The following is a 53,395-nucleotide window of genomic DNA, read 5'->3' on the forward strand; positions in this document are numbered from 1 at the left end:
TTTTAAATCTACTTTGTATTTTTCATGGAGTGCCACTAGGCCCAATATTCTAAAATTTCCGTGTATTGGACCCCCACATTTACTTTTTGCCCATTTGAAAATTTCCATCCATCCTATCATTTACTGTTAAGAATGAAGGGCTCAGTGGTAGAGTGCTTACCTCGAGTGTGCGAGGCACTGGGTTTGAGTCTCAGCTCCGCATATGAATAAATTAAATAAAGATCCATCAACAACTAAAATAATTTTTTTTAAAGAGAGAGTGAGAGAGGAGAGAGAGAGAGAGAGAGAGAGAGAGAGAGAGAGAGAGAATTTTAATATTTATTTTTTAGTTATCGGCGGACACAACATCCTTGTTTTGTATGTGGTGCTGAGGATCGAACCCGGGCCGCACGCATGCCAGGCGAGCGCGCTACCACTTGAGCCACATCCCCAGCCCAACTAAAATAATTTTTTAAAAAAATGTTTTTAAAAAAGAATGAGGAGTCTTCAGTTTTAAAAGGCTGCAGTTTAATAAGAAAGTTAGATTCTTACTGAGAACAAAAGGAGAGTTAAGGAGTGAATCTCCTCCAATCCAAATGAAGAACTAAAGAAAAAAGAATGTTGTGGGCTACAACAAGGGACAAAATGTGTCACAGAAAGCATGGAAGGTCAAAATTCAGGCCATTTGGTCACCCTGGGAGTAAAAGTGAAGGGGTACCGGAAGAGGGAGGCTACCAGAATGGGAAGAAGTGCTGAAGGATAGGACCTCTCCCTACTCTGTTCCTGTGACCTCATTCGTTCCCTCAGCCCTCCTTCCCAATCCCTCTCTAGCTGCTCTGCTCCTTCAGTTCTGACCCCATTTCCTCAGGATTTTGTTCCCTGAGGAGCTGGGCCTGACATTTCAGACAGAGGCTGAGTAAAGGAGGTAGGTCAGAAAGAGACACTGTGTCTGCGTCATCTTAATTTCTGTTTGATTATTTTGGTACTAGGGGGCTAAAGACGTAAGCATGCAGAAATTTACCAGGAAGTTCAGAAAGAGTCCCCCAGGGACCAAGGAGTATCAAGACTTCTCAAGTCTCCTCTGAGCAACTGCTTCTGGTTGTCATATTTCAAAGGGTAAAAAATTGGAGCTTTCATTCTTGTGGGTTATTGTGGCATAAATGATGCACAGGGCAGATTCAAGGTGCCCCAGTGTAAGGGCTAGAGAGCCTTCAGAACTGGAAACTTCTCTCAGCTATGACAACCCTGGCCTTTCTGGATTCAGTGGCCAGAAGGAGAAGAAGGCCTTCCTGCTGACTGAACTGCCTCAATTCCCTGAGACTTTTGTCCTTGTTAGTCCCTCAGGGTCCTGCAATTTAAAATTTTTTTTTTTTAAAATTTGTAGACGGACACAATCTTTGTATTATTTATTTATTTTTGTATGTGGTGCTGAGGATCAAACCCAGTGCCTCACGCATGTGAGGTGAGCGGGTCAGCCATTGAGTTACAGCCCCAGCCCGGGTCCTGCAATTTTTAAGGCACCAAGCCTTATAGGGACTGCTGGGGGAGTGGCTGTACTTCTGACTCACACTTATAGGGAAAATCATTCCTTGAGTTCCTCATTTATTTGTGATGGTTATAGACATCCCAGGAGCAGTCTGGGACCAAGGGTCTAGCACATTTGCTATTGGAACCCCATAAATCAAATAAGGTTCTGTAGATTAAAAAAAAAACATTGATATATTTGGTGTATGAAATCCTCCACTTTTGATGTTTTTGAGGGCCTTCCTCTGACCCAAAGTCTCTGAAAGCAAAAACCAGGTCACGTCGCTTAATTGGATAGCATCTAGTCCAGTTCCACTTCCACACAAGCTTCTATACCTACCGGCTGTTAACTTCAAGTTGAGGAGCATGTCTGGAACATTATTGTCATTCCTTAGTGCTTAGCTCAGTGTCTGGCACATAGTGGTCATTTCAGTAAATTTGTCATAAGGGAATTAAAAAATGACAATCATGTTGATAAGAATGATAGTGGGGATGGTAAAAAAGATTTTCTTGAAAGCAAGAAGATGCTTTGTAACGCATGACATCTCCCCTCAGCCGCACGCAGTTTCCTGAAAGTCATGGCTATGCCTTCTTTCATTAAAGGAGAATGGAAGCTGATCTTTAGATGAGGTCCTTATCCTTCTCCTTCCATCATGCCCACACCAGAAGCTATCAGGAATAAAGAAGGGAACAAGAGACATCTGGTTAGGCATGATACCTAGTGAAGAGATACAGAGTTCTCTGCATGCCTGCCTTCAACTGTTGCAGCTAGGGTCAACTTCAATGTCTTTTGCCAACAACTTATCAGGAAAGACCATGACTTTCTGGACTCAGAAGATTCAAATTTTTAGCTATGCCACCACCAATGGCTCTTGTCTACTGTCCAGGTCCTCAAATCCTGGTACAGAGGCTTTGGAATAAAGTTTAACCCCTATATCCTCAGGACCAACCATATTTCTTCTCTCTCCAAAGCAAGAATACATCTGTACAATAACGTGCCATTTTATCTGTAGAACAAGTCTGTGAGATTGATGGAGAAGGAATGATTCTGGCACAGAGAAAGGAAACCACCTGCCCAAAATATTTCAAGATTCCTCATCCCAGGGCTTTCCCCTCTGACACACATCATAAGGCTCATCCAATAAAAAGCACTCTTCATCTCCTAAGATCATCTAAAATTCTACAAGTTGAGAGATCCTAAAATGGTAAAACTTGTCAAGCAAGAACAGATTTCAATAGACCAACAAGTTCACCCTTTCGTTTTCAGGCAGTTCTAATGTCTATAAATTGAGTGTTTACTGGGAAAGAACTTGAATCTGGAGTAAAAAGACCTAGACAGTAAGTCCTAAATCTACCACTAAGTGGACAATCTTGGGTAAGTCATCTAGCCTCTGTGATTTAATCTATAGAATGAAGACAAGAATATTTATAATATTTACATTTTTCTACTTTACACATTTATTGTGAGGATTCAATGAGATGCTGTACATGAAAACTGTAAAGTACTAGGCAAATGTTAATTTTAACATAGCCAGATTTGCATCTTTGGAAGCTGTTTATATAATATAAATAGTAATCCTTCTGTTTCATGAGAAAGTTTTACAAGCATAGAGATTATGAACTCAGTTCTAGAGTTAGGCTGCCTAGGTAGCCTTGGGCATGCTACTTCTCTCTGAAGTCTCAGTGAAGAGGAACTAATAACCCATCTCACAGGTGTGGCATTATTAAATTAGATAATGTATAGATGTTGGAGTCTGTAAACAAGTCAAAATAACACCTGGCATTTTGCCAGGGGAATGTTAGAGTTCCTAAACAAGTCTGGATGGTGCCTGGCAAAATGCCAGAGGGAGTGGTTTGAGAAGTAACAAAACTGAGCCATTAAGTGTGGAGATTCCTGATTGGCTGACTGATGTATCTAGTTTATGTTAATTAGATAAGCTGTGTGGAATGTATAAATACTGCTCCTGTCCTGCAATAAATGGCTCCTACTCCTGCTGTATCAACGTACACAAGTTATTCGTCACCCCCTGATTATTCTGCAGCAGCTGGACTGCGGCATATAGACAGTCCTTAAGATGTACCTAGTACAGAGAAAGGAATTCAGTGAATCTTAGTTACTATCATTACTGATTTTATTAATGAAGATGTGAGGCAGGGTGGTTCAATAAGACCAGTGATACTAGAGATTTGAGATAGGAATCAAAAGGACCTGTTTCCCTACTTACACTACAGTAAGAATTTTTTTTTTCTCCTCCAGATCATCATGAGGATTTTTTTTAAAGTGTATAAAAACTTTGAACTAAATTATTGAGAAACAATATGAATGCAGGCTATTTTAAAAACTGAGCTAAGTTTATGAAGACAGAGTTCTTGTAAGTTCAGCAGTTTTTGTACATAAAATCTTTGATAAGTCTGTCCTCTTTATAGAAGTACAGAATTTCTTCAGTCACTGAAAAATGAATTTGTATGTCAGATCTTGAAGCAAATCCTTCAAACCCATGAGATTACTGACTTTGTAAAGAAAGCCTTTCAATAGAATGTTTTATTGCTTGATTTGTTCTGTGTATGTAGGCTGATTTTAATATTCAACCAACTCTTGAATTTCCACTTTGAGTATTATATGCTTTCAGTATTTAATCCCAAAATGACCTCTTGTTTCTCACAGCATGCTACCAGTTTACCTCCTTTTCTCTGATTAGTTCATGTGGCTTCAGGGAATACCTTCCTTTTAACATTAAACTAGGCAAAAACAGAAATAGAAAGATAAATCTGAAGCAAGATCAAAAATAGAATTCATAGCTAAATATAAATCTAGAGGGAATTATCCAATTATTTGAATGGTCCCTTATCACAGACAACCCAGGATTGACTGACTTTTGCTTCTTCCATATATAGAACAAAATGGTTAACAAATACCAAGAGTAATATATGTATATATGTGTGTGTGTATTATTTTTTCTTTTTAAGAGTAATGATTTTTAATAGTATCTTAAATGCTGTTTTCTTTACCAAATACCTTCGCATATATATTTATAGCATGTGCTTTTTATAACCGCATGCATTGTCTTTGGAGACCATCCAATCTCATTTTGACTTGTAGGTCAGAGAGCATTGAGCTGGGAAAGTGGAGTTATTGTGCAAACTTGAGCACGTTTCTCAGTCACTTTGCTCCTTCCACTCTGCTGAGGTAGACTTGGAATACGACAGAAGGGAAATTCCCATCTCCCTTTTAGAGTCCCATTTTAATTTGCAGGCTAACAGCTGTTTTTTTTTTTTGTTTTTTTTTTTTTTTTAAGATTGGATAAACCCCAAGTAGGAACTTGGAAACATGGAAAAAGACAAATGATGTGTTTGTCACTCGAGGCAAGGTAGCTATTAAGTGCACGAATTTAATGCAAATCGCAGGCAAACGGTATGCAAACTTTGCATTAATTTATAGAGTCTTAGTGTGGACCTTGCAAGCTGCACTGAACTTCTATGAGGTTTCTAGATTAAACTAAATGTAATACCTTTTCAAATCATTGTTTTCTCTGTGTTACGGGGAGTCGACTGCTTAAAAGTTTGACACTCTGCCCCCCACAAAGATTTCACTAGCGCTTCATTCCACCCTACACCCGGCCCCGCCCCCAGTACCATCTGACGTCACGTGACACTGTATTTGCATACTACCTGGGACTGGGTGTGACGCTCCCCCTTTCTGAGCCTTTTCATTGGTGGCATTGGAGAACCAGCCTTCTTCCTGATGGACCAATCAGCGGCCTCTCGGACATAGGAAAGCAGGAGAGGGTGGGGTGAGGGTGGGGTCTTGGTTTGGATCGCTAGGCACAGCGACCAATCAGCCTTGTTAAAGGAAGAGGCCGTTGTGCATTGGTTGAGAGGGGAGGTCTGGGGTTCTGAACGCCAATTAGAGCTCTGAGCTCTGGGGGCCGGTCTCCGCCCCGTAGGGCAGATAAGCAGCGGCCGCGGGGGTTGGGGGGCTGTGCGGGGCTCGTTCTGGGGCCGAGGCAGGCGGGCGGCTGGGCGGGCGATGGCAGGGGCCGCAGCGGGCGGCAGAGGCGGAGGTGCCTGGGGACCCGGGCGCGGAGGGGCCGGGGGGCTCCGGCGGGGCTGCTCTCCACCAGTCCCCGCCGGCTCCCCCCGGGCCGGGCTGCAGCCGCTCAGGGCCACAGTCCCCTTCCAGCTGCAGCAGCCGCATCAGCGCCGGGACGGGGGTGGCCGCGCAGGTGAGCCGGGCCTGGAGCGGGTGCTGGGGAGGCGCCGTTGGGGGAGGGGGCGCACGGTGGGGGGAGGGGCACGGGGAGAAGTGTGAGGGGGAAGTGGAAGAGGAGTAGGGAAGAGAAACGGGAGCACACAAAGTCTGCGAGGGAGAAGGGAGAGAGAACGAGGAGCTGTGAACCTGGGGTGCAGCGCCGGGACCTTGTGTGCGGGGAATCTGGCCCGGGAGGTGAGGGGAGGGACCTGGCAGATAGAGGCTGGTTTGGGGGCGTAACCCAAAAGTGGGCAGAGGTGTCGTATGGGGGTGAGTGGAAGATGCAGGGAGTGGGAGTGAGGTGTGAGGAGTGACGAGTGATGGGGGCGCCCTGTGCGGAGGGCTGCGCTGGGAGCTAGGAGCCGGTGGGCGCTGGACGCCTGCACGGGGAGGGGGAGGGGCGTAGAGGAGAGCCCCGTGGAGCCATGTGTTACTTCTCCAGCTTGAGTTTGGCCCCAGCATCCCTCTCTACAGCTCTGAATCTTTTCTCCACGCATTCACGTGCGCTTCCCTTTTTGCCACCTCCGGGAGCTGATTTAGTTTCAATCCTTTGGAATAAGTTAGTTTAACGGCTTTTACTGCCGTGCAATCGCTCAGTTCTCCCTACATTCCTCTCAGTGTGGTCTGGAAGTTGTTCCCAGATCATTGACCTGCTTGATATGGCTGTCTCATTCCAGCCATCCTGTGTAGTGTGTGCATGTGTGTAGAACCCCGGGGAGTTTGCCCATCCCCCCAACCAGGTGGTTTTGTCCTGAGCATTGCCGGCCAACGTGGCAGTGAGTGGGGTGAGGGCTACATTCAAGTACGCTGTGGCAAATACCCCACTTTCTGAACTTCACCGAAACAGTTTCTTAATAGCAGCTTGATGTGGGTGTGGGGAAACTAGGGAGGAGCAAGTTTAACTTTGCTTTCACACTCAAAGCTGTGACGGGACCCACAAATGCAGGCACTTAGGAACGGAAAAGGAACCTACTTGCATGAGGAGGTTGGCAATAAGTTGAAAGTGAGGCTTGCATTTGATTCACACCAGATGTGAAAAGATCATTCATTGCACACTTCCAAAGCCTGAGTCTGTACCAAATGTATGAAAGTCATGGTTCCTGCCATCTTAACAGTTAATGACATGCTCTAAACCAGAATCTCTTGAGCTTTTGGTGATTACAAAGCTTAGTTGCTGCACATTCCCAACCAAAAAGTATAGCTGTTACCGTGCCTTACTTGGTAGAAAAGGAGATTAATCAAGTCTGTGAGGTAGAAAACCCCCAAATCTATCTGGACCTCACTGTGTTAGCATCACATCTCAGAACATAGAAACGTGGTCAAATCTGGTAGCAAGATGGTGACCGAGTAATAAAAGTAATTGTAGAATCTGGTGGTGTAAAAGAAGGCAATGCCCAGACAAACTCATGCCTATCATGAGCTATAAAGCATACCACAAGACTACAAACCTGTTGGTTTTGTTTGGGCTTCCTTAAAACCAAGGGAAGTTAGTGGAACAACAAGCACCAGAACCTTAGTCACTTTTAATAGAAATCAACAGATAGCTTGCCTGTGCTGTAGAAATTGATTAGCAATCATATTTTGAGAGCAGTTATTTTGTGACTCCAATTAGAGCTAACATTAAAAGGAAAAACAGTGGTGGATGATCTGCAGAGGGGAAGAGTGTAGGTTTGGATGCCTAAATTCTTTACATGGCTTGCTCCTTTTGTAACATCAGGGGTCCTAAGGTACTGATAAAACACAGGAAGCTAGAACTCAGCATAGCTTGTCAGGTACCTTAGGGCAAATCAAAAGATCTCTTGTTATGTATTGGGCTGATGGTTTCTCCACCTGTTAATGTCCCAGAGGTACTAATAAGACATTTACCTAGTGGGTGGTGGGATTATCTGCAGTAAGGTAGGAGAAAGAAAAAAGTAGAGGGAAAGACTAGCCTGAGCCTGTGGACTTCTTTGTGGCCAGGCATTAGAGGAATGTACCTGGCACATCAGATCTTCTGCATGTTAACTTTAGCCTCCATGTTGAAGGTTGTTTTCATTCCATTGCTTTGGGAAGTGGCAGGGGTGGTTCCCTCTAGGCCAGTAAGAGATACATGATGGAGGAAAATCCCTTGCTATCCAAACTCTTTAAGAGAATGGTGTTGAGAATCAGAATGCCTGTGGGTTTTGAGTCCAGGTTTTGCCATTTATTTACTAGCTGTGGCTAGAGAAAGTTGGTTAATTTCTGTGCCTCAGTTTCCTCATCTGTGGGTAATAATATCTACATCCTAAGAATCAAATGAGTTCATAAAGTACTTAGAACAGTGACTGACACGCAGAAGGTTCTATTAAGAAATGTTTGCTGCTGCTTATTCCCTTGGCAGAGCCAAGGTGAGAGCACTGTTGGCCAGAGCCCATTGCCTTTTCAGGCTTCAAAGAGCAAACCTAGGTTGGTCTGAAACCAGTACTGCAGGTTTCAGAATTTCAGGGCTCCTTGTGTGTTTTTATTCCCTCATCTTTTAAAATGAGCTTTCTAAACAGGGCTTCGAAACCCAACTGTTTAAAAAGGCATATGAGCTGGGACTAGGTTTCAGGAACAATCACGTGTCGTCACTGTTTCTGTTTCTCATCCTAAAATGATGTAACATTCAGGCTGTGCAGTTATCTCCACACTGCACACCCTACTGTGTTCTTGACAAGATATATTAGATCTTGTAAAAAGGGTTGTGGCGTGAAGAGTGGAATTTACCTTCTGCAACCATTTATCCACAAGAGACATCTTCATAAAGCGAGGAATGACTTCATTTTTATGAGTCTGGGCTATGAGAGAGGAAGGCTAAGAAAGTGAAAAGAAAAATGAGGGTCAAACCTAAGAAACCACTAGTGGGTAACAGAAACCCAAAATAAATTTCTTACTGTACTTGCCCCTTAAATTAAATTCTCTTTTGTTTCTTAGGTCAGTTAGAGGCTGCTGACTTTTATGTTCTTCTAGGACCACTGATGATCAGGGCTGAGAGGTGGATTTTTCTGGGTTTTAGTCTTACCTATTCTATTTGGTATTTCTGTCTCTATAGCCCTAGAATGAAGATAATGGGTTTCTGTTTTGTTTTTGTAGTCCTGGGGATGGAAACAAGAGCCTAGGTGCATGCTAGGCAAGCACTGTACCCCTGAGCTACAGCTGCAACCCCATGAAGATAATGTTTAATCAAACTTTGCTAATTATTTCTCTTCTGGGGCTAACTGGCTGAAGCCAAATGTTGCCTTGGAACCTTCTCTATCCACCAGAACCTTCTTAAAACCAGTAGCTTGTTACAGCCTATGGGCCACATGCTACATATCTCTGCCTGTTTTTGTAAATAAAGTTTTATTGGAACACAACCACACTCTTCCTTTAGGTACAATCTGTGGCTGTTTTCATGTTGTCAGTGGCAGCATTGAGTAGTTGTGATAGAAACTACCCACAAAGCCTAAAATACTCACTGTGTGGCAGTTTACAGGTTTGCCTACCCTTGTCCTAAGTAATATACCTGACCATTATTCTTACATAAAGAGCAGTTTAAATGTGTGTAATATATACCTCCTCAGAAAACCCTGAGGTTAAAGAAAGTAACTAATAAGCCTATATCCCTGTTAGTATTTTAGAGGAAAGGGGACCATCCCCCCACATCCCACTGGTGCTGGGGATCCAACCCAGGGCCTGGCATGTGCTAGGCAAGCACTCTACCACTGAGCTACATCCCCATCCTGGGAAAGGGGACCATCTGCTTCCAGTCAGTTCTCAGTCTTTGTGGAAGATCAGCACATATGAATCCAGACTGCCCACCCCCACTGCTGTCAGGTGACATGTGTTCAGTAGACATAGCTAATTTGAATTTACATAAAAGCTTAACTGTTAGGCAAATTTGTTCCCCCTCCTCCCTATGTCCCCCTCTTCTCAATCTAACAACTCAAATTGCAGTGAACACATTTTAAAATCAGATGGAAATTACTTTAGGCATATCTCCTGTTTTGAATTTTTCTCATTACCTTTCAGTTTTCTGAACAGATCATTGAGAGCTGGCAGTAGTCATGGTTGTCCTAAAATACTGGCTTCCGTACAGGGACATAGGAAGGGTAGTTTTTGTCAAATGTTTATTATGGCTGCTTCATGAATATAAGGCAGCATTGTTATTAGCAATGCTATTGGTAATTATTAAGCCCTTTTTCTTGCAGTGCTTTGAAAGGTTAGTCCTTTGTGGGAATGGGTGTTTAGCTAGGTATGGAGCCGTATCAAAGAGGTTGCAAATTAGAGATCTGGAGAGAAAGCCCTCATCAAACTGTGGTCTTTCTAGCCTCTGGTGTCAGAAACAGTCTGGAGATTATAATAGAATTGGACCTTTCTACACTAAGGAGCCATCTTGCTATAATGAGGCTTAGGGGTACAGTTAAAAGTCCTTTAGGAATACAGTTGTCCTACAACCTGTGATTGAGGCAGCTTCTATTGGGGCATCATTAAAACCCCAGGCTCTTCCTAGCCTGACACTGCTAACTGCTGCTTTTGATAGCTTTGCCAGAGCCAGGAACATGGTCAGCAAAATGCACTGCTAAAGCATCTGACTCTTAAATGTTATCTTAAATTTGTTGTCTAACTGTCTCTTTGGTACCTAAAGGAGTGTGGGTCTACTGTTTTGAATATCATGGGATTAGATGGTATGGGAAGTTCTCCACTCACATAATGTAGAACTAAAAGATCTTAAACTCTTTGAGGTCAGTTGAAGAGGGGTGAAAACCTCAGTGGGGTATAGTGGTAAAATGACATCCAGATATGGGTCTCTAGGAAATTCGAGGCAGGATTGCAAACTTTCATGGTGATGGGGCTAATGGGAATGTTGCCAAAGTGGTTGGTGGGCTTCAGTGGCCAAGAGAACACTGCCTGCATTCTCTGCTAAATTCAGTTTAAAATGAATGGCACGATGGGCTCCATGGCCCCATTATTCCTTGACCTTGGTGGAACTGTTAGATATGCAGTATCCTCTTCTAGTAAGACCTTAGAAGTGGAGGGGCCTTCTCTAGGTCCTTAGAAGTCTCAAGTAGAGCCTTTCTGCCAAAGGATTCAGACTTCATAGTCTTCATATTCTGGGACAGATCTGCTTTTTGGAGCTCTTAGAGAAACTGTCACATATATAAAATGCTATTTGATACTAGCTCAAGTGCTCTGAATGGCTTACCTGGGCTTACTCTTATTCCAGGAGCAGTGTAAAGTTCTTTGAAGGGCTGGAGGGGAAAACTGGTGTTTCCTTTCCAGTTCAGAGCACAGGTGAATGCCTATTAGCAAGTTAATTTAGAGAGTGGACAGTCTCTTTAAGGGTTAATAAGTTTTCCTCTCTTCCAAGATGGAAGTTGCCTTTTTTCTGTCCTAAAAGTGGGAGCAGAGAAGAGAAAGTAGAAGCTAAGAAAGGCTGAGTGGGAAATCTGGTCAGTTTTCTCCTCTGCTGAGTTGCATCTTCATAGAGAATTCCATTATTTGGTTTGCAGGGTATGAATTAACCAAACATTAGCCAAATCTATTCACATGGTTAGGTCAAAAACAAATCCTGATGTCAGAGAGGAAAGTTTGGGATGCTATTTGAAGTTTATAAATTATCTGTGCTCCATTTCCTCCACAGCCATGTGGAGCTCATGAAGGGGCCATGGTTCCTGGGCACAGCTGTGTGGTGGGAAGCTCTGGTACAGCTGACTGTGAACAGCAGACTCAAGCTCCTGGTGCCCTTCAGACCTCCTGGTTTTCTGGCACTGTGTTCTCCCTCTAGGGTCACGACAAAGCTGAATGCCTAGCTTTGGAGTCTTTTAAATGTTTATCCTCAGGCCCAAATAAGCCTCAATTGACTTTTCTGTGTGGGAGCACCACAGCCAATCAAGGGTGGCTTTAATAAACTTAAAAGAATGCTATCAAAATATTTCATAATAGGAAAATTTCAAGTCCAGCCCTGGGGGACCTGGAACTGAAGTTCAGGCCATGTACAGACATTTACTTTGCCCTGTTCAGGCACCCAGGTCTTTGGGTTTGCTCAGGAGCCCCAGACAGCTGGCCCTGGGGGTGGGTGGAGTGCCTTTGCCTCAGCCCTACCCGCACCTTAGAAGTTTGTATTTCTAGCTGCCTCATCAAACGGGGAGAGGTGGGGAGCACTTGGCTGCTCTGAAGCAATCGGCCTGTGTTAGGAGTTGAGGACTGTGTTCTCTCCTTGGGGTTGCCCTAGCGTGGCTTCTCAGGATAAGGTAGGGTTTGGCACAGTGGAGTTATGCCTTGGGGTGCCTCCTTTCTGACCTTGAGCTCTTTCCTGCACATGGTGGGTAACTTTTCCAGGGGAGCCATGCTTGTTAGGGAGCAGTCTGCCTAGTCTACCACCAGCTCTGCCACTTGGATTCCTTTATTATCTGATCCTATATGAAGACTTGCGAGAGTACTAAGGTCCTGTGTCCTTAGGGGCCAAAAGTAGGATTCAACACACAACTCCAAAACAGATCCAGTACATCTACAAGTGAATAAAATATAAATTCAAGCTGGAGGAGGCATAGAATTAGTGAATATTCACTGTGTGGTAAGGCTAGGGAACATTACACAGTGGTAATGTTTTTTGGTTTTTGGTAGTGGGGATTGAATTCAGGGATACTCAACCACTGAGCCACATCCCCAGGCCTATTTTTGTGTTTTATTTAGACACAGGGTCTCACTGAGTTGCTTAGCGCCTTGCAGTTGCTGAGACTGGCTTTGAACTCACAATTCTCCTGTCTCAGCCTCCCAAGCCACTGGGATAACAGGCATGCGCCACTGTGCCCCGGCACTACTGGAATGTTTTGAGCAGGCTTTTGTTTGTTTCTTTCTTTTTTGATTGGCCAATGTTGTTATTCTCTCTAAAGTTAAATTGAGTTCTTAACTTTCTTCTCTCCCTTTCAAAGTGACATTGTTGGGACTGGGGTGTAGCTTAGTGGTAGAGCAGGTGCCAAGCCCTAGGTTTGAGGCCCCCCACCCCCCAAAAAAAAGGAAAGAAAATGAAACATTGAAGTAGTGTTTTCTGGTCAGCTGTGTTTCTTAACTTTTTTAAACCTCTATAGTTCCTTCTGCCCCATTTTGGAAATTGTGTGCTGCCTTTTTAAGAAGTTGGCACCTTATGTTTCAAGTTCAAGTGCAATGGAACTTACAATGCAGCTTGAACAGATTTGAGTGTTTTTGCAGAGGGAAGGCCAGGGCAGATGGGGAGTGTCATGCTCAATAAATACTTGTTGGATTGAGTTGCTGGAAAGGGGATGGGGTGAGGAGAGGGAGCCACACCTCCCCCAGGCTCGCTTGTAATAGTCTTCCCACTTCTGGTCTCCACACACCACTTCCCCTCTGTAACACCTCTGTTTGGCAACTTACAAAGCACCCCCCCACCCCCAATGCATTAGTGTTCTCTCTTTAAATCACTGGTCTCCTATTCATCTCGGTCATTGGGCTTAAAGCCCAGCTGGTGGCAAAGACGTGGCATTTCCATGGATGTCGTTGTTGAGTTGTAGGTTCTCTTCCCAACACATTTTAAAGCCAGAGGGTGAGTTTGGGCAGTTACCACATTAATCTTTGGAAATAGCAAATTTGTAGGGTTTGGTTATGCTTTTGTTAAAAAGCCAGATCACCTGTCTTTAGCCTTAGAAGTAGATATGGGTGATGGGCTTTGGAGACAAATGCTGGATATCCTTTCACTCCTAGTAGATTGTTCCAAGCACTACTAAGAATAGACGTGCAATACCACATAGCAAGGAAAAGCAGGACAACAAAATTGAAATCTTTGACCTCCTAGGCCAGGGAGCAGAATGACCTGTGGGCCCTAGGGTGGCTTCTGAAGTGTGAATAGACCAGAAGCCCCTTCTCCCAAGCCAGGCGTCATTCTATGATACCAGAGACTGCTGTTTCTCTTCCCTGTCCCCCGCACCCATCTATAGGAAAAAGCATGAAAGAGGTGCTCATTATCACTCCCCAAATAACTATCCTTCCCAGTCTGTGTTCCCTTGCCTTTGAGGTTGCCAGCCATGGGTCTGGTGAATTAGTCAAAATGACTTTATAAACTTGCCCAGCTGAATGTAACTTGAACAGAATAAAATGCGATTATGAGGCTAGGCAGCTTCTCTTCCCTTCTCTTCCCTCCTCCACACTCCTCCACACTCCCTTCCTTTTAAGAGTTTTTTGTGCTCCATGCCTGTTTGATCGCCCACGCGGCTTTGAGTCTTTGAGAGAACCACTGCTGATAACACGTGCGTTCCCTGCCCCACAGCTGCAGGCTGGCAGAAACCTGCTGCACAGCCCCTGTTTGGGGATTGTCTGTCTGACTCGTGCCCATCAGATATGACGTACAAACTGGGGGTGGGGCAGGTGTGGATAGCATGTGGCATGATAGAAGGGATGCCACCCAGGGCTTTCACAGTAAATATTGCCTAGTCTGGATTGAGAGAGTGGGGAGAGGAGGGCAGTGGAGCTACATCCACAGAGGGATGTACACATCTTAAAGCCGAAAGCAGCACCTGGATGGTTTCTCAGTGGAACCTTGATCCTGGGTACTTTTGTGTTCACAGCAGAAAACTAAAATGGCTCCTTCTGTAGGAGTCTGTGAATCCCAACTCTGGAAGGCCCTAAAATTCACCTGTATTCTTCAGATTATGGTTAGTTTTAGGTTTGTTTTTTTTTTCTTTTCCTTGCAGTACTGGGGATTGAATCCAGGGTAGATAGCTTTAGTTTTGACAGTGTATTCCATGTGTTTCATTCTTGGTACTTAAAATCAGTACTCAAATATTTTATCACTTATCCTCACAACTGTCCTATTGATACAGGTAATGTGTCCTTGTTGCAGATAAGGAAACTAAGGCCCAAGACCATGTGACTGATAAAATCCTTTTGCTTTATTAAGCAAAGGGCTCTTCCCACATATGTATGGGGAATCTGTTGTAAATTTCACCCCAATTGGGCATCCCGCTGCCTGCCTAGCACTTCTCCGGCCTTTGTTTCCCTGCTGATTGTTTTCCTGTATTCCAGGAGCAAAGACTGATTTGTTAGACAACCCAAAAAAGAATTGGAAATTGGGCTTCAAAGTAGTCTGTTTCTTCAGCACCCCAGAGTGGCCATCCACCCTCCGGCTTTCCACATTCCTCCTTTCCCTGTGAGGTATAGACAGATGTAGATAATTGGAAGGTGATGGTGACTGCATAACTACATATGTGATGTGGTGTGGCTTTTGAGGGTTTCTAGTTGGTTTGAGGATGCAATTTCCACGTGGAATGTGCCACTACCATAAAGAGGGCACCAGAGGCAGATGGGGTGTCCTGCCTCTTTGGGTCATGATCATGGTTACAGAGCTGGGAACTTGTCAGGGGGATATGCTGAGATGGAGCTAGTAGGAGAGGCTATCTCTCTAATGTGTGACAATCTGAAACCAAAAGAGCATCTGGGAAAAATGTGGGTGGTACATTCTCATGGTGGGATATAGGTGCAAGTGCGTGGCAATGTGCCATGTAAGGGAATCCCTGGTGTACCCACTCCCCTTTGGTGGTAAGGGAGCCTGGGGGAACATCTGACATGCCTGAGCATGTCTCCCTCTCCTCACTTAAGGTTAGCTGGGAGTAGGTGATGTATACACAATATAGCCCAGTGAGGGTGACAACAGGGACGGAACTCTGGGAGAAACCTCTGTCTGGGGACTTGGCATCAGGGAGAATTGCCTGGCCTGCTTCTTAGAGGTATCTAACCCTCCCTAAAGGGTTATGGGCAACTCTAATTCTCCAAACCAGATTTTGTATAGACTTTAATGTTCTAATACCCACATGCTTGTGTGGAGTTTTTCTTTCCCTGTTACTTTCCAGCCTCATAAGATAATAAATATTACAAAACCATTTCTGTATATATAATAAAGATTTTTCCATGGTTCATATAAATGCTTTGTTGTTGTTGTTTTTTTGTGGATTTTTGTTGTTAAAAAAAAAAAAAAAAGAAAAGAGTAACCAACAACCTTATTTAACTTTTTTGACCTTTTTTGGTCCCCTTCCATGTACTAGTTCGCCTCTACTACAAAATACTTGAGTGCTTGCCGTGTGCATTGTAGGGGGGGTGGGGAGCAGAACTGAGGAACCATCACCAAGCAGCGATGCCTCCAGTGCTGTCTCTTCAGCTCCGACCTCCCACCCTCTGATAGCTCCCATTTTTTTTTTTCAAACAGAACACCACACAAAAACCCAGGAAGGACAGTGCTTGTGTATGTGTGTTTGTGTGTGAATGAGTGGGTGACAGGCATGAATGTGTGTGTGAGCACATGTGTAGAGAAAAGTGCATGTGAAAGAAAGCCAACAGTAAGGCAAACGGAGCAAATGTTGATAGGCAAATCTAGGTAAAGATTGTATGGGTGCTCTGTCTGCTATTCTTATCTTTGCATCTATAAATTTGAAATGATTTCCAAATAAAATGTTTAACAAATGACTGTGCTAGGCTGATTTGACTATCAGAAGATCTTTAGAATGGAAGTTTTCTTCTACATCCTTATAACATCTCTTATTCTTCCCCATTTAACAGACGGACCAACTGACACCCAGAGAAGTTAGGTGACTCATCTGAGTTCACAAAGCACATTGAGGTAGAGACAGGGTTTGGGTCCAGGTGTGGACCTTGTAGTAGGCCACCTCTCAGGAGACTGCAGCTGGGCCTTACCTCTCAAACTGGACAGGGTTGGCATCAGATTCTGACAGCTGACTGGGTGCCTGCTGCCCTGTGAGTGCCCAGCCCCTGCTACACGTGGACCCAGCAGCGGAGTCAGCAGGGTTGCAGCAGTGTGCTGAAATACGGAGCATGTTCAGGATGTCCAGGTACCTTTAGGGAGAACCGCCTCCTTACTCTAAGGTTACACATTCTCACCGTGATCTTCCTCAACTCTTCATTTCTTGAATTACATGAAATTGGAAGGCTCTTCTGCACCAGAGCCATGGAGTAATGTAATACCACTTCACATTTACCCAGTAGAGTTCTAAGTGGGAAAGCAGTGAATTTGGTTTAGAAAGCGATGCCAGGTTATGGGCCTAAGCCAGGCAGCTTTTCTCCGCTATGTTGCCATTAGTTGGTATACCCACTGCCTTGTAAATGTCATGGACTTAGGGGAGGGTGTTTGTGTGGTTCAGTGCGGTGTATCTTACCAAATGGGATGGGAACTACGACTTTGTACAATAAGGAATGGCTCACTTTTATTGAGAATCTTCCCTGCATCGCGCGGCAAAGGGGAGCTGGATCATTGCTAGGCAGGCGGAGTTAGGGAATTAGACCCTGCCATTGTGTCTTCTTTCACGCTCAACCACAAGTTAGGTATCTGTGCTCCTTGAAGGCCCTCAAATGATGGATTTTTTTTTTTTTTTTTTTTTTTTGGTGGTGCTGGAGAAGAGACCCAGGACCTCATGAACGCTTGGCAAGTGCTCTATCACTGAGCTACACCCTCAGCTCTTCTTATTTGACCTTGAATTTGTGATCTTTCTGTCTCAGGCTCCTGAGTAGCTGGGATTATAAGTATACCCCACTACCTGACCCTACCTTACTACTACTTTTTTTTTTAATATATATATTTTTTAGTTGTAGGTAAACACAGTACTTTTTTTTTTTTTTTTTTTTTTTGTGGTATTGGGGATTGAACCCAGGGCCTTGTGCATGCAAGGCAAGCACTCTACCAACTAAGCTATATCCCTAGCTCCTGACACAATACTTTTTAATTTTTTTTTTAATGTCATGCTGAGGATTGAACTCAGTGCCTCATGCGTGCTAGGTGAGTGCTCTACCTTGGAGCCACAACCCCAGCCCCCTATCTTACTTCTTAACAGAAAAAAAAAAAAAAAAAAAGGCTTTCTGAAAATTGTTTTAGTGAACATCTTTTTAAAAAAATATTTTATTACTTATTAATGGACCTTTATTTATTTGTTTATATGCGGTGCTGAGAATCGAACCCAGTGCCTCACGGATGCGAGGCAAGCGCTCTACCACTGAACTACAACCCTAGCCCCTTAGTGTGCATCCTTTATGTGAAATTCTTACCTGCTGCTTCCCTAGACTTGATTAATCTAGCTGTGGTTAAGTTGTCCTCAGGATGATTTTCAAGGGCCCAGGCAGTTACATGAAGTTTATCAGTGAGCATTTGCTATTATTATCACCCCAGCTCATACACTCAGGTTGTTTGTCTTCAGGCAGTTGTCAAGTTATATAGACTATCCCCTACAATTCTTTGACATCCTCTCGCTCTAAACCTCCACTATTCTGCTTCTGTTCTACCCCAGAGTATGTGCCAGGTGGATGACAACCAGAATCAGGGTGAGATGGAGGAGGGCGACAAAAGGCTGCTCCCAAATTCCTGTGAGGTTGTCTGAAGCTTAGATGTCTGTTGGAGCTGCTGTGCAAGTGAAAGGACTGTGACAAGTGAGTTTTTGTTTAGGTTTTTTTTTTTTTTTGTACTGGAATTGAACTCAGGGGTGCTCTACTACTGAGCAACATCCTCAACCCTTTTTATTTTTTATTTTAAGTCAGCTAAGATTCTCAGGCTGGCCTTGAACTTATGATCCCCCTTCTTCAGCCTCCCAAATTGCTGGGATTATAGGTGTGTGCCACCACGCTCAGCTGACAACTGAGCTTTTACGTTCTAGTTCTTAAGAGGCTTGGATAGGACATTCTGTTTTGGGTTTTGTTTTGTTTTTGCAGTGCTGGGAATTGAGTGCAGGACCTTTGCATGCTAAGCAAGTGTTCTACCACTGAGTTATATCTCCAACTCAGACATATTGGTAATTAACATCCCGTATTATTTCCCTGGATCCAATTCTCCCTTTTGCATCCGGAGAAAAAAGTCATTTCTTTACCTAAATTATAAAAGATGATATTATCATGAAGCAGCTCCTGATTTTAGATCAGACCCAAAGCCTATCATATGCAGGGAAAGATGGCAGAACTATCTTCCAGTGCCCTCTGCAAGAGCATGTGGGGAGGTAACCCAGGTAGGGACCCTCTGTTGAAGTCATCAGAAGTCAGGCATCTGTTGAGGGTAGGAAAAAAAATCTTTCTAATGTAATACCTTCAAGATTCTTTCAGGAGGGGCCACCTAATCTTGTTTTTCAGACTAGTTTACCCTGGAGGCACTGCATAACCTTTGTGCCTCTCTTAGGAAATCTGAACAACTGCAAGACCAGGGCTTCAGAGCAGGGGCTGTCCTGGAATGTTGCCCAGCACACTTTGGGTTTTTCCACAGCTAGGGCATAGCATGAGAATTTGCCACTGATTTAAGGTCAGTTTCTGAAGGTCAGGGCCTGGGGAGGGAATCACCCCGTGGGATATGGTGATCTCTTCTCCTCTTTATAGCTGGAGATGTAGAGCAGAACTTGAGTGAGGCTATAGATATTCAGAGCAGTGAAAGTGAACAAGATGGTTCACACAGGTTTTCAAGGATGTGATGGTTGAGGAGAGTAACCCTAATAGGATCTTAGACCCTAAAGGCAGAGCAGGCTTTGTGACCTTTCTGGTCCTGACGCATATATTGAACCTTATGCATCCCCTCCCCCACAAGCCCAGAGCAGATCAAATCAGAGTCAAGGTTAAGAGCAGAGGATCCTGATAGTCCAAGCCAGTGCTGGGTAGCAAGCTGGACAACCTGCCCTCCGAGCTCTGAGGCCTGCTTGGTGGTTAACTCCTAGCTTGTCGAGTCACATGACCAAATCTTCTGCTTGTGGCTAGCCACAGGTAAATTGAGCACTATTTATATTCTCCTGCTCAGGGGAGGAGCTAGGAGAGATCATCTGGTAATTCACAACACAGCTGTTGGAGCATCCTAGGTAAGGCAAGCCTTCCTTTAACTTTGTGCCTTTTTTCTTCTTCTTCTTCTTAACTTAGTTAGCCCCTGGAATAGCATGAGCTCTGAGATTTCACCTTAGCTGCATTGGTCAGTAGCCATCTTTACTTATCCTTTAATATTTAGGGAATTGTAACATTAGAGGAGGCTCAGGCTTATCGAGTGTGACCTCCTGGCTTCATTGGGTGAATGTTGAGACAGCCGAGGACTTTTAATTATCTCTTCCTGATGCTTTTCAGGAGCAGACTCTACAATCTCCCTCATTCAGTTTTGATGAGCAAGTTCTTCCTTTGTTTAGCCAAAATCTCACCTGTTCCAGCTAAAACCTTTTTATGGTTCATTTTTCACAAACACAGAAGGCTACTGATAAATTTTAATTCATTTTACCTCCCTCCTGGGGTCTAGCTACCATCTCTCTAGCCATTTTTACCCCTCTCGGGATCTTTCTCAGTCTCACAGGTTTCCTTTTGAAGGGCAGTAAAGACAAATGGATGCATTTGGGTCACTTGACTGGCTCTATCTGAGGTTGTATCCAACTCCATCCATGTTTCTGGACTCCTAGGAACCCCTTAATTCTGCCTGAAGTCTTAGTTTTGTCCTTGGGACGACATGGCCCTCCTTAATTTAGTTTGATGTCTCCCTTCATTTACTATCTTTATTCTAGCTTGATTGGACTTGCATCTTCTTGTGAGTTTTCATTCCTTGCCTCAGATTGTTTCCTTCATGGTTTTATTTCTTCTTGCTCATCTTCTTTTTTCCCCAATTAGACATCCAGAGCAGTGACCATTGAATTTGGCTACAACCTGCCAAGGTTGGGATGCTAAAGATTGTAGGTCTTGCTGCAGAGTGAATTGAATTTCTATCTTGTTAAGCCAGTTTTTTGTTTTTTTCCCTCAGGACTTTATTTTGGAGATTTTTCAAACCATTTATCCTTCATCTAGATTTACTGGTAACTTTTTGCCACAGTTTTTACCTGTCTTCTCTCCTGTGCTTGTAGTAGACATACCCATATATGTGCATCCATATACACTCTTTTGGGTGAACTTTCTGAGAGTAAGTGGCAAATATCATGGCATTTTACTCTTCAGTAGCATATTCTAGGAATAAGGGCATTCCTCTACATAATCATAATATTATGATGCCTAAGGAGATTAACTATGATTCATATCATATAACATAGAGTTTGTTTTCACATTTCCTCTTTAGTGGCTTTGTTATCTAGAACCCAGTTAAGATCTATCTCATTTAAAAAGTCTTCAATCTAACTGGACACAATGGCACATGCCTATAATCCCAGCAACTCAGGAGGCTGAGGCAGGAGAATCACAAGTTTGAGGTTAACCTAAGCAAATTAGCAAGACCCTCAACAATGTATTGAAACCCTGTCTCAAAATAAAAATAAATAAAAGGGACCTGGGATGTGCTTAGTGGTGAAGCACCCCTAGGTCAATCCCCAGTACCAAAAAAAAAAAAAAAATCTATAATTACCCCCTGATATTACCTTGGGAGCTGCACAAAGCCAGTTCTGAATTAACACTAATGAACATAAGTATTGATGTGAGCAATTCAAATAAGGAATACCAACATTTTTTTTCTTTTGACTTTTGAAATCATTGAGGAAGGCAACAAAATGCTGTCATCAAAATTTTATCAACAATTATAGGCATTTTAGGCTAACATTAAATTGACTACTACTTAATTAAACATATTGCTGTCTGGCAGTTTGCTAGAAGTCAGAGAGAAGGCAGGTTGGATGGGGCTAGAAGTAAGTCACGGTTTGTTCACAAAGCAAAAATTATTTTGATTATTTGAAAGTTATCTGTATGATTTCCTTTTTTTTTTTTTTTTACTCTCTTTCTACCTTCCTCACTAGAAAAGGAATCCCTTGTATTTTTTTTTAATTGTCTTCTTCCTTCCTTGGCTGACCTAACATGCCTAGTAGATAAAACAGTGTTCCCCAGACCCAGGAACAAACATCCTCACTCCTAGCAAAGGAAGGGAATGCAATCTTCTGGTCCATGGAGCAGTTCCTGAACCAAGGCAGCCAGGAGGTCATGACACAGCTGAGTCTGACAGTGAAATACAAAACTGGGAAATGTACTTTGAAAAGTCTTCTGTGTGGGGAATAAAGGGCCTCACTTTACTCTTTGACCTTGGAGAAATCAGTTCACCCCCACAGGGTGGGTGTAACACTTAGGAAGCCCTGCCCTGTAGATTTCATGACTGTGTGGGGTGCACATATTCAGAACAGAAATCAGGATGCAGTTTTAATCACTGTCGTCTTCTTGCAAGATCTCTCATGGGTGAACCTCCTCAATCTCTGGTTCTTCCTGTGCCTCACTATCTTAAAAGACAAGAGCAGACTGGGCATTATGATTCCTTTTCTACTTGATAGGAATCGGATTGCTATAAGAAGTAAAGATATGAAGGGTGTCTACCTATCCTTTGAGTGTATAGGCCACCCCCAAATCCATCACTCCCAACTAGCAGTGGGGTAAGGATTTGTTTAGACGGAGGGGGCTAGGCTGCCCACTGTGTGCTGTTCTTGCAAAGGCCCTGTAGACCCTAAAGGAACTGCTCCAATCAGTAACTGCTGGCGTTCTGTTTTGTCTTGAGAATGTTGAAATCCTACAGAGCTCCTCTTTAGAGAATTCAGATAAAAGGTGAAAAGTTCACACCACTTCCTTTTCTTCTAACTGTAGTTTCTTGAGAATTGAACAAATGTCAGTGACTGCTATCTAGATATTTTCTCTCTCTCTCTCTCTCTCTCTCTCTCTCTCTCTCTCTCTCTCTCTAACCTTTGCCTCCTTACTGATACAAAGAGTTAGCGTATTCCTTATTTTTTCCCACAGTAACATCTCCAGAAGGGTTTCTCTTGGCCCATCTCTCCAGCTGCCTCCAGCTTGGGAAGTCAGACTTGCAGCCAGAAATGCTTTCATTGGCTCTCGCTTGATCTGTACACTTAAATATGGAGTCCGTGATTGATGGAGGGCCTGGTTGAGAAGTTCATGTATATACAAACACCATCACTCTTATTTTGGGTATTAAGCCTTCTTATTAAGGGAAACGATGGTACTCCTGTTTTGCCTTTCTTTTGAATCTAGTTTCTTCTCCCTGATGAGGTTCAAGTTAGCTGCAACTTGATGTTGAAGAAGGTGTTCAAAGCTCCAGGTTTAATTTCCCCAGCTGGGATGAATGGGGTCTTCGAGGGCTTTCCATAGAGGGCTTTCTGACTCTTTTATAGTCATATTGGGGATTTCCGTTTCACCACAACCTCCCTCCCAAACCCATACGTTCCTGAATTAAGCAGTTAAGCAGCACTGGACCACAGGGAACTCTGGAGAGGCTTGCCCTGTTTAATCCCAGTACATGTACTGAAACAGAAAAGTAATGCCTATGAGGCTGCTTAGAAGAACTTCCCCTAGTTACTTCAAATCTGTTCCTGGGGAAATGTTTGGAAATTCTGAATCCCTATTTGACTTTGTTCCTTTCAAGAATAATAATTCTCCCCAACAAAAGGGCTGTATCACAAGGAACAGAACAGGGGAGAACCTGTTCCCTTAATGTCTAGCCATACTACCCTGGCCCTGCCTGCTTCACCTCTCTAAGTGAAGATCATTGACAAAGAAACAAACAACAACAACAAAAAAAAAAAAAAAAAAACGGTGGTAGAAAAATATAACATGACCTCTTTTTATTGAAAATGTATATGCATACCTATGTGCACAAAGAAAGGTCAGGACAAATGTGCACCATGGTGATCTATAGATGGTGGTTGGATAGTTTTTATTTTTTATTTCTTGCTCATCTGCATTTTCTTATTTCCTGTAACTTGTGCAGCTTCTGTTATGATAAGAGTTATTTATTTGCTTTTTAAGAGGGGAAGTGAGGGCTGAGGATGTAGTGCAGTGGTAGAGTGGTTGCCTAGCATGTACAAGGCTGGGTTTGATCTCCAGCACTGCAAAAAGAGAAAAAAAAAAAAAAGGTAGGTTTATGTGTGAGAAGGCTAGTGCTAGTATTGAAGCACGAAGAATGAGAAAATGACTCATAGCTTGTTTGTTGAACCAGCTAGTTGTTGAGTTTTTGCCCTGCGCAAGATCTCATTGGCTGTCTCTTCCTTCTGCAGTCCTCCTTGGGTATTCTGGGATGACTAGACCTCATGCTGATGGAGTAGATGATAGCCTTGTCTTTATGCCCCAGGCTTCTCTCTTCCACATTGCCCCTTCTACAGAGGACAGTCCCCTTAGATGCCCAGTTAGAACCTATTGTTCAGGGGTTGATTTCGTCTTGTAAGAGTCTCTTTGCCCAAGCTAAGCAGAGCAGCCAGAAGCACCTCACTCCCTGCATCATCTGCTCCCTTCCTCCTTCTCCTGAACCCATTCCTGCCTTTCTTCTAAGAGCCGTTACCCTTCTCCATCAGGTTCCTCTGATAGGGATGTGCTGGTGTGGTCAGGATGGAATTGATTTCCAGCAAGGGGTATTGGGAGCAGCAGAGACAAATGGGTGTGGTTCTTCTCAAGGATCGTGCTTGGTGGTAGCTGGCACTTAGGGATAAGTTGCATTACTTCCCCACTTTGACCTTGACTGCAGCTTCTTGTCTTACTCCTTAGCATCACCAGTGTTTATCACAGAGCTGATGTAGTGGGTACTCAGCATGCTTCTTCAAGGAATGGGTTGGGTGCTGTGATGTGCCAGGCCTCTTCCGCTGTTGGTTCAGTATCTTGTCTGCCTTGTGTGCTGTCTGCCCTGTTGACTGTCCCCCAAAGGCAGACACCTGACCTCTAATCCCCACCACAGACAGCCCCTCTCCCTAAAGCCATACACCCATAGCAGTTGGGAGACAGGGCCAAGTGGTTCTGGAAGATAGCACCTAAGGCTTCTTATCTCCAGCATGTGCTGTTTTGTTTTGTTTTTTCCATTTGCTGTTGCCCAAGAACCAGCACATCCGCCACTGCTCAGCTACATGGCGAAATGGCCTGGCCTGGTGCCAGGGTGCTTCACCAGGTGGTTGGGCTGGGGAGGCTGCTGCATGCGATGGGCCGATAATACCCCACAGTGCTGTAAACAGGACACTCCACCCTCCCGCAGCCACTCAGCCAGTGCCCCAGCGCCTGCTGCTTTGTCATGACCTGTCATGATACAGACTTCTCTGATACCAGAGCCAATTAAGGCCATTTCCCAAATCTGAGAGGGTGCATTTCAGAAATGAAACTAATTCATCTTCCAACCACAAGCAGCCGTTGTGACTTTTCAATGCTTCCTATCCTTTGGTCACAATCACGTAAGCGCAGGGCAGGACCCACTGCCCAGATCTTTCCGGTATGCCCATGAATGATTAGCCCAAGAACCCCTATTGCATCTACACTCATGAGATTCCTAGGGGGCTGTTTGCAACTGAGGTCAGTCTCATTGTGCAGCAGAACTTAAGTGCTGACCTGCAGCTGCTGATGCCCAAATCTGCGAGCTGTGTTATTTCCCACCCTGTCACCATTTATCTCAGGTGGCATCCATGACTTTGTTAGATTGTCACTACTAAAGGAAAGAGCTTTGACACGAAAGACATGCACACATCTTTCCAGGGAGCAGGAGAGCACAGGCCTATGGACATGGTGGCTATAACTTGGTCACGTCTTTTCTGGGTAGTCTCCTTTTTCTTGACTCACTCATGATATTTTCATCTCTGCTTTTCTTCCCAGCATCCCTAAGGGGTAACGCAGGCCAGCTGGGGACCCTGCTTGTGGAGGGAGAGCAGGCCTGGTGAAGTAGGTCATATTGACTGCACTTGTATCCTTGTGAGGACAGAGCTGCAGTCAGACCTGTGTTGCTCGCATCTCAGCCTCTGCCAGATATCAGGGGACCACGTTGCCCCTGTCAGCCTGCAGTCCCTTTAAGGAAGGCATGGGAACACACCAGTGCCTGATTTGGGCTTTGATTTATACTCCATTTGGGGGAAATTGACATCTTGGTTTAGTTCTTAATTAGTTTTGTTGTCCAAAGAAGCTGGTGCTTATCAAACCATGTGGAGGTTTATAAAAGAAGGAGTAGATTATTTTTCCCTATCAAAATTTAATCTTTTTAAAAGTGCCCCCTCTGTTTCCTAGGCACATAAGAAACATGGCATTTTACCCTCCTCTAAGGGGCTGGACATGCCAAGAATTTGGGGATTTGGGAGGGGCAGTGGAGCCGAGCTGAGGGTTCTGAGACAGTAGAAATTCTGTCTTGTGGCCAGCTAGGAGTGGAGCCAGGGTACTGTGCTTGGGTGTGGCTGAGGTCTAGCTGACTCCTCATTTAAGGAAGAGAAACTGAGGCAAGACTTCCAATTGGGCCAGATACAGTGAGAGCTTTGCAGGTCTGCGGTGGAGAGTGAGGCAGTACTTGTTCTCTCATTTCTTTCTTGCCTATCTTCCTTCCTTCCTTTTTCTTTTCTTTTCTTTCATTTTTTTTCTTTTCTTTTCTTTTTTTTTTTACTATTTGTGTAAGTTTTTTATATGGAGAAGCAAGTCAGGACCCCTGAAATCTGCAGAATCATTGCAAATAACTTTGGTTGGAAAAAATGAGGAATTGAGCAAAATGGGTGGTTGGATCCTCACACCAAATTCCAGGATTCTGGGTGCACCCTACCCTAGCCCAGCCAGTACTGGGGCAAAGTACCACTATGATTATTGTTCTTGAGGTTGGACTCCAACAAAAATTCATGGAATAGGGTGGAACATGAGGGTGATGAGAATTCATGCAAAATGAGTGTCGTTAAAATTATCCCAAGGAGATAGAATCCTTTATACTAGGTTTTAAAGACTTCCTCAAGAAACAATCAAATACACAAAATAAAAAATAAAAACAGGTCACCAGAAAACCCCAGGTTAGGCCTGCCATCTCCTCTTTGTTTTCCATTCCTGAACAGGAGCTAAAAAAAAAAAATACAATCCAGCATCCAGTTATCCAGGCGGGTGTCCCAGCAGGTTCCCGATGCTAGAGGATGTGAGATTTGGGAACAGCTGAGAGAACACTGACTTTATAGGAAGGAGGCTTGGATTTCTGCGACTCCTTGGGTGGTAGAGTCCCATCTGAGCTGCTCTGTGCCTCTCTTCCTTATCAGCCTCTCCTCAGCCGCTTCTAGAACTGACAGGAGAATAAAAGATTATATCACACAAAGGACTTTTTGTGGATGGGGCAAAGCTTGAGAGTACCATATGAACACGAGATAGTACTTTATATTTTTAATTACAGAAAAAAAACAAACCTAAAGGAGATTCTTGCAGGGACTCATTTGAGAGGATGGGACAGGTAGCTTCAAGAGCTTTCCTCCATTCCTGTCTTTCAGCTCTGGAGTCATAGTCCCCTTCCTTTTGGCCTCTGGAATCAGAACATTCTATCCTTCATCTTATTTACTCACTCGCCTACCTCCCATCTGCCTCTTTGGTTATCTGTCATGTAATTTTGCATATCTGCTTTCCAAAGGCCCTCCCTCATCACTGGGCTCTTGTAGGTGCTTTTGGAGGCCCACAGGACAGCGTTTCAGTTGTGAGCCAGCTGCTGATGTGGGCCAGAAGCTCCCAGAAATATTCGGATTGCCAGCCCAGGAAAATGAATAGTTGAAATGCTGTATAGGAGGTAAAGTTGGGGCTTGAACCAGCAGACCTGTCACTAACTTACTGGGCTATGAGATTTCAGGGAAGGCAAGAAAGAGGTTGGGTCTTCCAGACTTGAGAGAGAAAGTCAAGTAGCTCATGGGGTCTGGGTTTGGGCTGGGTTTGGATGTGTACGACAGGCAAACTCAGGATCTATGGTATTAATTAGTATCCCTTCTAGTATCAATTGTTCAAGTTTTTGGAGAGGGGGGGTACCAAGGATTGAACCCAGGGGTACTTAACCACTAAGCTACATCCCCAGCCCTATTTTGTATTTTATTTAGAGAGAGGGTCTCACTGAGTTGCTTAGCACCTTGCCATTGCTGAGACTGGCTTTGAACTCTCGATCCTTATGCCTCAGCCTCCCAAGCCACTGGGATTATAGGCATGTGCCGCTGTGCCCGGCTCAATTGTTCAATTTTATTCAAATTCTTGAGTACCTACCAATTGCTGGCCCTATGCTGTAGACACTGTGGGGGATATAAACATGAATCAAAGCCAGTCCTCTGGCCACAGGTTGTTTATTATTTAGGAGTCACAGATAACTGCAACCCAAGAGAAAGAATGATAAGTACTGAAAGAGTACAAAGTATACTGAAGAAATTCAGAATGTCCTGAGACTCTCCTTGCAGGGGATTCCCATGATCCGGAAGGCGCACTGGAGGTGGAGGCAGTTAGGCAGGCCCTGGCAGGTGGCTCATATTTAAACGTTGGGCAAAACCTCAGGAGGGAGGGCCCTGACGGTGGTGGGAAGTGGTGTGTAATGTACTTGGTCCAAGACCTAGAAAGGAGTGAGATGTAAAGAGGTAGTGAGACCAGAACATGAAGCTTTTGACTTCCATCTTTGAAACAGTTTGTGAAGGGTTTTAACATGGAAATGTTAACATCATTTAAAATGATATGTTGTAGTCAGTATGTATTCACTTAAAGTTGATGATATAAAGTGAAAGCAGTGAAATAGTATATACAGTATGATACCATTTTTTTATTCTAAAGCATACACACATGCGTGCACACACACAGAAGGTAAGGAGTACAAGGATAAATATCTCACAGTAGTGACAGTGGTTATCTCTGGGTGTTGAGATTTGTTCTTTTTGTTTATGTTTCCTGACACTTTCACAATTCATACTTACTGCCTTTGTATTTAGAAGTCATTTATAAATTCTTTTTTTTTTTTAAAGAGAGAGAGAGAATTTTTTTTAATATTTATTTTTTAGTTTTTGGTGGACACAACATCTTTATTTTATTTTATTTTTTTATGTGGTGCTGATGATCGAACCCAGCGCCCCCGCACATGGCAGGCGAGCGCGCTACCACTTGAGCCACATCCCCAGCCCTATAAATTCTTTTAACTGAGCACATATTGTATGACGGCTGAGGGAGATGATCTAGAAATATGCCAGGGAATAGATAAAAATTGAGAGTGAAAGTTGGCTTTACAATCACACTGATAATATATCCAAATTGGAGGGGAATTCCACAAATGTTCACTAACGTGGGAATGGCTGAGCAAATTACCATACGTCAACCTGGTGATATGTCAATCATATATAGTCTTTAAAAATGACAAATATGTAGATTGTTGATACTTGGAAATGGAGTTGTAAAAAGAGTGGAATGGGATAGAACAAAATGTAGTACCTTTTATATTGATTACAAATATGTCAAGATTTTCATAAATACCTACTTAAATGAATTTGGAGAAGGTGATGGTATGTCTTTTTTGTTGTTGTGGTAAAATATAAATAATATAAAATTTGCCATACATTGACACGGTTGTGTAACCATAACTACTGTGCATTTCAAGAACTTTGGGGGGTTTAGTTTTGTTTGTTGAGGTGGGGTCTCCTTTTGTTGCCCAGGCTGGTCTTGAAATCCTGGGCTCCAGTGATTCTCCCATCTCCACCTCTGGGGCAGCTAGGACTGTGGGCCTGGCCACTGCTGCCAATTGCAGAACTTTTTTTTATCATCCCAAACAGAAACTTCATATCCATTAAAAAACTCCCATTCTCCCTCCTCCTAAACCGCGGTAACCTCTATTCTCCTTTCTGTCCCTGTGAATTGGTTTCTAGGCACCTTGAATAAGTGGACTCATGATTTCTGCCCTGTATGTCTGGCTCATTTCACCTGCCATCGTCTGTGTTGTAGCATAGGCTGCATCTGTTGTTTGGCTCTTGTGATTCGTGATGCTGTGATCATGGGTACACAGACACCTTTTCAAGCCCTGCTTTTATTTTGGGGGGAGGGGGGGTGTATGTACCTACAGGCAGAATTGCTGGATCATAAGGGAATTCTATGTTTAGCATTTTGAGGAATTGCCAACTTTTTAGTGTCTTTTTAATATAAAACTCTTCAAGTCTATTTATACCTACAGTTCCTAGTTCTTTTTGCTGTGCTTAATATACACATAAATTATCAAGGGATTACTACAGATGTGAAAGCATTTTATTCTGTTTAAAGGAGAGAGCCTTTATAGATCTTAAGATAGTGGAGTGTTTTTAATGTGGCCATGGAAAATAGGGTCAGTTCAGACCATTGAAACTTCCAGATGATTCCAGAACCCTTGCATTTTATCAACAATTTCAACTTTTGCCCTCTCCCAGAAATCTTTAACCAAGGTAGATTAAAATGAATGGATTTATAATTGCTCATTTTATCCTATTGAGACAGAGGAGAGAATCAAATGACTTGGATATTTTCTTAAACTGGACTCCTCAGTCCTAGAGAGTTGAAAGTAGTTATGTCATTTTCCTCTTCGCAGTCACTAGGTTCCCTGGAGCTTACTGTTCTAAAGGGAGTATGAAGAATCCTTCAGTTAATTGAGCTGACTTTGAGCAGTGTGCAGGAGCCCTGCAATGTGTGCTGGAGGAGGAAGGGGAAACAGACACCAAAGATGGGAGAAAACTTGGTTTTTGTACACTTAGAATTCCCTCTAATGATGGAAAACACTGCCAGTTTCAGGAAACTGTGTTCATGGTTCATGTGCATTAGGAACAGGAAAAAGACAGAAAACAGGTATAAAGTAACTCTGAAGTCCATAGCAAAATGGTCTAAATTGCTTCCAATGATAAAGCCTAGGCGGTTAAGTCAGGAAACCCCTTGACAGACTGTGCTTTTGTAGGCTGCTTCACATTCCTCTAGGAGGGAAGTGAAGGCATGGCAACCAGGCAAGGCTTCCTAGAAGAGAGAAGGCCGGTTGCCATGTTTCCTTCCTTAATGCTGATGACAAGGTGTGTGGGCTGTGCTCTCTTCCAGCCAGTGTCCCATGTTCGGTGGCCCCAGAAAAGTCAGTGTGTAGGCCTCAGCCACCCCAGGTCCGACGTACTTTCTCCCTGGACACCATCCTCAGCTCCTACCTTCTGGGCCAGTGGCCACGAGATGCTGATGGGGCCTTCACCTGCTGTACCAATGACAAGGCCACCCAGGTAATGCAACTCGATCCTAATGGGATCAGGATGGGGTGGGAGGGCTGGCTGAGGAGGCCTCTGGTTTCATACCCTTCTCAGTCATTGAGATGATTTGTCCTTGGTTTTGGTTATACATGTAAATAGCTTTTCATCTTCTGCTGTTTACCAGCTTGTTTTTTTTTTTTTTTTTTTTGTAAACTTACATGAAAATGAGTTTGCATTCCATCTGACTGGTGGAAGGGAGACGTCAATCTGGGTTTTCAGTTTGACTTTCAGTACTTATGTGGGTAATCAACAGTTGACTTTGGAATTTAGACTGGGTTTTAAAAAATGAGATTTACCTTGCTAAAATTAAACTAAGGCCAACATTCAATTGAGTTTGCATTCCCCAGATAGCCAGAGGAAGTGGCCAAAAAATATGCTGAGCCAGAATCAATCTCACTGGAGAATTAGGAGTGGAAAGTTCTCAGATAATAGAGTTATTCCTTGCCTGTAGCCCAGACTGGGATTCCAGTGCACCCATTTGAGTCCTGTGGAGCCCAGGTTCCTCTCCTTCAGTATGTTTATTCTTCTCATTAAGAATCCTAAGCTTGGGCTGGGGTTGTGGCTCAGCAGTAGAGCACTTGCCTAGCACATGTGGATACTGGGTTTGATCCTCAACACCATATAAAAACAAATAAATAAAATGTATTGTGTCCATCTACAACTAAAATAATAATAACAACAACTTAAGCTTAACTACCTGGGAAGTTGAGGTAGAAGGACCACAAGTTTGAGGCCACCTTGGCAACTTGGTGAGACCCTGTCTCAAAATAAAAATTAAAAAGGGCTGGGGATGTGGCTTAGTGGTTAAGTGCTCTGGTTCAATCTCTGGTGCTAAAAAAAAAAAAAAAACAACCTGGGCTAAGGTTGTGGCTCAGAGGATGAGCACTCACCTAGTACATGCGAGGCCCTGGGTTTGATCCTCAGCACCACATAAAAATAAATAAATAAAATGAAGATATTATGTTCATCTAGAATATTAAAAAAAAAAAAAAAAGCCCTAAGCTTGGAAGAAGTCTCATAGACCTCCAGTCCATTTGTCAATTTTTGAGTAAAATAGTATTAGCCTAAGCAAGAAATCATCTCTTACAAAGATATTTCTTAATCTGATTCAGGACTTCAACATTCTTAGCAGTTTAGTTGGTAGGAGGCAAGTCTCTCTTCTGATGCAGTTTAAAGCAATTCACCTTTAAAACAAATGGAAGTTCCCAGACAGGTGTAAACAAGGAGGAAAGGACACTCGGCTCAAAGTCAGCCCTCTCTTCTGGATGCTGTTGGACAAGTCAGCTCTTTCTTTGCATGTTAGGTGAAGTTGCCTGCTCTGCCTATTTGTAGGCATCCTGATGGCCAGGTGACATGCCAACGTACCCCTGCAGCTCACTCTACATCTTCTCCTGAGCACATCATGTCGGTTCTTTTACTTATTTTTTATAAGATTCATTTTCAAATGTCACTAGTGAATGTTTGAATGCCCAGTCCTGTTCTTGGCATGTTGGAATGGAGAATAAGGAAATGAAGACAAGATTTGGCCTCTCTGAGCCTGGATTCCAGTTCCATGAAGGCCAGTGAGCAGCCAGCCAAGGGCGGAGATGGGGCCAAATGTCTAACAAAGTTTAGAGGAGGAGAATTCTTCTGGGGATACTCCACCTTGAACCAACAAGAATTTAAAACAAAAGAAGTTAAAATTGATGGCCCTCCTTGGAGCTTCAGGTAGAAGATGAAGCGAATACACTCTAGGTAGCACAGAAAGTGGGTCTACTTCCTGGGAGCCCAATGTCCTTTAACCTTTGACAAGGGCAAGCCAACTAGTTTATGCTCCTCCCTAATGGGCCTGGAAGCACATGTCCCTTTCTCTTTTTAGAGAAATGCTCAGGCCAAATAATGTAGTCAGGGAGGGCTTCCTGGAGGAACAGGACATGAGTACATGGACTCACCGTGGCTCCCGCTTTGCCAGATGGCAGGTTTCTGTGTAGCCCACCCATCTCTGCCTCTGTCATTTCCTGCTGCCAGCCTTCTAGGAAGTCACCATCCTACCCCTTAGATAACTTTCTCTTTGTCAGTGCAAGAAGGGTTGGCCTCAGATGTTCCCTGGCTGGGTGGAGAGGCGTGGGTTCCAGGCTGCGTGTTTTTGCTCAGGCTCCAGCTGTAGGCCAGATCTTTTATATAACAAGTCTGGGCTTCTTGCCATAGCAAGACAGAGGTCAGCGATGCGCCTCCATGGGTCTGGCAAGGCCCAGCCATACAGCTTTCCTCTTTTCCTGGGATGGGCTCCAGCCCTCGAGGAACTCTTAGCAACCTGTCAATATTGTGGCTGCAGGCAAGAGATGGGAGAATTCTGATCAGCATACGCATCCAAACCAAAATATGCGCTCTGCCCATTTTCATTCCTGGTCTTCTGGGAATTTTCTGCTTCTAGGTTTTCGGCTCCCTTCTAATTCCTGCTTGAGGCCCCTGGCCTGGCATGAGCTACCTTCTGCAATGCTGATATTGCACTGTGAAAGCCTAAGGTTCTCCTGACAGCTCCTTCAATAGCATGTTCCTTTCCTACTGAGCACAGGGAGATCACCCAGAAGGGTCAGAGATGAAGAGAGGTTTTATTGGTAGGTACACGGAGGCCGAGACTACTGAAGTCCTTGATAGCTTTATTATTTATTTATTTTGCAGTGTTGGAGATGGAACCCAGGGCCTCGGGCATGCTGGGCAAGCACCCTACCACTGAACTTCAGTATCCCCCAACCCATTGAAAGCTTTTTTAAACTGTTAAAAATGGATGGATACCAGACTTCCCCCAATTGCTTTGAGCTAGAAGGCTGGCTAACTATAAATTTCCACTTCTCTTTATCATTCATAATTCCCATTACTTTACTAGTATTTGCTGCATGTGAAGCAGCTGTAGGTCTAGCCCTTCTCGTAATAGTATCTAATACATATGGCCTAGACTACGTCCAAAACTTAAACATTCTTCAATGCTAAAAATTATTATTCCCACAATCCTACTCGCCCCCCTTATATGATTCTCAAAACCCTCTATAATTTGAATTAATCCCTCAATTCATAGTCTGATAATTAGCCTAATTGTTTTCCTCACATTAAATCGTCCTACAAACACAGATCTAATTTTTTCATTAGTTTTCTTTACAGACCCTTTACCTTCCCCTTTTGCCCAACCCTACTCCCACTTCCTGCTCTTTTCTCTTAGCACTAGCAGTGTAGTCGTTTATTATCCGCTTTATCTACCATAACTGGCAGTACTTGCTGCTGCTCTCTTACTTGCCTAACTTCCCCAACACAGAGGCAGTGCCAGATTGTATGTTTAGAGACCACATCAGCCCCAGCATTCCTAGGGGGAGGAGCCATAGTTATATTTAAGGCTAAGCAGCTCCTCTTCTTCTGAATCCCCTAAAGGGAACAAGGTCCCTGCACTTTCCAACCAAGTTTTCAGACCAAGGCAGCAAGGACAGAACTCCTGCCATTAGATAGCTGGCTTGCTCTGTACTCAAGGCCTCTTTGGAGGGCAGAAGATGGAATTAAAAGCTCTTAGTTCTTGAGTCTATTCCTGTGTTGCCAACAGCACCAGTGTTCACTTCCTGGCTGTCTTAAGCTCTTAGGCAGATACAAAGGATTTTCCTCAGGCAATTCACAGTCTGACATGCGGAGCTGGTTACCTGAGTACTTGGGGCAACAGGACCGGGAGAAGTATGGATGGATCTTATTTGGGAAATTGATTTTTTTAGGAAGGAGGAAGAGGTGTGAATGTGATCACTGGGGAGGAAGTGCTTTGGAGAGGCAACATGTTTTGAGCCAGGAGGAATAATGGGAGAGGGAATGACCAGGTGTCCCAGAGATCAGCCTAGTGAGTACAAGGAAGATGGGCCCAGCAGGAGCTGGATGCACAGTGACTGGCCAGAAAAGGCTAGAAAGCCTCCTATATAGTGTCACCCTTGTCTGTAGGAAGTTTCTTTGTATCTGGAAGCACTTTTTCAGAATTCCCCAGGTTTGTCTGAATACGTTTTCCTCTCTGGCCCATATTCCCCCAGGTCAGTTGGTAACCCAGAGGTGGCCACCAAGTGCTTTGCATTGCCCCTTCTAGTGACTGTGTCCAGACCAGGGCCAGTGATGGCAGAACATGCCAGTGGTTGTGGTCACCCCTCTTCCTTCCTGCTGTGCAAAACATTTGAGTCTTCTTGCACTCTTCTGGAGGGAGGAAGTGGTCTCACCACAGCTGGGATGACTGTTTGAGACAAGTTCCCCTGCTGGTCTCATCCTGCCCACAGACGGGACCTTGCCTGCTCCTGCCCCATTCCTCTCCTCTGCAGCCCTACTTCCTCTTCATTCTCCAGGTGAGATGGGGAAGCTTTGGTGATGTTCCTTTTTTCGTCACCCCTGACTTCCTTTTGGGAAGCCTAAGTCCTTGGCAAACCTCATAGAATGTCTTGAGGGTGCAGGCGAGCATGCGGTTTGCAGGGGGACTCCCTGTTGTGCGTTTTCCCTACCTGCATGCCATCCTCCCCTTTTCCCAGGCCAGTGCTTCAGTGTTCAGTGATGACACATAATTCAGTGTGACCATCACAGGCCTTTAAAAAATGTTTTTCTTTGTGGGTGTGGGGGCCTGGGCACAGCGCCTGTTTTCCAAATTGGTGACCAGGACCAGTTGTTCAGTATATGGTTTGACAACAGCAGCAAATATTTGAACATGGGGCCATGATGGAAAAATCTGAGGGCTGCCTAATCATGGTAGGGCCAGAGATGGGGCCTTGGCCACGTACAGCCAGGGTTCTCAGTGCTGGCCAGTGGGCCACCCGCAGAACCTTTTCCTGCCTTTTTGATTGGCCAGAGCTCAAAGGGACTGAGTCCCTGCTGAGTATCAGCTCACTGCATAGTTAGTTCCTGAGCATCTCTTCCAGGCCAGCCATTGTTTTTTCTGCACTTCCAATAGGTACAGTGGGCTTTGTTCCCAGGGCCCAGCCCAGCTCTACATAAACCTATTCAGGTACCAGGCTCTTTGGAGATGATGAGGCCAGGATTCTCCCTGCATTTGGACATGGAGTCCTGATAGAAACTTAGTGAGTTTGGAGGCCAAGAAAGGCATTCCTGTGTGGAGGGTTTCCTGCTCTATCCTGCCCCTCCTTCTTGCTATATTAGGCAGCTCTTTGGGAAGCTGTCCTCCATCCCCAGGCCCAGTTATCCTCCCACATGTTATGCTGGCACCTCAGAATTCTAGGCAAGGCTTTGGCCTGACCATATCCAGTTTTGTGCAATCTAAGCACCAGCTGCAGAGCTTGTCGCTGCCACTCATGGTTAGTGAACAGCCCTGTTTCTCTCTCAGCTGTGCCCCAGGCCAGGCTGTGAAATAAGTCTGTTCCGGTGCATGAGTCCCCTGGACAAATGACTTTTTGGTCTCTGTGCTCAAGCTATGCTTGTTTCCAAAGGGTCGTCTAGAATGAGTACTCAGAGTGCTGCCATGTAGCATGGCTACCTCTTTGAAGGGTGGCTGCCTTTCACAGTGACTTTTCTTCTATGCCCTAAGGAGATCTTGATCAAGACCTCTGTGGCGAGATCCACAATAGGAGAGTCCTATTCTTTCAGGGGTGCTGGAAATAAGTGGCCATGATTCCCACTCTTTATTTTTTTGCAGTGCTGGGGGATGGAACTCAAGGCCTTGTGTACACTAGCTCTGTTTGCAGCCCCTGGTCCTCACTTTTTTTTTTAATACATTTATTTTATTTATTTATTTTTAATGTGGTGCTGAGGATCGAACCCAGTGCCTCACATGCACCAGGCAAGCACTCTACCATTGAGCCACAACCCCAGCCCCACTTTGATGCACCCTGTTGGAGGGGTTAAAGCCCCACTTAAGTATACATCTGCCCTAATAATACTCAACGCCAGCATGCCAACAGCTTCAAGCAGGAGCGCCTTCATGCCAGGTTTCTGGGACTGCTTTTGCAAATCCCTTCAAATTTAGTGACTTAAGACAACAGAAACTCATTCTCTCATAATTCTGGAGGTCAGAGTCCAAATTCAGTGTTGGTGGGCCAAGGTCAGGTGTTGGCAAGGCCACACGCCCTGAGGAGTCTCTTGGAAAGTCTGTTCTTTGCCTCATCCAGCTTCCAGTGGCTGTTGGCATCCCTTGGTTTGTAGCCAATCTCTCCTCTGTGGTTATCGCTTTGTCCTCCTCTGTGTGTGTAGAGTCTTCTCTGCTCCTCTTACAAGGATACTTATAATAGCATTTAGGGCCCACCCAGATGATTCCAGAATAATCCTCCCATCTCAAGATCCTTAACTTAATCACATTTGCAAAAACTTTACCATATAAGGTAACATTTGTAGGTTTCTAAATCTTTGGGATTTTTTTTTTCTTTTTCTCCCTCCATCAGTTATTCTGGGCGATTCAACAGAATATGGTTGGAGGAAATATTAGAAAAAATAAAACCATTTTATGATCTTACATACCCCACTGAGGTGACACCAAAATACACCAGATACACTTACTTTTTAAAAAAAAATTTTTAGTTGTAGATGGACACAATTCCTTTATTTTATTTATTTTTATGTGGTGCTGAATATAAAATCCAGTGCTTCACATGTGATAGGCTTTGTCTTTCGTCAGTGCTCTACCACTGAGCGACAACCCCAGCCCCCCCAGATACACTTAGGTTTGCCTCAAATTTTTTGATATCTTACAATGGACATACATCATTTTATAATTAGAAGAACCAATACTATTGCCAGTAGAGATCAGGAAGCACTAAAGACTGCTTACAAAATCTTGAAAAGCCTAAAATAGAAAATAAAAGTCCCCCTTTGACACAGAAGATTTTCCGCCCAGTCACACTGACCTCTATTCCTGCTACTCTGCCCCTGCCTCACTCTGTTCCCACCACCCTGGCCACCTAATGATTCTGAAACACCGGCCTTGCTCTGCCTCTGGTCTTTCCATTTGCTCTTCCCTCTGTCACTCCTACCTCACTTACCCATGTGGTTTGCTCCCTTACCTCCTTCCTGTTTTTATTTAGATGTTACCTGTTCACTGAGGACCTCCCTGCCATTTCAAATCCTGTCCCCTCTGCCCAGTGTTCCTATCCATTTTGTTTGCCTTATTTCTCTTTTTAGCACAAATCACTATTTAAACTCTGCCCCCAATTAGAATATAAACTCAGGGGTCCAGGATATATTTGTTGTACACTGTTGTGTCCCCAGTACCTAGAACAGTACCTGGCACATTGTATGCATTCAGTAACTATTGAATGATGAATGATGTACACCGTGCCCATGTGCCCAGGGAGACACGAAGCAGAGGAGCACCCAGTATGAGGCAGACGAGTGAGGACAGGCCCCCTGATAACAAGACTGGGAATGGCTGTCAGGTGGACCATCTTAGTGGGCAGACCAGGCTTAGAGGCCAAGGGGTGAGTATGAAGAAGGAGCTCTAGAGATGGGTTTGCCTGGGCAAGACACAGAACCCCTGGGATGCAAGGTGAGATGGTGGTACCTATGGCCATAGAGTGGTGTTGAGACCAAGCGAGGCCTTAGCAGGAAGTTCCACAGAGTAGGCAACAGTGGTGTTCCTGAGCAGAGGTGGGGAAGAGCTGATGCCAGCGGCCACATTTTCATATCCTTTCTAAATCCTGTGCTGGCCCACATGTCCTCCTTCCACCCCTCACACATCCCAGAAAAAGGAAGATAGATAGATAAAGAGTCTGAGAAGAGTTTAGTTAGTAGCCAGGGGCAGGCTGTACATGGCTGCTTTTTCTCCTTCTCGCCGCCCTTCTGTGAGCACAGTGTCTTCCTGGAGGAAGGGATGGGCACCATCTCCTTAGCTGTTGTCATCCCTCTTCTGTGGCCCCTGCCACCTTTCAAGGGATGACAGTTTTGTATGGGACTCAGCTTTGACAGAACTAGTCATTTTCAGGCTTGGTTTTGGCACCCTAGGAAGGGAGGTCGTGTGTGTCTGCTGGGTCCAGGTGGCTGAGGGAGACATGGGCTTCCTTCTCCCTTTTCAGCACTCCTTTAGCCATTTCAGAGGAGCTGATGTATGGGGGGGGGGGGGGCATGTGGAATAATTCCAGCTGCTTGGTTTCCAGAAACTGTCAGAGCCAGTGTCATCCCGAGAGCCTACACCATGGGCCTATAGGATATGCTGTCTGCCCTTGTCCTAAAGGAGGAATTGTGGGGATGGATCTCTGGATGTCCTAGTATCAGGACAAGGAAGTTAGGATGGTTGTCTCACCCTGGTCGTGTTGCACAGCCTAAGAGAGGTCCTGGTCAGTGGGTAGCTGGGGACAGGAAGAGGAGGCTCAGTCCCCAGTGGCCCCCTCCACACAGCTGTCACACCCGGCAGTCTGCTCTCACAATCCGGCTCAGACTGCCTGCTGAGCTTCCCCTTAGCAGCTGTTGGGTGGTGAGTGGTGGTGTTTTCCCCTCTCCTCCCCCTCTCTGTTTGCAGCAACCTCTTGGGGGAGGCCAGCAGATCTCTTGGAGGAGACAGTTCCCAGACTGTCATGTTTTTCACGGTGCATGCACACAAGTCAGAGAAGAGCTGGGCCTGCTGCAGTGTTCCCTTCAGGCCCCTCCCTTGGAATTGAAGTAGGGATGTTGCTGGTGGGGAGGGATCTGGGTCCCTCAGCTTCCTTCCTTAGTTGGGGGGGGGGGTCAGGAAGTGGCTCTACAAATCCCCCAACCCTTCCTCCATCTTGGGCCCCTGTCTTCATGCAGCAGGGGAAGGAAGATAGGGGATGAAGAGGCCTTCTTTGTGAAGGGCAAGCGGGCCTAAGACCAGAAATGATAAGGCCAAGAGGGGTCAGAAATCAGGGCTGGGCTAAGAATTCTGGCTCCCTCCTTTCTGAAAAGGACTCGTGGCTCATTTATTCAGGAGGACTGTGGGGCCCCATTCTGTGTGCTGGAATAGATCAAGGAGCAAACTTGAGGTGCTGCTCTATACAGGAGACTCCTGCTTCAGTGGTGGTGGGGGTAGGAGGGTGTTGGCCTTTTTCCTATTTTACCAAGTACTGACTCCTCCCTGGATCTGTTTACTGTTTTCCCCAGGCTCCCAGGCCTGTGCTAGGCACACCGAGAATAAAGATTGCAGAGGTTCCCTGAGCTTGTGCCCTTTGAGAGCTGGTTAGGAAAGGAGGAACAGTACTTGTCCTTACCATTGAGAGCACCTGCAATAACTGTGGGTACAAAACCTATTTGAAAGCCAGAACAGAGTAGAGAGGCTGGCCCTGTCGGGGCATCAGGAGGGTTTCCTGGAGGATGTACACTAGGAAGGAGGTAGTGCCCGTGGTGGTCCTGCCTGGAAGAACACAACAGGAGGTTGATGAGCAGATACAGAAGGCGTCACAAGCCACCACCCCTACCCAGGAAACTCTCTGCTTCCTGGGCCTGCCTTTGAAACTGCTCAGTCTCATTGTATTTCTCCCCTACAGACACCCCTGTCCTGGCAAGAGCCAGAAGGTGAGCGGGCCAGCTCCTGCACACATAAGCGCTCAGCGTCCTGGGGCAGCACAGACCACCGAAAAGAGGTAATTGCCCTCTTGGACTCTCTGAATGGGCCAGCTGCCTCTGCTCCAAAGGGCAGCCACACTTTACCTCCAGTGTCACCTGTCTCCACCCAGCATTTTCTTAAGGAGATGGCCCTCAGTGCCTACTCTCAGCAGCCCAGATCCTCCTGCTAGGGAAAGATCAGGCCAGGGGCTGCTGGTGCCTTTTGGCAGCCAGGCACAGGGCCACAGATGCTGCTGTTCTCACTTTACATTTGAGGTTGGAGCCACATAAGTGGTTCAGAAACTGAAGGAAGATAGGGAACAAGTTCCAGGGAATTAGGAACTCCCAACCTCAATTACCACTTAACTATTCACTCATTTTGAAAAGAAGAGAAAAATGATTATGTGTTCCTAAATGCTTTGTTCTGGCCTTCCCTCTGCTTCAGGAGGACCCAGGACACCAAAGTTGAGTCTAGAGTCGTAGGCTGGAATTCGGGGCTCTCAATCCAGCTCCTCGACATGTCATGAGGATCAGCTTGCCAGGACTCACTCTCAACCCCTTCACAAAGAAAATTGCTCCTGTCCTCCTCATTGCTGAGAACAATGAGAAAGTATGATGTGAATGCACTGGAAGTTTAAAGCTAAGAGAGTTTAAGGCTAAGTTTAAGGCTAAATTAAAAAGTACTTAAAAGTCTTTAACGATCAGAGTACGCAAGTTACTCACACGAAGTGGGGAGTCATGTTATGAGTGATCCACAATGGCAAATCCACTTTTCTTCACAAGTTTTCTGGCTGTGGACAGCAGATCTCTCTGAATTCCCTTTAGGCTCACATTTCTACAACTCTGTATCCCGTGAGCATTTGCCATCTGGGGGCAAGAAGGTCCAGCATTACAAATGTGACAAGAATAATATCCAAACTTGTTGATGATACTCTGTAATTGTGACAGGGTATGGAGTCAAGATGAAATGTGGTATGACTTCTAGAGAACCTATCTTTGCATGGTATAGTTTTAAAGGGGGGGAAATCTTTCCATCCTTCTCATCTCAGGACTGCTGGGGGTATTGAAAATGTATGGCCATTGACATTCAAAACAGTTTCCGCTATTAGTGGAGTAGTATGCCATGCTTTTGCAATCTGTAAGAGACAAAAAGTTCCAGTGTTGCATATTTTCAAATTGTTAAAGACTGATCTGTTTATAAAATACATAGTAATGTTTTAAGAATGCAAGAGTCTGGTTCATGAGACATCCACCTTGTTGGAGGAACTGATCTTCACAGGTTTTAACCACTACTGAGCTATTTTGAGATGGAAGATTAACTTCCATGTCCCTTTTATGTGTCTTTGGGCCTGTGACAGAGGACATACCTGGGAGGAGGGACCCAGTACATTTTTGTTTGGCTTCACTCGCTTCTGCTCTTCTTCTTTCTGGCCTCTAGATTACCAAGTTGAAGCAACAGCTGCAGAGGACAAAGCTGAGCCGCAGTGGGAAGGAAAAAGAGCGGAGCTCCCCGCTCCAAGGGGACCATGCTGTGCGGGGAGCACTGAGGGTATGTGTTTCCTCCCCAGACACAGTCCCCTCTGTTTCCCTCCAGAGTGGACTCTCCTGGTGGGCAGAGTTCTCTTGGGTCTTACGGCTACTGAGTCCCACCACATTGCATGCTTTATGGCCACATGGGGGACAGGTGAAGTTTTAGTCCAAACTTGGATTTATCTGAGTGACACTGGAAAGGCTTCTTGCTGTTCTCTACCCATCCCTGAGCAGTTGAGGCAATGACTCTAAAATCACACTCTAGACCCCAAAGTCCCAACTCCCAGAGGAAACGCCACCAAATGGGCCAATAACAATCTGTAACAGTCACCAAATTGTCCTTTATTCACTGGGTCCTGCTGTGTGGACACCATTACCCTCTGGTCAGAACTGATAGCTGGATAGGTCTCGGTGGATCTTCACCTAATTGTTTCATTTGCCACCCCCTCAGGCGTCGCCTCCCAGCTTCCCCTCAGGGTCTCCTGTCCTGCGACTCAGCCCCTGCCTGCACAGGAGCCTGGAAGGACTCAACCAAGAGCTGGAGGAGGTGTTTGTGAAGGAGCAGGGCGAAGAAGAACTGCTGAGAGTAAGTGGCAGCTGCTCCTTGTATGCACCAACGGGTGGACAGGCGGTGTCAGGGGAGATGGGCGTGCCCGTCTAGGCCTCTCAGGCTCTAGCTGTGTAAACAAGAATGGATAAACACCTGCCTACCAGAGCAACACGGGGAGCTCATTAGTCTCAAGTGGACTTAAGCAAAAAGGTGGCAGAGGGGGTGGCTGTACCTGGGGAAGGCTTTGTGATGGTGAATAGCGGAAAGGAGCAAGGATTGGTAGAGGAGAGGGTCCCCAGCAGGAAGCAGCAGGCAGGGCATCATTCTTCAGCCACATTGCCAGCTCACTATTCCTTGAATCTTTGGCAACTTTACCCACTTGTACCTCAGTTCATGCCATTGCCCTGTGGCCACTTCCCTCCCTCCAGCTTAACCTGGTAACACGCATCCATCCTCATGCCCAGTTGCCCCTGTGCAGCCTTCTCCCTGCCCCACTCCCAGGCAGAATTCTGTGCTACCTTTTCTGCAGTCTCAGGCACATTTTTATACTGACACAGTACAATTGGGGAATGCCAGTTGGACAGTATTAATATAATTCTAATGGGCACACTCCTCGGTTTATGATTTACCTCCTGGTTTATTTTTAATTTGGAAATATGCAGGATTTCATATACACCAAAACACATGTGTACAATTTAGTGAGCTGTGGGTACAAGTACTGTTGATGTTTAATAAGGAGGGAGCAAATAGGTATTTATACATGATAATCGTCTGCATACTCACCCTGCGATGGCTTACAGCACATCTTGGTGCCCTGTCTCTTGTGAAGGAGCAGGGTGAAGAGGAACTGCTGAGGGTGAGTGACACACTCATAGAGCACTAAATGTCAGTGCTATATGTGTCCCCCTGAATATAGCACTCACCATTGTGTTCCCAGAGCCCTGCCCACGAAGGTCCTTACCCTCATAAGGCTTATACACTAATGGGGGGACACATTGATCGACTGCACAAATGAATATGTGATTATACACTGGACTGCCAGTGCTAGGAGGGAAAAGAACAAAGTGCCATGGGAGGAGAAATGGGGTTTCTTTAGACTGAGGGGAAATGGAGTTGAGGTCAGGGAAATCAAGATCTCGAGCCCATGGTTTTCTATTGTGTGTGTGTTCTGAATAGAGGCTGAAAGGAAGGATGCGGGGAGTACCCTTCGGGTCATTGCAGTGCTGTAGGCCTGAAAAGATCCTGCAGTGAGAGTCTCCCCTTCTTTCTCTGTCAGATCCTTGAGGTCCCTGATGGACACCGTGCTCCTGCTCCTCCCCAGAATGGCAGCTGTGATCACTCCCTCCTACTGCTGGAGCCAGGCAACCTTGCCAGCTCTCCTTCCGTGCCCCTGGCATCCCCCCAGCCTTCTGGCAGGGCCAGCCGTGAGGAGCACCGGGGTGCCATTGAGCTGGCATCTGTCCCCAGTGACAAAGGTAAGCCACAGAGCAGAGGCAGCAGGACTGACATTGGACTGCAAGAAGGGTATCTCTCCCTTTTCCCACCCAGGAGGTTTAGGCCCAGCACAATTTGTGAGCCAAACGTTAGTCTTTCATTCTGTACACTATACTAACAGTAATGTCCCTTTCATGACATTCTGATTTGTAATTTATAAATTCTGTACCTATACTTTACTGAATCTTCAGTGGAGTCCAGAAGAGCAATCCTTCCTGTCCCTACTTTTGGCTGAGGGTTAGAGTGCTATATAGTAGGAGGCCAGCACATCTCCGTTCGGGTGTCCACACTACTTGTTACCAGCATAAGCCTTCAAGGTGACTGGAAATGATCAAAAATAAGAGAATGTGGTCCAGGGCCCAGTTTGACCAGACTGATATATGAACTTTCTGATTCCAAAGCCTGACTTTCTCCTGTGCCCTGACTTCTCATGGGGAAGAAGAGATAGGATTCCTGCCTCCTACTAATGATCCATATGTTATAAAGCACTGTGCCTACATCCCCTGATTTGATTCTCCCAGCCACTTCATGAGGTAGGCTGGTCAAGGGCACATGATGTAGGCTGGATTTCTCAGGGACAGAATGATCTAACAATACACATAGGTAAATAGAGCCACGAGTAACAAGGAATAAATGAGGTAAATGCAGATAAAGTGAATATTTGTAACCTAGGCAAAGTACAGTCTCTAGGTATAAAATAAGAAGAATTTTATCCTCTGATAAAATTTTATCCTGTGTAAAGGTGGTTCCTCAAAGTTAGTACAAGAGTGCTCCCTGCAAGGAGGGATGTATGTTCCAGACTGCAACAAGGAGAAGTCCTGGCATGCTGGCAGGTAGGGACAGTCAGGGGCATCACAGTCTCAGGAGAAGGCAAAGAGGGATGCCATATAGGATTCCTCTATCTCCAGTCTTCTTCTACCTCCCAAGAGTGCAGTATTATAAGACCTTCTTTTCCCATCAACTCCACTGTTCTTGTATTCTGTCATATGTTATGTATGTTTGTAAGCTACCTCAAAGGCTTTTTAATGTGAATATGAAACAGAGCAGCCTGGTTAGCATAACCACTACCACCTACTTTATCATGTACCTCCCAGCCTCACCCCTTTACACCCAAGGTCTGAGCTGAGGAATGCAGAAGCCTTCTGGGACTCAGCCTTACTTTGTTTGCAGCCTATTCTCCAGGTCACCCAGCCTTCCTTGAAGATGGCAGCCCATCTCCAGTCCTTGCCTTTGCTGCCTCCCCTCGGCCCAATCACAGCTATGTCTTCAAACGGGAGCCCCCAGAAGGCTGTGAGAGAGTGCGCGTGTTTGAAGAGGCCACGTGAGTTCATCAAGTGGACGGGGTGTGGGAGGGAGGGACAAAGATGGAGGTCAAGCCCTATGTTATCCCACCTGCCAGGCCGTTTTCACTCTTGCACTCTGTCTTGTCTAGAGGTGTTGGCAACATCAGATTTTCAGTATTGCAGTTTTCTCATGATCAAACTTGTTGACATTACCTACTCTGAGCACTTAAATCTTTGCTTATCATTATCTCCATAGAAACCTGTTCTCTGCCCACATGCCAGCCATAAGCACAGCAGGAGCTGAAAAGGAAAGATATCAGAAACTTCAGCCCTTTGTTTCTTCCATTTTTATTTTTTTTATCCCTAGGGAAAGTGTGAGAATTTGCTAAACCATGATCAGAGAGAGGGAGAGAGAGAACATACTAATAGTTCTTCACCCTGTGGCTGTAATGGATCAAGTATCATGAACTTGCAGACAGAAAGTTCCAGACCTTGCAAGTAAGGACTGTGGAATATTCCCAAACCAGACTGGATAGTTCAGAGGCCATTCTTTTGTGATTTCTTTACAGTTCCTCCTGTTAGCAGAAGATTGAGAGGTCACCTTCCAAAGGTACACACAGAACCCCTTAGCAGGCCCCATAGAGGGCCTCTGGTTTCTCCTGCAGCTTCATATCCATCAGGGCAGATTCACATTGGAAGTCGTGGTTTCAGTGGCAGTCAGGGAGTTCAGTCATGGTGTGTGAGTGAAGCTTTAGCTAGGACTGGGTTCTGGGCATTGAGGGCACCATTTGTATCTCAAACAATAGAGAAGACAACCCATGAGGGTAGGAGTTTGTTCCTGCTGTTGCTGTTGCCTGGTGTCCTTTAAGAATGAGGTGTTGTGGAAGCAAAAGGCCAGCACTTACAGCTTAAGCAGATCTCAGGCTCTTGTGTCCTCCGTCACTCCATGTTATAGGTTAATAGTCACATCCTGGAAATGCTGGTAGAAATTAGGCTATTGCATGTCCTGATTCTTTCACAGACTCATAATGCCGGAAGTAGTCTTCAAGTCATCTCATCTAGCTTTCTGCCTCTGCATTACCCCTGTAAGAGAGTGTGACTGATCCGTTGTTTTCTAAGACATCCTGGGTCTGAAATTCTGTAGCTCATGAGGTCTCTTCATTTCACCATCTTTCCTTTGGGGAGTTCTCGTGTACAGTGAGTTTTTTTGGCGACATTTTCCTCTTCTTAGCTGCTGTCTCCTCTGAGATCGCTTAGATTTCTCAGGGAGGGTATCTGGCTGCTCAGGGTTATGCTGGTTGCACTCATGTTCTTTGTTGCTTGGTCTCCTCTAGTCACACACCAAAAACATTCCCTCTTCTGCCCATTCCCCACTCCTCCATAAAGAGGGGTTCTTTTAAATCCTTCTCTGGTGGGAACAGCTTGCCACTGAAGTCTCCGGTCCCACAGGCCTTCCCCTGGCACAGTGGCCTATCACGCCTGCCACCTCTTCCCACTTTGTGCCAGAACTCTGCTCTTCTTCTCCCACCTCACTCTTCTTCTTAGGCCTTGGAATTATTAGGATTCTAGGATTAAAATGGAAAATAATGTATCAATTTTTACCCTAAGTGTGTTTTTCTTTTTTCTTTCTTTTTTTTTTTTTTTTTTTTTTTTGCTGTGCTGGGGATTGAACTGAGGGCCTTGTACATGGGAGGCAAGTACTCTACCAACTGAGCTAGATCCCCAGCCCCCTAAGTGGGTTTTTCCATGTATATTTTCCTTCAATAAAAAGTACCAGTAAAGGGAACCACTAGGGATGGAGCTCCATCATCTTCCCACACCTTTGTCTTCTCATTGGGAGCCTCACAGCCAGCAGCTTCTCAGGGCTGCTTCACTCCAGACACTTTTTATCATAAGGATTCCTTACTCAGGAGCTCACTGAACTCACCTCTTTTCATCCTTCCATTTCTTCCAGTGGTCAGAAGGGAAGAGATGATTCTTCCCACTTTAAAGGTGAGACGTGGGGAGTCAGAATCCAGACCTTCTGAGAAAGTCTAACAGCCTTTCTCATAGTTGTTGCTGTCCTTTCCTCCCAGTGAAAGTTTTTGATAATCCTACCTTCCAAACCTTCTCAAGAATTAGAATCTTCAGGACAGTTATTTCAATGGGAGACATATTTGCCCTGAGGTAGATATTTGACAATGTTAAGAGACATTTTTAGTTGTCATAAGTGTGTGTGAAGGGGAAAGAACATAGTACTGTGGGTATTGCTACTGTCCTGGGCAGAGGCCAGGAATGCTGTTAAACATCCTGCGATCTCAGGACAGTTCTTTCCCACTCTCGCCTCTGCAAAAAATTATGCAGCTCAAAATGTCAGAAGCACTAAGGCCAAGAACCCTGCTTTAGGCTATAAAGTCTTAGAATGGTCACTGTGCCTAGATCTCTGCCTTCAGGCATGTGGTCTGCCCCTCAAACACTACTCCCTGGAGAAAATTTTCCAATGAAAAGATCCCTTGGTCTCCTAGAATCACATTACTGGGAACTGTTCCTCCTATTTCTAGCTAAATTGTGTTTCATCTGTTTAGCCATATTTTTAAAAAATAGAGAGCTGAGGAGCCTAAAGACTATAGCCTTTCATTTTTTGATCAATCAAGTTACTCTCCTGTTTGAGCTGGGTGCAGTGACATCCCTGCAACTTGGGAGGCTGAGGCAAGAGGATCACAAGTTCAAGGCCAGCCTGGGCAATTTAGAGCTTCTCAAAATTAAAAAGGGTTGGGGATGTAGCCTTGTGGTAAAGCACCCTTGGGTTCAATCCCCAGTGCCATTTAAAATAAAAAAGCTAGGGCTGGGGATGTGGCTCAAGTGGTAGCGCGCTCGCCTGGCATGTGCAAGGCTTGTGCAAGGTTTGATCATCAGCACCACATAAAAATAAAATAAAGATATTGTGTCTATCTAAAACTAAAAAATAAATATTAAAAAAAAAAATAAAAAGCTACCATCCTGTTTGAGCAGAGACCCAGCTCCCTGGCTGCTGGCAACCTCTCTCACTGGCCACTTTTCTGTGTGTTTGTATGTGTTTGTCTCTCTCCATCCTCCAGGTCCCCAGGTCCTGACCTGGCCTTCCTGACTTCCTGTCCTGACAAGAACAAAGTCCATTTCAACCCGACTGGCTCAGCCTTCTGCCCTGTCAGCTTGATGAAGCCACTATTCCCTGGCATGGGCTTCATCTTCCGTAACTGCCCCTCAAGCCCGGGGTCTCCCCTTCCCCCTGCCAGCCCCAGGGCACCGACTCGGAAGGATCCAGAGGCCTCCAAGGCCTCCCCACTGCCATTCGAGCCATGGCAGCGCACCCCACCATCAGAAGAGTCTGTGCTTTTCCAGAGCTCCCTGGTGGTTTGAGGGGACCCCCCTCAACTTTACCATGGAGACCAGTGCCTTGGTGGCAGGCCCCTCTCTAGCTCCCCAAGCAGGGGAATGGAGGAGCCCTTCCCTCTCGGCCTTCGAGCACTTTCACTTATTGTGTCAAAGCCCCAGGTCCTCTTTCTGATGGACACCAGCCCCTCCAAATGTGAGGGGACTTGCCTTCTCCTTTAGCAGCTGGGCAGCTGACAACTCACACCTGTGTACCTGCCGCTTCCCTCACTCAGTGGAAACTCACCCAAGAAGGTCTTGAGTTTCCCACCCCAGGATGCAAGTCCAAATGACTTATAGGAGGCTCCTGTTGTGGTGGAGTAAGCTGGCTGTGATTGAAGGAGAGGGGAAGGCCAGACTCCCTTCCCTCTCCACCTCCAGAAACACGGAAGAGCAGCCCAGAAGGCAGACACCCCAGCTCCGTGCCTCCCTCTCTTTGGAGGAGCTGACCAAAGCGGCCCTAGAGGGCCACAACACTTGACCAATTCAGCTGCTGGCAGAGGGAGGAACCAAGTGTTTCCCAAGTGGCATTTTCATCTCACTTTCACCCTGACTAAAGATTGTCTTAAGCAGCAGCCCAGCCCCAGGTGGGTGGCAGGGGAGAGGGAGGGCTGGCATTCCTCCAGGTGGCAAGTGGTGACTCTACACCCTCCACCTGCCCCAGGGCTGGGCTGGATTAGAAAAATGCCTATTTTTCTTGTATCAATGTAGAAACTCTATTTTCTCCCAAAGACACTATTTTTGCAGCTGTTTGAAGTTTGTATATTTTCCGTACTGCAGAGCTTACACAAAATTGAAGAATGTTAATGTTCCAAGTTTTCTTATCTTGTGTTTAGAGATTTTTTTTTTTTCAGATCTTGGTGTTAATAGACCAAATAAATCAATAAGTATTCCCAGCAGCTTGAAGTTCTGTTTAAATACCTGTGATAGGAGGAGTGGGGCTGAGATACAGGGTACCATATTCATCACTTGGTCTTGTCTTCAAGAGAAGGAGCCCTTACTTAATATATAACTAGTGGGCTTGGGTGCTGTATGAATTCTTCCCAAGAATAACAACAACAACAACAACAACAAAAAAACAGGTCCAAGAAAAATCTTTCCAGAATGGTGTGTCCTGGAGGTGGGGTGCGGGAATCATTAGGGAAATTACCTGTTTCTCTATGAGTCTAAGCAGAATGGGTTTCAGAGAGGAAAGAAGGTGACCAAGGAAAGACAGTATGCCCTTGCACTGGCAAGGGGGACAAGACCAGGGAAGACTATTCAGGTGGACTCCCATGGCACAGTAAAGAAGGCTTTGCTCCCATTGGGTATTCTCAGTGAGTACCCCCCAGCACAGTGTGCAACCTTAGAGAATACAAAGAAACCGTCCTTGCCCTTTTGCAGTCTCTCGGTCCAGTGCTGCACCTGTAAGAGTTCTGAGGCTTTTGGTGAAAATTTGAATAATCACCAAACATTCTGACAGTGCTTTGGAATTCACAAAGCATTCTCACAAAGGACATCCCCACTGCATAGATGGAAAGTTGACAACCGGAAGGAGAGTCACAATAATGATATAAATAACTCTACCTATCTCAGGCCACTTGTAACTACCATTCATGGGCTTGGTAAAGCAGCAGATACCGTGTTAGGTGCTTCATATGAAATGCCATCAAAATATGACAACCACTCAAGGAGAGAAATGTAATAAGTCCCATTGTACTGATGTGGGAAGGTCAAAAAGATTGAATAACTTTTCCCAAAAGACAGACACATAGTGGGGGAGCTAGGATTGGAAACCTGATCATTTGAATACATTGTCCATGCTTCTAATGACAGTGCTCTCCTGCTTGTTATTATATTCCCATTAATTTTACATGAGGAAACTTGACTCAGAGGTCAGGTGAATTGTTTGAGGTCCCAGCTGGCAAAGAAGCAGAGCTAGAACTAGAACTCAGGTCTGGTCCCAGCTCCTGTTTGGTTCCCAGGAAGTGCCACCTGATTCAGTGGAGTAAGCTAAGAGGCAAGAGAGCAAAGGTGTGGGGGACCCCTGTCTCCCACCCATAAAAAGAGCTGGGGACAGACCCTGTATTCTATCTACTACTCCTCCCACTCCATGAAAGATATCTGGCTTGCCCCCAAAGCCTTAGTGAGTCAGGCCCCAGGCGATGGGTGTGGTGCTGCCCAGCGTTTCCTTCCTTTGCCTGAGGTGGTGCCAAAGGAATAAGCTGCTAGAGAGAAGCTCAGAGTCCAAGGGACCACCTGAGAATTGGGCCAGTTGTTAAGTGGAGGGTTGGGGGTGGCAGTGGAAAGACCTGGTGTCAGTCTTGCCCTGGCAATTCTGTTCAGCGGGTGGAGATCTAACCCTTGGATGCGGGGGGGGGGGGGGGGGGGAGGTCCCAAGAGGGCTTAATAATGGTGGGAAAGAAGCTGGGGGGCAGCCAAAGTATTTGCTCCATTGTTGGTGAGCTGGAAGGCCTTGAAGAAAATTCACTTCAATAAGCTTGCATTTCCACCTCCAGGATGTGATGAAATAAGATCGGAGTTGAGAAACAGTAATGACCAATAATATCTTAAATTTCCACATCACAATTTACAGGTTTTTTTTTAATTTTTTTATTGTTCGTTGTTCAAAACATTACAAATTTCTTGATATATCATATTTCACACTTTGATTCAAGTGGGTCACAATTTACAGTTTATAAAACACTTTCATAAACCTCAGCTCATTTGATCCTCAGGACAGTGAAGGGGCGACAACGCGGCTATTACTAATTATCTCTAGTTTTCTGAACGTGGCTCAGAATTTAGGCTACACGTGTAGGATGCCCGGATCTAAAGTGACAAGAGCCCTGACCCACCGCTTTGTAAAGAGCCCTGCTCCTCTAAGCCAGGCCTTGAACGCTCTGGAGGAGTCCGCTCGAGTTGCTGACGCTACGTAGCAGCTAGAGGGCGCCAAGGCTCCACTTGCTTCTTGGTGTTAGGACCCAGCAGAAGCCGGGCTGCAGACCCGTAGAAAGACTATTCGATGGGCCCCGCCGGCGCCCCTCCTCCTTCCCCGCCCACCTGTCTATCTTCACGCAGTGCAGCCAATTGGTGACCTCCACATCCTTATACGTCATCATCACACGCCCGGGTATCTCCCAAGCCACCCCGGTGAGCTCCGGGTTGCAGTTGTCTTCGGAATTGCCTGGTCAAAAGAATCTCTTTAGCGAGGCGTTAACCTTGCGAATTCCTACTCCCCTGACCACCAGGAATGGAGCCAAGGTCTCAGCGTCGCTCTTCTTTCCTAGAAGGCGGTTGCTGGGTTCTAAGGAATTTCCCTCTCGGCAGCCCTGAGCTGGCAATTCTGGAGGTGACTTCTGGGGCCTAGTGAGAGGCGGTCGCATGCAGCTCCTATGAGGCCCCTGCCGCCGGTCGGCGATGTCCGCCTGGAGTTGTCGCCTCCGCCGCCGGTGCCGTTACCGGCTGTGAGCGGGTCTGTGGTCGGCTCGTCCGGGCGTCTCATGGCCGCTAGCAAATCTCTGGTGCCCGACCGGCTGCGCCTGCCGCTCTGCTTCCTTGGTGTCTTTGTCTGCTATTTCTACTATGGGATCCTGCAGGAAAAGATGTGAGCGGACCCCCGGGGAGGGAACGCAGACATTCCCCCTCACCCAGTCCTCTCTGCCCAGCCTGCGTTCCAGTTCTCAGACTTTCATTTTCTGGCCATGGGCTTTCCTCTTGTTCTTCCGCCTGGCTCTGGCCCTCCTAGTATTCCGCTACGTATGTATCCCCAGCTGAGCCACCCGCTAATTCCAAAACACCAGAGTTGGCCTCTGGATTTTCGGTACCTGGTTAATTTTCTTCCTTTAGTGTTTTTGCTCTTGCTGGTTTCAAGAACCTGGAACTGCTGGGCGTGGTGGTGCTCGCCTGTAAGCCCAGCGGCTGGGGAGGCTAAGGCTGGAAAATCCCAAGTTCAAAGCCAGTCTCAGCAACTTAGCGAGACTGTCTCAAAATAAAATAACAACAACAATAACAAAAAACCTGGAACTTCTACCCCAGAGCAGGTTTCCTTGACCTGAACCAGCTGCTCTTTGAAACTCCCAGATGCTTGCACCCAGCCTGTTCTTTTGCTCTCGGCTTTGCTGTCTAGCGCAAATACTTCTGCCTGGGGTACTTCGTTTCACTGTCAAATTTTACTTGTGTTCTTTATCTCTCTCCTTTATGGATATTATTTCCTTCGACTGTGGGATACTGAGGTGCCTATTGTCTCGATCCAATAAAATCAACCCCTTTTGTAAATGAGCCCAGTGATCCTCACAGACATTTTCTCCCTACATCCAAAGAGGAAAGATAACTCCAAAGCCTTCAGTGGCTCTGGACACACTAGATGAAATTTAATGAAGTATACTAATTTCCCCCTTTGTTTTCTCATGCATTGTATTTTTAGAACAAGAGGAAAATATGGGGAGGGAGCCAAACAGGAGACGTTCACCTTTGCCTTAACCCTAGTCTTCATCCAGTGTGTGATCAATGCTGTGTTTGCCAAGATCTGTGAGTACCTAAATAGTAAATTGTTGAATGTCCCCCACCTCCTGCCACCCTGGGCATTAGGCATTGATTCACCTTAAAGTTTTACTTTTTCAAACTCCACCCACTTTAGTTATCACACAACCTCTCTGCAGTCTGTAAAACTAATAATTTTGAAATGAGATTAAATATTATTTCCTTACATAGCCCAACTTTTGAGTTAGAAATATGCAAAAAGTGGATCTTTTGTGTTCTAAATCCCTATTGAGAATACTTAAAAACTTTTTTTCCTTTGTGTGTCATCTTCAAACATGTTTTGAACTTTTTTTGTTTCCAGGAGACTAGCAGCAGGGCTAAGTCCTCTCTTGAATGGAATGAGATCCCCATCTCCACCCAACATGTCATCTTGTGTTAGGATCAGGTGGAATTGGGGAGTTGAATAATTTTCAGCGATTCCTCAGTCTAAGAAAATAGAAATAGTTTGGCAGATTCCTTTCATGCAGCTTCAACT

General features: G+C 45.3%; 2 protein-coding genes across 6 annotated transcripts in view; both read left to right on the forward strand.

The window, feature by feature from the left end:
• The first annotated feature begins 5,492 nt into the window (after positions 1-5,492).
• Fam117a (family with sequence similarity 117 member A) lies at positions 5,493-49,298 on the forward strand. Of its 3 annotated transcripts, XM_027924766.3 has the most exons (9): positions 5,493-5,726; positions 30,473-30,642; positions 40,095-40,190; positions 41,591-41,701; positions 42,134-42,268; positions 43,509-43,707; positions 44,897-45,047; positions 46,964-47,001; positions 48,087-48,204. In XM_027924766.3, exons 1-9 carry the CDS (start codon positions 5,531-5,533, stop codon positions 48,113-48,115), a joined length of 1,125 nt encoding a protein of 374 aa, XP_027780567.1. In that variant the 5' UTR covers positions 5,493-5,530; the 3' UTR covers positions 48,116-48,204. The 3 variants fall into 3 exon arrangements, with proteins under 3 accessions (XP_027780567.1, XP_027780565.1, XP_027780566.1); XM_027924764.2 differs by lacking the exon at positions 46,964-47,001 and having other exon boundaries at positions 48,087-49,298; XM_027924765.2 differs by lacking the exons at positions 40,095-40,190; positions 46,964-47,001 and having other exon boundaries at positions 48,087-49,298.
• Positions 49,299-51,525: 2,227 nt separating this feature from the next.
• The window catches only part of Slc35b1 (solute carrier family 35 member B1), an 8,583-nt gene continuing 6,713 nt past the window's right edge, over positions 51,526-53,395 (forward strand). The window contains exons 1-2 of one of the 3 annotated variants that reach the window (XM_027924719.3): positions 51,526-51,730; positions 52,805-52,908. In XM_027924719.3, coding sequence (XP_027780520.1) covers positions 51,632-51,730; positions 52,805-52,908 — 203 coding nt within the window. In that variant the 5' untranslated portion in view covers positions 51,526-51,631. Of the gene's footprint in view, positions 51,731-51,758; positions 51,986-52,804; positions 52,909-53,395 lie in introns of those variants that run through there. The other 2 variants (XM_027924717.3, XM_027924720.3) reach the window with 2 other exon arrangements.

This window comes from Marmota flaviventris, chromosome 17 (genome assembly GCF_047511675.1).
Source record: "Marmota flaviventris isolate mMarFla1 chromosome 17, mMarFla1.hap1, whole genome shotgun sequence".
In the NCBI taxonomy this organism is placed as follows: Eukaryota; Metazoa; Chordata; class Mammalia; order Rodentia; family Sciuridae; genus Marmota; species Marmota flaviventris.

Bases quoted from the DNA above. Each gene is read 5' to 3' on its own strand.
- Fam117a (XM_027924764.2), top strand. From the start codon at position 5,531: ATGGCAGGGGCCGCAGCGGGCGGCAGAGGCGGAGGTGCCTGGGGACCC. The intron at 5,727-30,472 runs GTGAGCCGGGCC...GCTCTCTTCCAG, and splicing joins GGACGGGGGTGGCCGCGCAG to CCAGTGTCCCATGTTCGGTG. The intron at 42,269-43,508 runs GTAAGTGGCAGC...TTTCTCTGTCAG, and splicing joins GCGAAGAAGAACTGCTGAGA to ATCCTTGAGGTCCCTGATGG.